Source organism: Hordeum vulgare, chromosome 2H (assembly GCF_904849725.1).
Source record: "Hordeum vulgare subsp. vulgare chromosome 2H, MorexV3_pseudomolecules_assembly, whole genome shotgun sequence".
Taxonomy (NCBI): Eukaryota; Viridiplantae; Streptophyta; class Magnoliopsida; order Poales; family Poaceae; genus Hordeum; species Hordeum vulgare.
The window spans coordinates 596,094,617-596,166,705 of record NC_058519.1 but is presented as its reverse complement, the minus strand read 5'-3'; the positions used below and the strand labels follow the sequence as shown (position 1 = coordinate 596,166,705).

The following is a 72,089-nucleotide window of genomic DNA, read 5'->3' as shown; positions in this document are numbered from 1 at the left end:
CTGGTGTTGGAATTATGCCCTAGAGGCAATAATAAATATAGTTATTATTATAATTCCTGTATCAAGATAATCGTTTATTATCCATGCTATAATTGTATTGAATGAAGACTCATTTACATGTGTGGATACATAGACAAAACACCGTCCCTAGCATGCCTCTAGTTGGCTAGCCAGTTGATCAATGATAGTCAGTGTCTTCTGATTATGAACAAGGTGTTGTTGCTTGATAACTGGATCACGTCATTAGGAGAATCACGTGATGGACTAGACCCAAACTAATAGACGTAGCATGTTGATCGTGTCATTTTGTTGCTACTGTTTTCTGCGTGTCAAGTATTTATTCCTATGACCATGATATCATATAACTCACTGACACCGGAGGAATGCTTTGTGTGTATCAAACGTCGCAACGTAACTGGGTGACTATAAAGATGCTCTACAGGTATCTCCGAAGGTGTTAGTTGAGTTAGTATGGATCAAGACTGGGATTTGTCACTCCGTGTGACGGAAAGGTATCTCGGGGCCCACTCGGTAATACAACATCACACACAAGCCTTGCAAGCAATGTAACTTAGTGTAAGTTGCGGGATCTTGTATTACGGAACGAATAAAGAGACTTACCAGTAAACGAGATTGAAATAGGTATGCGGATACTGACGATCGAATCTCGGGCAAGTAACATACCGAAGGACAAAGGGAATGACATACGGGATTATATGAATCCTTGGCACTGAGGTTCAAACGATAAGATCCTCGTATAATATGTAGGATCCAATATGGGCATCCATGTCCCGCTATTGGATATTGACCGAGGAGTCTCTCGGGTCATGTCTACATAGTTCTCGAACCCGCAGGGTCTGCACACTTAAGGTTCGACGTTGTTTTATGCGTATTTGAGTTATATGGTTGGTTACCAAATGTTGTTCGGAGTCCCGGATGAGATCACGGACGTCACGAGGGTTTCCGGAATGGTCCGGAAACGAAGATTGATATATAGGATGACCTCATTTGATTACCGGAAGGTTTTCGGAGTTACCGGGAATGTACCGGGAATGACGAATGGGTTCCGGGAGTTCACCGGGGGGGCAACCCACCCCGGGGAAGCCCATAGGCTTTGGGGAGACACACCAGCCCTTAGTGGGCTGGTGGAACAGCCCCAAGGGGGGCTATGCGCCAAGACAAAGAAATCAAAGGAAAAGAAAAAAAAAAGAGGGAGGAAGTGGGAAGGGAGGGGGACTCCTCCCACCAAACCAAGTCCAACTCGGTTTGGGGGGGAGTCCTCCCCCCCTTGGCTCGGCCGACCCCTTAGGGTAAACGAGATTGAAATAGGTAAACCTTGTCCAAGGGACCCTCAAGGGGTCGGCCGAGCCAAGGGGGGGAGGACTCCCCCCCAAACCGAGTTGGACTTGGTTTGGTGGGAGGAGTCCCCCTCCCTTCCCACTTCCTCCCTCTTTTTTTTTTCTTTTCCTTTGATTTCTTTGTCTTGGCGCATAGCCCCCCTTGGGGCTGTTCCACCAGCCCACTAAGGGCTGGTGTGTCTCCCCAAAGCCTATGGGCTTCCCCGGGGTGGGTTGCCCCCCCGGTGAACTCCCGGAACCCATTCGTCATTCCCGGTACATTCCCGGTAACTCCGAAAACCTTCCGGTAATCAAATGAGGTCATCCTATATATCAATCTTCGTTTCCGGACCATTCCGGAAACCCTCGTGATGTCCGTGATCTCATCCGGGACTCCGAACAAAATTCGGTAACCAACCATATAACTCAAATACGCATAAAACAACGTCGAACCTTAAGTGTGCAGACCCTGCGGGTTCGAGAACTATGTAGACATGACCCGAGAGACTCCTCGGTCAGTATCCAATAGCGGGACCTGGATGCCCATATTGGATCCTACATATTATACGAGGATCTTATCGTTTGAACCTCAGTGCCAAGGATTCGTATAATCCCGTATGTCATTTCCTTTGTCCTTCGGTATGTTACTTGCCCGAGATTCGATCGTCGGTATCCGCATACCTATTTCAATCTCGTTTACCGACAAGTCTCTTTACTCGTTCCGTAATACAAGATCCCGCAACTTACACTAAGTTACATTGCTTGCAAGGCTGATGTGTGATGTTGTATTACCGAGTGGGCCCCGAGATACCTCTCCGTCACACGGAGTGACAAATCCCAGTCTTGATCCATACTAACTCAACTAACACCTTCGGAGATACCTGTAGAGCATCTTTATAGTCACCCAGTTACGTTGCAACGTTTGATACACACAAAGCATTCCTCCGGTGTCAGTGAGTTATATGATCTCATGGTCATAGGAATAAATACTTGACACGTAGAAAACAGTAGCAACAAAATGACACGATCAACATGCTACGTCTATTAGTTTGGGTCTAGTCCATCACATGATTCTCCTAATGATGTGATCCCGTTATCAAGTGACAACACTTGCCTATGGCGAGGAAACCTTGACCATCTTTGATCAACGAGCTAGTCAACTAGAGGCTTACTAGGGACAGTGTTTTGTCTATGTATCCACACAAGTATTCTGTTTCCAATCAATACAATTATAGCATGGATAATAAACGATTATCATGAACTAAGAAATATAATAATAACTAATTTATTATTGCCTCTAGGGCATATTTCCAACATATGTAGGATCCAATATGGGCATCCAGGTCCCGCTAATGGATATTGACCGAGGAGTCTCTCGTGTCATGTCTACATAGTTCTCGAACCCGCAGGGTCTGCACACTTAAGGTTCGACGTTGTTTTATGCGTATTTGAGTTATATGGTTGGTTACCGAATGTTGTTCGGAGTCCCGGATGAGATCACGGACGTCACGAGGGTTTCCGGAATGGTCCGGAAACGAAGATTGATATATAGGATGACCTCATTTGATTACCGGAAGGTTTCAGGAGTTATCGGGAATGTACCGGGAATGACGAATGGGTTCCGGGAGTTCACCGGGGGGGGGGGGGGCAACCCACCCCGGGGAAGCCCACAGGCCTTGAGGGAGGCACACCAGCTCTTAGTGGGCTGGTGGGACAGCCCACAAGTGCCCTATGCGCCATAGAGATAAAAATCAAAGAGAAAGAAAAAAAAGGGAGGAGGTGGGAAGGAAGGGGGACTCCCTCCCACCAAACCAAGTCCAACTCGGTTTGGGGGGGCGAGTCCTCCCCCCTTGGACTCGGCCGACCCCCTTGGGGCTCCTTGAGCCCCAAGGCAAGGTCCCCTCCCTCCCACCTATATATACGGAGGTTTTAGGGCTGATTTGAGACGACTTTCCACGGCAGCCCGACCACATACCTCCACGGTTTTTCCTCTAGATCGCGTTTCTGCGGAGCTCGGGCGGAGCCCTGCTGAGACAAGGTCATCACCAACCTCCGGAGCGCCGTCACGCTTCCGGAGAACTCTTCTACCTCTCCGTCTCTCTTGCTGGATCAAGAAGGCCGAGATCATCGTCGAGCTGTACGTGTGCTGAACGCGGAGGTGCCGTCCGTTCGGTACTAGATCGTGGGACTGATCGCGGGATTGTTCGCGGGGCGGATCGAGGGACGTGAGGACGTTCCACTACATCAACCGCGTTCTCTAACGCTTCTGCTGTACGATCTACAAGGGTACGTAGATCACTCATCCCCTCTCGTAGATGGACATCACCATGATAGGTCTTCGTGCGCGTAGGAAAATTTTTGTTTCCCATGCGACGTTCCCCAACAGCCTCAAACTCATCCGTGACTATGTCGAAGGGGAGGACGTAAACATATGCAAAGTGCACACAGATCTGAATGTAGCAGACCCGCTGACTAAACCTCTTCCACGGGCAAAGCATGATCAACACCAGAACTGTATGGGTGTTAGATTTATTACAATGTAATTCACATGGTGATGTGAGGGCTGGATTATTGACTCTAGTGCAAGTGGGAGACTGTTGGAATTATGCCCTAGAGGCAATAATAAATATAGTTATTATTATAGATCCTGTATCAAGATAATCGTTTATTATCCATGCTATAATTGTATTGAATGAAGACTCATTTACATGTGTGGATACATAGACAAAACACTGTCCCTAGCAAGCCTCTAGTTGGCTAGCCAGTTGATCAAAGATAGTCAGTGTCTTCTGATTATGAACAAGGTGTTGTTGCTTGATAACTGGATCACGTCATTAGGAGAATCATGTGATGGACTAGACCCAAACTAATAGACGTAGCATGTTGATCGTGTCATTTTGTTGCTACTGTTTTTCTGCGTGTCAAGTATTTGTTCCTATGACCATGAGATCATATAACTTACTAACACCGGAGGAATACTTTGTGTGTATCAAACGTCGCAATGTAACTGGGTGACTACAAAGATGCTCTACAGGTATCTCCGAAGGTGTTCGTTAAGTTAGTATGGATCGAGACTGGGATTTGTCACTCCGTGTGACGGAGAGGTATCTCGGGGCCCACTCGGTAATACAACATCACACACAAGCCTTGCAACCAATGTAACTTAGTGTAAGTTGCGGGATCTTGTATTACGGAACGAGTATAGAGACTTGCCGGTAAACGAGATTGAAATAGGTATGCGGATTCTGACGATCGAATCTCGGGCAAGTAACACACCGAAGGACAAAGGGAATGACATACGGGATTATATGAATCCCTGGCACTAAGGTTCAAACGATAAGATCTTCGTATAATATGTAGGATCCAATATGGGCATCCAGGTCCCGCTATTGGATATTGACCGAGGAGTCTCTCGGGTCATGTCTACATAGTTCTCGAACCCGCAGGGTCTGCACACTTAAGGTTCGACGTTGTTTTATGCGTATTTGAGTTATATGGTTGGTTACCGAATGTTGTTCGGAATCCCGGATGAGATCACGGACATCATGAGGGTTTACGGAATGGTCCAAAAACGAAGATTGATATATAGGATGACCTCATTTGATTACCGGAAGGTTTTCGGAGTTACCGGGAATGTACCGGGAATGACGAATGGGTTCCGGGAGTTCACCGGGGGGGGGGGGGCAACCCACCCCGGGGGAAGCCCATAGGCCTTGGGGGTGGCACACCAGCCCTTAGTGGGCTGGTGGGACAGCCCAAGAAGGCCCTATGCGCCATAGGAATAAAATCAAAGAGAAAAAAAGAGGAGGTGGGAAAAGGGAGAAGGACTCCACCTTCCAAACCATGTTGGATTCGGTTTGGAAGGGGAGATCTTCCCCCCTTGGCTCGGCCGAAACCCTTAGGGGTCCTTGGACCCCAAGGCAAGGCTCCCCCTCTTCCCCCTATATATACGGAGATTTTAGGGCTGATTTGAGACGACTTTTCCGCGGCAGCCCGACCACATACCTCCACGGTTTTTCCTCTAGATCGCGTTTCTGCGGAGCTCGGGCGGAGCCCTGCTGAGACAAGATCATCACCAACCTCCGGAGCGCCGTCACGCTGCCGGAGAACTCTTCTACCTCTCCATATCTCTTGCTGGATCAAGAAGGCTGAGATCATCGTCGAGCTGTACGTGTGCTGAAACCGGAGGTGCCGTCCGTTCGGCACTAGATCGTGGGACTGATCGCGGGACGGTTCGCGGGGCGGATCGAGGGACGTGAGGACGTTCCACTACATCAACCACGTTCACTGACGCTTCTGCTGTACGGTCTACAAGGGTACGTAGATCACACATCCCCTCTCGTAGATGGACATCACCATGATAGGTCTTCGTGCGCGTAGGAATGTTTTTTGTTTCCCATGCGACGTTCCCCGACACCTGGTACCCCTAGCAATTGTTATTCGTGGATGCTTTGGCGTCTTGGAATCTTAGTGGTGCCTCAGAGCTCAATCATTGTGGTGTAAAGCTCCGGGCAAGTGTCGGGGTCTCCAATTAAGTTGTGGAGATTTCCCCGAGCATTTGAGGTCACCTCGAAGCCATATGCCATTGTGGTGAAGCTTCGTGGTGTCATTGGGAGCCTCCAATTAAGTTGTGGAGATTGCCCCGACCTTGTTTGTATGGGTTCGGTGACCGTCCTCAAGGGCCCCTTAGTGGAATCACGACATCTTGCATTGTGCAAGGGCATGAGGAGATTACGGCGGCCGTAGTGGCATCTCGAGGAGCATTGTGCCACCACACCGCTCCAAACGGAGATTAGCATCCGCAAGGGTGTGAACTTCGGGATACATCGTCATCTCCACGTGCCTCAGTTATCTCTTACCCGAGCCCTTTACTTATGCACTTTACTTTATGATAGCTATATTGTTTCTTGTTATATATCTTGCTATCACATAGTTGTTTATCTTGCTTAGTATAAGTTGTTGGTGAACATAGATGAGCCTAGTTGTTTTAGGTTTTGTGCTCGACAAATTAAATGTTAGTTTTATTCCGCATTTGTTCAAGCCTAAACCGTAATTATTTTAAAGCGCCTATTCACCCCCCTTTAGGCGACATCCACGTCATTTCAATAGGCTTAGACAACCATGTCTTGTCCATGATGCACCCTTAATATCAAGTTTGCTAACCTTCTGAATTTCGCCAGTGCGGCAGTGTGAGCTTTGCATCAGTGATTTGACAATAATTATTCCAGCAATAGAAATACAAAACAATCATTATTCAAGCAAAAGACAACTGCATATGGTTCAAGTTCAGCAATGCACAAATAGGCAACAATACATAGGAAATCATAAATGCACAAACGCACAACTGCATATGGTTCAAGTTCAGCAACTACATATGGTTCAAGTCCACGGTTCTCCAGCCTCCATTCGCATCGGCTCTACCCCGTGGGATTAACTGCTAATGGAATAGGGGATGGGGGGACAAACGTACCAAGGATGTGGGTGCTACTGCAACAAAAGACCTTCCAACGGCGCCCGAAACAAGCGTGCTGATGGGAGACTATTCTTGTCTTGATTCTCCTCAGCAACGGCACTAGGAATCCTTCTGCTATGCCTATGCCTTGCTACGTCTCAAACGTATCTATAATTTTTGATGGTTTCGCGTTGTTATCTTGTCATCTTTGGATGTTTTATGTACCTTTTATATCTTTCTTGGGACTAACTTATTAATTCAGTGCCAAGTGCCAGTTCCTGTTTTTTCTGTGTTTTTGACTCTTTTCAGATCTGATTTTGGAACGGAGTCCAAACGGAATAAAAATCCCGAAATGATTTTTTCCCGAACGGAAGAAGATCAGGGGGCCTCTGGCCAAGCCAGGTGGGCTCCAGGGAGCCCACAAGCTCCCACCACGCCACCAGGGGGGAGGCGGCGGTGTCAGGGCTTGTGGCCTCCTTGGCCGCCCCCTGACCTAGATCCTTGGCCTATATATTCCCAAATATTCAGCAAAAAAATCAGGGGGGCCTCGAAAATACTTTTCCGCCGCCGCAAGCTTCCGTTTCCCCGAGATCTCATCTGGAGACCCTTCCCGGCGCCCTGCCGGAGGGGACTTTGGAGTTGGAGGGCTTCTTCATCATCATCATCGCCCCTCCAATGACTCGTGAGTAGTTCACTTCAGACCTACGGGTCCATAGTTAGTAGCTAGATGGCTTCTTCTCTCTCTTGGATCTTCAATACAAAGTTCTCCATGATCTTCATGGAGATCTATCCGATGTAATCTTCTTTGGCGGTGTGTTTGTCGAGATCCGATGAATTGTGGATTTATGATCAGATTATCTATGATATATATTTGAGTCTTTGCTGATTTCTTATATGCATGATTTGATATCCTTGTAAGTCTCTCCGAGTCTTGGGTTTTGTTTGGCCAACTAGATCTATGATTATTGCAATGGGAGAAGTGCTTGGTTTTGGATTCTACCATGTGGTGACCTTTCCCAGTGACAGTAGGGGGAGCAAGGCACACATTAAGTAGTTGCCATCAAGGGTAAAAAGATGGGGTTTCATCATTGGTTTGAGATTATCCCTCTACATCATGCATCTTTCTTAAGGCGTTACTCTGTTCTTATGGACTTAATACACTAGATGCATGCTGGATAGCGATCGACGTGTGGAGTAATAGTAGTAGATGCAGAAAGTATCGGTCTACTTGTTTTGGACGTGATGCCTATAGATATAATCATTGCCATAGATATCGTCACGACTTTGCGCGGTTCTATCAATTGCTCGACAGTAATTTGTTCACCCACCGTCTACTTGCTTTTATGAGAGAAGCCACTAGTAAACACTACGACCCCCGGGTCTATTCACATCCATCATTTACACCTCCGCTTTTACTTTGCTTTGTTACTTTGTTGCTTTCAGTTCTCACTTGGCAAACAATCTATAAGGGATTGACTACCCCTTCATGGCGTTGGGAGCAAGCTTTTGTGTTTGTGTAGGATCTTGTGATACTCCTCCACTAGATTGATACCTTGGTTCTCAAACTAAGGGAAATACTTACCACCGTTGTGCTACATCACCCTTTCCGCTTCGAGGGAACTCCAACGCAAGGCTCCAAGGCCACGGGGGAAATCCTTTGCATATTTGCCTAGGAAGTCCCTTAAGGCGTAGCCGCAACAGAAGGATTCCCGGTGCCGTCAACACGACTATTCCTGGCGCCGTTGCAAGGGAAGCTCAGCTGACATCAGAAGTATTTCTAGCGCCATTGCCGGGGAGGAGAGATCAAGATCTATCCAAGTAGGTCTCACAAACTCATCTCTTGCATTTACTTTTGTTGCCAGTTGCCTCTCGTTTTCCTCTCCCCCACTTCACATTTGCCGTTTTCATTTGCCTTTCTCCTTTGCCTTTTTCGTTCGCCTTTTTCATTCGCCCTTTTCTCTCGCTTGCTTTCTGTTTGCTTGTGTGCCATGTGCCTTCATCTTGACTATTTTTATGGAGTTTTGCTTGAGATGCGTGAATCTCTAAATTGTGAGGAAGAAATTTATGAAGTGATTCACGAGATCTCCTTGGATGAAAAGCATGATTGCAATGGTTTCACTATAAATTCTATTAGTGATAATCATGCTGAAATTATGCAAAACCCTAAGCTTGGGGATGCTAGTTTTGCTTTGTCCACTACTTGTTGCAATAATCATGATTGGGGTGATGATCTTTCTTATGATCTTGAAAATTTGTTCAAACCTCATGATGAATATGATATTTGCAATAATATTGAAAGTGGGTTTGGAGACGTCATGACTTTAGTTGATGATAATCCCACTATTTTTGAAGAGCGTCAACTTTGCATGCTTATAGATCATGAAAAGAAAGCCTTAGGTGCTGGCTATATTGTTGAATTCATTCATGATGCTACTGAAAATTACTATGAGAGAGTATCATATGCTTCTACTTATTGCAATAGTATCGAGCTTCTTCTCCATGTGTTGAAATTTTTGAAGCTATGCTTGTTTTGCCTTCCTATGCTAGTTGATTCTTGCTCCAGCAAGTTGTTTGTTCACAAAATCCCTATGCATTGGAAGTGGGTTAGAATTAAATGTGCTAGCCATATGCTCCATGATGCTCTCGTTGTGCTTCAATTCTTGTCTTTTGTGTGAGCATCATTGAAATCAATGCCTAGCTAAGGGCGTTAAACAACAGCGCTTGTTGGGAGGCAACCCAACGAATCTATCCTTTTTATTTCTGTTTTGTGTTTTCCACACTTTCATAATTCTATTATGATTGTGTTTTTTGTGTTTATTTTTGCGTTTGTGCCAAGCAAAACCGTTATGATTAGTCTTGGGGATGATCGTTTGGTCATGCTGGAAAAGACAGGAACTTTTTCTCACGAAAAGAATTTTTTTTCTGTAAGAGCTTTTGAGTTGATTCTTCTTTCTGCTGATTGCTATGCAAATTCTTTAGACTATCGTAATTTTTCAGAATTTTTGAAGTACCAGAGGTATAAGAAATATACAGATTGCTACAGACTGGTCTGCTGTTAATAGATTCTGTTTTTGTTGTGTTAGTTGCTTATTTTGATGAAACTATGGATAGTATCGGGGGGTATTAGCCATGGAAGATTGAAAGTACAATAACCCAACATTAGCACAAGTAGAATTTAAGTTTTCTACAGTACCTAAGGAAGTGGTGGTTTGCTTTCTTGTACTAATGTTATCACGAGTTTCTGTTTAAGTTTCGTGTTGTGAAGTTTTCAAGTTTCGGGTGAAGTTCTTATGGACAAAGAGATAAAGAGTGGCAAGAGCTCAAGCTTGGGGATGCCCAAGGCACCCCAAGAGAATCAATTATGCCGTAAAAGCCTAAGCTTGGGGATGCCCCGGGAAGGCATCCCCTCTCTCGTCTTCAATCCATCGGTAACGTTACTTGGGGCTATATTTTTATTCACCACATGTTATGTGTTTTTGGTTGGAGCGTCTTGTATCGTAGGAGTCTTTTATTTTTGTTGTGACACAATCATCCTTGCTGCACACCTAGAGAGAGAGACATGCACACACCGTGATTTTGTCGAGCTTCACTTTTATCTTTTGGTAGACAATTCAGCTCACATGTGCTTCACTTATATCTTTTGAGCTAGATACTTTTGCTTTATGTGCTTCACTTATATCTTTTAGAGTGCAGCGGTTCGTGGCTTGGTAGTTGATCTATGATTTGAAAGTAGTCTCAAAAGGGGTAGTTATCCAAAGGGATACGAAAACTTCCACCTTCATGTGCATTGAATAGTTAGAGAAGTTTGATTCATCTCAATTAGTTTTGAGTTGTGGTTATGGTAATATTGAAGTCATGCTAGTAAGGTGTTGTGGATCTAGAAATACTTGTGTTGAAGTTAGTGATTCCCGTAGCATGCACGTATGGTGAACCGCTATGTGATGAAATCTAAGCATGATTAGTCTATTGATTGTCATCCTTTGCGTGGCGGTCGGGATCGCGCGATGGTTTATACCTAGCAACCCTTCCCCTAGGAGTATGTGTTGAATGCTTTGTTTCGATTACTAATAAAACTTTTGCAACAAGTATATGAGTTCTTCATGACTAATGTTGAGTCCATGGTTTAGATGCACTTTCACCTACCACCATCACTATCCTCTTAGTGTTGTGCAACTTTCGCCGGTGCACAAAACCCACCATTAGCCTCCCTCAAAACAGCCACCATACCTACCTACTATGGATTTTTCAAAGTCATTCCGAGATATATTGCCATGCAACTACCACCATGACATGTGCCAGCACGTTTACATTGCCATTTCATGATCATAAGATAGCTAGCATGATGTTTCCATTGATGTCTATGCCATGCTATATCATTGACACGGTACACTACCGAAGGCATTCCATATAGAGTCATAGTTGCTCTAAGTTTTGAGTTGAAAGTGTGATGATCATCATTAATGGAGCATTGCCCCATGTGAGGAAATAAAAGAGGCCAAAGAAGCCTACCACAAAAAAAAAAAGAGGCCTAAGAGCCCACCAAAAAAAATGAGAGAAAAAGAGAGAAGGGACAATGCTACCACTTTTTCCACACTTGTGCATATTAAGCACCATGATCTTCATGATTGAGAGTCTCTCGTTTTGTCACCACCATATAGCTAGTGGGAAAATTTTCATTATATAACTTGGCTTGTATATTCCAACGATAGGCTTCCTCAAAATTGCCTTAGGTCTTCGTGAGCAAGCAAGTTGGATGCACACCCACTAGTTTTCTTTAAGAGCTTTCACATACTCGTAGCTCTAGTGCATCATTTGTATGGCAATCCCTACTCATTCACATTGATATCTATTGATGAGCATCTCCACAGCTCATTGATATGCCTAGTTAATGCGACTATCTTCTCCTTTTTTGTCTTGCAACCTCCACCACATTCCACACCATCTATAGTGCTATAACCATGGCTCACGCTCATGTATTGCGTGAGAGTTGAAAAGGTTTGAGAAAGTAAAGGTGTGAAACAATTACTTGGGCAATACCGGGGTTGTGCATGATTTAAATTCGTTGTGCAATGATGATAGAGCATAGCCAGACTATATGCTTTTGTAGAGGTAACTTTCTTTTGGCCTTGTTATTTTGAAAGTTCTAGTTTGCTTGAATTATTATTGTTTCCACGTCAATAGCAAACTATTGTTTTGAATCTAATGGATCTGAACATTCACGTCACATAAGAGGAATTACAAAGGACACCTATGCTAGGTAGCATGAAAGCATCAAAAATTCATTCTTTATCACTTCCCTACTCGAGGACGAGCAGGAGTTAAGCTTGGGGATGCTTGATACGTCTCAAACGTATCTATAATTTTTGATGGTTTCACCCTGTTATCTTGTCATCTTTGGATGTTATATGTACCTTTTATATCTTTTTTGGGACTAACTTATTAATTCAGTGCCAAGTGCCAGTTCCTATTTTTCTGTGTTTTTGACTCTTTTCAGATCTGATTTTGGAACGGAGTCCAAACGGAATAAAAACCCCGAAATGATTTTTTTCCGAACGGAAGAAGATCAGGGGGCCTCTGGGCCAAGCGAGGTGGGCTCCAAGGAGCCCACAAGCTCCCACCACGCCACCAGGGGGGAGGCGGCGGTGTCAGGGCTTGTGGCCTCCCTGGCCGCCCCCTGACCTAGATCCTTGGCCTATATATTCCCAAATGTTCAACAAAAAAATCAGGGGAGCCTCGAAAATACTTTTCCGCCGCCGCAAGCTTCCGTTTCCGCGAGATCTCATGTGGATACCCTTCCCGGCGCCCTGCCGGAGGGGACTTTGGAGTTGGAGGGCTTCTTCATCATCATCATCGCCACTCCAATGACTCGTGAGTAGTTCACTTCAGACCTACGGGTCCATAGTTAGTAGCTAGATGGCTTCTTCTCTCTCTTGGATCTTCAATACAAAGTTCTCCATGATCTTCATGGAGATCTATTGTAATGACCAAGATGCGGTCCTTTCCGATTTGGGGGTCGAGGCCCCCGAATAGGAAAGAAGCGCATCTAAGCGTTTCACAAGCAAGTAACATAGCTCAAATAATAATACAAGTAGACAATTCGGGATTCAACTGTCTTCTTCTTAATAAATCAGAGTACATCACAGATACAATCAAGGTAGTTCCGCTACGGACTACAAAACATGGAAATGCTATGCTACCGTGCCTGCAGGCCCACGATCACGACCACGCCTCAGTCCTCTGGATAGTTCACGTCGAGGCGGTCTGTCTCCTCGTCGTACTGCCACGCCAGCTGAGTGCCGTCGGGATCATCTGTCTCTGGGGTACCTGTACTTGTTGGGAGTTTCGGAGGAATCCGTGAGCCACGGGGACTCAGCAATCTAAGACCTTGGTGCCAGAACTAGTCATGTTATTAGGTAGGGTAAGGGTGAAGTGTATAAGGCTGCATCATCCTAAGCTTGATTAAGTGGCTATCTTACGCGAAGTAATTGTGAAGGTGGTCTACACTAGCGGTCGGGATTACTTGATCACTAAGTGATCCTGAACACCTACCTACGGCATTCATAACTCCACCGTGTTCCCGGTCGAAGAGAGATCTTCGAAGGGACAGTCACGGTTACACACACAGTTGGCAATTTATTAGCTTATGTTTAAGTTCTCTAATACCGGATGTTAACAAACTATTCCAAGTTGCCACATAACCACGGGCACGGCTTTCCGAAAGATTAAACCCTGCAGGGGTGCTCCAACTAGTCCATCACAAATGAACACAGGCCGCCAAAGCATCCTCTATCACGAATCTCGTGATCTCGTCGGGTTCCTTAGAGGAAAACCTCAACTCTGGGGGAAACCAAAGCTTCACCGGGATTCCTATACGCAAGATATACCGCTAAGGTAAGACAAGGCTAGCAGGACCTCCCAACGTGTCGACGACCTCGATAAGAGCCGCGTATCTGAGTCTCAGGACACAACGGATGGAAAAGCCTACATGAGACAAACCTCAAGTTTCCTTGTGGTGGCCCCCGCAGTCTGTCCAGGTTGGACCAACACTCATGAGGAGCACTGGCCCGGGTTGTTGATTAAATTCCTCGGGGTAGCTATTCCCTATGCAGGTTATTAGGTGATTAGCATATTAAAACCAAAGTTGGGTCATGCCGGACAAGTCTTAGCACTACGCGATTTATCAAGGGGGTCCCCATAACAACCCCGAACGTGTTAGGAGCAATCATTATGGAATCAAACACCGGTAACCAGTAACTAAGACGGCAATAACGGAACAAAGCACCCGGCAAAAGGCTAGGCCTACCGTCATTTACCAAGTATATAGGTGCATTAATTAAATAACAGCATTTAATATAATGATATCAAGCTCATGTTTATCACATGAGTCAAAGCACCTGCAACTAGCAACACTAACATTAGAAGCTGAGCAAGCCTACTTAGCCATACAAGTTTGCTAGGAAGGAGAACGATGTTTAGGCTCATAGCATATGAAGAGGCAATTTTATATCAGTGGTAGGCAGCGATCAATATGACATGGAAACGAAAACTAGCATAACAAGTCTAGAGATGGAATCAAGGTCATATCATCTTGCCTGTGATATCCTCAGCTTGGAATGGTTCTGGTTCGTCCTGCACGTACTCTCCTGACTCCACGTATTCGTTCTCCGATCCCGGTGCTACCTGTTGGAAATATGCCCTAGAGGCAATGATAAATTAATTATTATTATATTTCTTAGTTCATGATAATCGTTTATTATGCATGCTATAATTGTATTGATTGGAAACACAATACTTGTGTGGATACATAGACAAAACACTGTCCCTAGTAAGCCTCTAGTTCACTAGCTCGTTGATCAAAGATGGTCAAGGTTTCCTGGCCATAGGCAAGTGTTGTCACTTGATAACGGGATCACATCATTAGGAGAATCATGTGATGGACTAGACCCAAACTAATAGACGTAGCATGTTGATCGTGTCATTTTGTTGCTACTGTTTTCTGCGTGTCAAGTATTTATTCCTATGACCATGAGATCATATAACTCACTGACACCGGAGGAATGCTTTGTGTGTATCAAACGTCGCAACGTAACTGGGTGACTATAAAGATGCTCTACAGGTATCTCCGAAGGTGTTAGTTGAGTTAGTATGGATCAAGACTGGGATTTGTCACTCCGTGTGACGGAGAGGTATCTCGGGGCCCACTCGGTAATACAACATCACACACAAGCCTTGCAAGCAATGTAACTTAGTGTAAGTTGCGGGATCTTGTATTACGGAACGAGTAAAGAGACTTGCCGGTAAACGAGATTGAAATAGGTATGCGGATACTGACGATCGAATCTCGGGCAAGTAACATACCGAAGGACAAAGGGAATGACATACGGGATTATACGAATCCTTGGCACTGAGGTTCAAACGATAAAGATCTTCGTAGAATATGTAGGATCCAATATGGGCATCCAGGTCCCGCTATTGGATATTGACCGAGGAGTCTCTCGGGTCATGTCTACATAGTTCTCGAACCCGCAGGGTCTGCACACTTAAGGTTCAACGTTGTTTTATGCGTATTTGAGTTATATGGTTGGTTACCGAATGTTGTTCGGAGTCCCGGATGAGATCACGGACGTCACGAGGGTTTCCAGAATGGTCCGGAAACGAAGATTGATATATAGGATGACCTCATTTGATTACCGGAAGGTTTTCGGAGTTACGGGAATGTACCGGGAATGACGAATGGGTTCCGGGAGTTCACCAGGGGGGGGGGGCAACCCACCCCGGGGAAGCCCATAGGCTTTGGGGAGACACACCAGCCCTTAGTGGTCTGGTGGGACAGCCCCAAGGAGGCCTATGCGCCAAGAGAAGGAAATCAAAGGAAAAGAAAAAAAAAAGAGGGAGGAAGTGAGAAGGGAGGGGGACTCCTCCCACCAAACCAAGTCCAACTCAGTTTGGGGGGGGAGTCCTCCCCCCCTTGGCTCGGCCGACCCCTTGAGGGTCCCTTGGACCCCAAGGCAAGGTCCCCCTCCCTCCTCCTATATATATGGAGCTTTTAGGGCAGATTTGAGACGACTTTCTCACGGTTGCCCGACCACATACCTCCATAGTTTTTCCTCTAGATCGCGTTTCTGCGGAGCTCGGTCGGAGCCCTGCTGAGACAAGATCATCACCAACCTCCGGAGCGCCGTCACGCTGCCGGAGATCTTCTACCTCTCCGTCTCTTTTGCTGGATCAAGAAGGCCGAGATCATCGTCGAGCTGTACGTGTGCTGAACGCGGAGGTGCTGTCCGTTCGGTACTAGATCGTCGGACTGATCGCGGGATTGTTCGTGGGGAGGATCGAGGGACGTGAGGACGTTCCACTACATCAACCGCGTTCTCTAACGCTTCTGCTGTACGATCTACAAGGGTACGTAGATCACTCATCCCCTCTCGTAGATGGACATCACCATGATAGGTCTTCGTGCGTGTAGGAAATTTTTTGTTTCCCATGCGACATTCCCCAACACTACCCAACATGAGAATAACCACCAATGAACAGCAGCACCACAAGATGCAACAATCACATGATGCATGAGATGAAAAAAATGGGCATGCATCACTAATTCTATCACTAGCACAAGCAAATTAAACTACTGCAAGTTTCTGGACAGAACTGTACAGTAAGCTATTTTGACATGCATGAGGATGGCATGAACAGATGCGGCTCGTGAAAATGATGCAAAACCATATAAAGAACATTGCAAACGGAGCTACGGACCAACGGGAATCAACGGAACAAGATATGAAGCTCTACGTGGAAGAATCAACACCACACCCACAATTGGCACAGATCTGGTATTCCCAGGTTGCCAAGACATATAACAACCCAACATGAATGGATTGGATCAAGGAAGAACACCACAACATCAACTAAGCACACACATTGATCAAAATGACTATACTACATAATCTGCCCCAATCTGCATCTTAGCTCTTTGGGAGCTACATGCAACATGGCTACAGGCCTCCAAACATGACAAACAATATATGTGGCTGTTGCCAACCAAGAAAACTACAAGCACCAGCAAGAATCACAGCAAAAGGAATTAAACTCTAGAAGATACAAGGCCACAAACTTTCCCAAAACCATCAGATCTCAGGGACTTAGTGAAAATTCCTGCACCTGAGTTTCTGTCTTTGTTCTGAAGCTTTTTTACAGCAACCAAAACACAACCTACTGGACTCCAAATGATTTTAAATTTGACAGGGAGCTTCACAAACATACCAGGTCCAAATTACTAGCACTGAACTAAGGCTAGATCCCAACAGAATGACCAACACATCCTCATCTATAAGAGAAGAAAATGTTTCCAGAATCCCAGACTTTGTGAAATTTCAGATTTCACTAAACTGGAATTTTTCAGCCACATGCCCACTTTGTCTAGGCATAGTTTGCACACACATATCACCAAGTGGTAAATGACACCACTATGGTGTAGAGAAAAACCCCTACTACTATCACACAAAAACTCATGCCCTTGGGCTCCACCTATTCCATGGAATCAAGGCTCAAACTTGCAACAAATCTGAATATGTCAACTCCATAAAGTTTCCTAATGGAAAAACAAACTTCACCACTGGATTACTTGGGAGATTCTATCCCAAAATCATATATAATATGTGGGCACTTACTTGGAACAAGTGGCCACAAATTAAGGGAGAGTAAACTACTCCAAATCATGCCTAGGGAATGGGCATCATTTCATGTAGTTCCTACTAAGACAACAACTACAAAGGTTGAGCTCATGTGCACAATGACACAGTGACATGGGGGCTTGAACCCCATGTTTGTGTCATGCACATCAACTTCATAACCACTACTACCAAGCTATCCACACAAACAACATACCATGCCCTCTCACATATGGTCATGTGAAGGTGCAAAGCTTTTCTTGCAAAGGTGGACTGCTCCTCTCACACACATCTACTCCACATCCACATGCACACAAGTATATGCACACTAAGTCAAATAAGCACAAAATCATGCCTATCCACAAACACCACATTACAAGGCACATGAGCCCTAGTCCATGAGTTTGAGATGCACAACACCCATGCACCACAATCCCCTCATGTAGGTGTGCCCCCACACACACACCACCTTCAAACGCACTCATACAACCACTACACCTAGTGAAAACACCCACACAATTATACCACACACAAAATTGCAAGGCATCTAGTAAGCCACACATCATGGAAGTACCAACACCTACACATACATATGAACAACTATATGGTGCGACATGAGCCAAGCCCATGTATGAGTGGAAATCACATATACACACCACAATCTACAAGCACAACCACATGTATATTACCTCACATATGCACACACTAGTGCACCTACAAGCTTGCACTAAGCTAGCACCACCACCACACATACACTTCACCAAGTGCTCACATACACACACAACCAACACACTAGAGCACACACACACTAGTGCATCTGCAGGAAGGAACAAAAATAAAAGCTATTTTCTTTATGCCTATTTTTTAGGCACAAGGAGTAGCAGAAATTATAGCAAGGAAAACAAATAGGATAGAAAGCAAAAAATAAAAGAGGCAGGCCTGGGATTCGAACCCAGGGCCTCCAAATTGATGGCCTACGGTGCAACCACTCTGCTACTGTCATGGTTTTGACAGAGAGAGGGGCACATAGCAAGTTGACCCTCTTGCTGCTGCTACTACTAACGAGTAGGGAAATAAAACCCAAAAAGGGGCGGTGCACCACCGGGGACTCGAACCCTGCACCTTTCGATGACCAACAGGAGTCACTACCACTGCGCTACTGCATCGACATCTGACAGAGGAAGGTGCACAAACAAGGTATACTACTGACAGAGGAAGGGGCGCACCAGCGTCAGGGAGTCCGACGGGACTGTCTCGCCGTTGCTGCTACTACTACTGCGCCAAGTGGAGAGCCCCTACACAGATCGCTACAAGGGGGGGGGGGAGAAGCCCCTTCTAGGACACAACCCTAACGCACACAAGCCAACAACACACCCAACATACATCTAGTGCGCCGGATCTCTTCCTGGCAGAAACTACTCCGGCGAGCTCCTGCTCAGTCTAAGCGGCGAGAAGGAGGGAGGAAGAAGGGAGGAGCTCCTGCTCACCTAGGGGAAGGAGGAAGGGCGCCGATCGATGGAGAAGTCGCTGGAGGGGAAGAAGATCGCTGATGAAGAAGCCCTTGTCGATGAACCGAAGCAGAGGAACAGTGAGGGTGTCCACCGAGAGCGCGGCGTTGACGTGGAGCTGCCCGTGGATGAGGTCGCTCCGTGGCCTCCCCGAGGGCGGGGATGGAGTGCGGGCTCCTACTTCGTGCCCCTGGACATGGCCGCCGACGCTGCTCGACGTAGACGGCGGGGTAGACGCGGCGGGGCTGAACTCTCTCTATCTCTCTCTCTCTCTCTGCTACTCGTACAGAGGCTTGCCAGAGGGGGAGGAAGAAGAAGAGAGAAGGTGGCGGCGCACTGTAGGAAGGAGAGGGAAACCTAGGGAAGGAGGAAGGTTCCGTGCGTCTTATATTACCTCGGGGAGGGCGCTTGACCACTGGATCACGCTGTGGAGGAACGGGAGGAGGAGATGCAGTCGTACAGAGATGACGTCGAGAGGAGGAAGAGAGGGACGCGGGATTGGGCTAGCGCACAGGACAGGGGGAAGATGGGCCTGTCTGGGTGGGAGGAAGCCCACCAGAGCGACACATAAGAGAAAAAGTAAACTCTGGCTATTTCCTATTTAACTAAAGCACAGAGAAAAAGGCCCACAGGACTAACTACTGAATATTAAATCAAAACAAAAATGCCCCTGGATCTGAAAATACATGAGCTATTTAAATAAAATGCAAAAGGAATTTTATGGGGCAATTAAATAAATACAAAACAGCAATTATAATAACTGTTTTGTGATTTATTGCACCTTTAGAACACGTAACAAAAACACCAAATCTTGCACAACATAATACCCACAATATTCGGTAAACAGAGGACATTTTCAAACCAGGTAAAGAGCAAGTGAAATTTGAGCTTGGGAATAAAAGAGAGAAAATGTTTGAAACTAACAAGGGGGGTTTGAAAATAATGCCAAGCACCACACTCCACTACTTCACACCACATCATCACATGTGCATCAACACATGACATCACAAGATCACAAAATCACACCTAGCAAGATCACATGCAATCATAACATGACATAGAATCATAAGGTATGGCATGGATGGTATGGCATGGATGCATGCATGCAAAAGAAGAATACAAGGTGACACATGAAATCATACATGCATAGATAGCTCTCATGACAATGTCAAGGTGGTCCCACATGGAAGGTTACAAAAAGGGAAAGCTTTACACTTGGGGCCCTACATCTATCCAATGTAATCTTCTTTGGCGGTGTGTTTGTCGAGATCCGATGAATTGTGGATTTGTGATCAAATTATCTATGATATATATTTGAGTCTTTGCTGATTTCTTATATGCATGATTTGATATCCTTGTAAGTCTCTCCGAGTCTTGGGGGTTTTGTTTGGCCAACTAGATCTATGATTCTTGCAATGGGAGAAGTGCTTGGTTTTGGGTTCTACCATGTCGTGACCTTTCCCAGTGACAGTAGGGGCAGCAAGGCACACATTATGTAGTTTCCATCAAGGGTAAAAAGATGGGGGTTTCATCATTGGTTTGAGATTATCCCTCTACATCATGTCATCTTGCTTAAGGCGTTACTCTGTTCTTATGGACTTAATACACTAGATGCATGCTGGATAGCGGTCGACGTGTGGAGTAATAGTAGTAGATGCAGAAAGTATCGGTCTACTTGTTTTGGACGTGATGCCTATAGATATAATCATTGCCATAGATATCGTCATGACTTTGCGCGGTTCTATCAATTGCTCGACAGTAATTTGTTCACCCACCGTCTACTTGCTTTTATGAGAGAAGCCACTAGTAAACACTATGGCCCCCGGGTCTATTCACATCCATCGTTTACACCTCCGCTTTTACTTTGCTTTGTTACTTTGTTGCTTTCAGTTCTCACTTGGCAAACAATCTATAAGGGATTGACAACCCCTTCACAGCGTTGGGAGCAAGCTTTTGTGTTTGTGCAGGATCTTGTGATACTCCTCCACTAGATTGATACCTTGGTTCTCAAACTGAGGGAAATACTTACCACCGCTATGCTACATCACCCTTTCCGCTTCGAGGGAACACCAACGCAAGGCTCCAAGGCCACGGGGGAAATCCTTTGCATATTTTCCTAGGAAGTTCCTTAAGGCGTAGCCGCAGCAGAAGGATTCCCGGTGCCGTCGACACGACTATTCGTGGTGCCCTTGCAAGGGAAGCTTAGCTGACATCACGCCTTTAGGGACTTCCTAGGAAAATATGCAAAGGATTCCCCCGTGGCCTTGGAGCCTTGCGTTGGTGTTCCCTCGAAGCGGAAAGGGCGATGTAGCACAACGGTGGTAAGTATTTCCCTCAGTTTTGAGAACTAAGGCATCGATCCAGTGAAGGAGTATCACAAGTAGGGCTGCAAACGAGTCGAGTTCGAGCGAGTTGTGCTTGGCTCAGTTCAGCTCATATTAAAATTCAAGCGAGCTCAAACTAAGTGAAGCTCAATGTCGAGCTGTAAAACATGATTCATGCTCATCTTGTAACGATCTCGAGTCCGTCTCGAGTTAGTTTCGAGCTAAATGAGACAGTAAAAAAATATAAATCTTCGAGGATGATTCCAACTAGATAAGGCACATCAAGACATAAGAAAGCACTAAAAATAGTATTCCAATCAATACGATGATAATGTATCTTATTCAAAGTAGTTCGACTTATTCTCTAATAACCAACAATCTAGCATCAACATAAGATGACAATTCATGACCAATATATAACTGAGAAAACAAATTATTCGTCGAAGATCATAAAAAGTTGTTGCATAGTGTAGGCCTTAGATGGTCTTGGAGTTCGTAGGACTTGAAGTAATTCTCCATCAACATACCAAGAAGCGCAACTGGCCTGCATATTACAATCTATTAGTTTGCAAGATAATACAAACAATGTAACAATTTAAATGAATGTTCACCATATTATATTCGTTTCTTACTAGTCTATAGAAACGATCGAAGGATCTTTATCCAGAAAAGGAACTTCAAGTAAGTCATCCTAGTGTTATTTATCCTGAGAGTAATTGTGCACAACGAGATCGTAAGATGTACATATATACATGTTAGACTATTTGAAATATATGGAAAAGGGCTGAAGGCAGACGTGTGTTGGACTGATGGATGAGGTTGTGTTCTGAATCTGTGGAGCGGTGACTATACTAGTACAAGATTGTCACTTTGGTTGTACTATGAATCACGTGCACGCAAGAGTATTTTACACGTGATTGTATAACCATAACTCAGATCTTAGAAAAGGGGCTTACTTTGATCGGTTGTACAACCATCTCATCGTTCTTAGGAGAGCTCATCTTGCAAGCTTGCAGGAGATGATGGTCTTCGTGGAAGAAAGACAAAACGAAAGAGCATATGCTTGAGAATTCTGGCCAAAACCAACAAGATATTAACACAGGGACGATCACGTATCATAATAAGGCCTAAACTTCCTCTACACTTAATTAAACTTCCATATTTCCTAATAAGTAAAATAGAAAAAAAAATCATGGGCACTATATATGGTAATAAATTATTCTATTTCCATTTAATATATGGCAGGATCATTTAACATAATGATGTTTAGCCAAGCTATCGAGATAAAATCGAGCGAGTGAGTATTGGCTCAAGATCGGCTAGTTTCCCGATCAAGCTACAAAAAATGTTCATACTCAACTCGTTTCTTTTCGAGCCAAAACACGAGTCGAGCCAAAACACGAGTTGATCTCGAGCGGCTCACGAGCCTCGAGATTTTCTTGCAGCCCTAATCACAAGTACCTGCACAAACACAAAGAGCTTGCTCCCAATGCTATGAAGGGGTTGTCAATCCCTTATAGATTGTTTGCCAAGTGAGAACCGAAAGCAACAAAGTAACAAAGCAAAGTAAAAGCGGAGGTGTAAACGATGGATGTGAATAGACCCGGGGGCCATAGTGTTTACTAGTGGCTTCTCTCATAAAAGCAAGTAGACGGTGGGTGAACAAATTACTGTCGAGCAATTGATAGAACCGCGCAAAGTCATGACGATATCTATGGCAATGATTATATCTATAGGCATCACGTCCAAAACAAGTAGACCGATACTTTCTGCATCTACTACTATTACTCCACACGTCGACCGCTATCCAGCATGCATCTAGTGTATTAAGTTCATGAGAACAGAGTAACGCGTTAAGCAAGATGACATGATGTAGATGGATAATCTCATATCTACGACAAATCCCATCTTGTTACCCTTGATGGCAACAACATGATGTGTGCCTTGCTGCCCTTTCTGTCACTGGGAAAGGTCACCACACGGTATGAACCCAAAACCAAGCACTTCTCCCATTGCAAGAATCATAGATCTAGTTGGCCAAACAAAACCCAAGACTCGGAGAGACTTACAAGGATATCAAATCATGCATATAAGAAATCAGCAAAGACTCAAATATATATCATAGATAATCTGATCACAAATCCACAATTCATCAAATCTCGAGAAACACACCGCCAAAGAGGATTACATCGGATAGATCTCCATGAAGATCATGGAGAACTTTGTATTGAAGATCCAAGAGAGAGAAGAATGTTGGAATTATGCCCTAGAGGCAATAATAAATATATAGTTATTATTATAATTCCTGTATCAAGATAATCGTTTATTATCCATGCTATAATTGTATTGAATGAAGACTCATTTACATGTGTGGATACATAGACAAAACACCGTCCCTAGCAAGCCTCTAGTTGGCTAGCCAGTTGATCAAAGATAGTCAGTGTCTTCTGATTATGAACAAGGTGTTGTTGCTTGATAACTGGATCACGTCATTAGGAGAATCACGTGATGGACTAGACCCAAACTAATAGACGTAGCATGTTGATCGTGTCATTTTGTTGCTACTGTTTTCTGCGTGTCAAGTATTTATTCCTATGACCATGAGATCATATAACTCACTGACACCGGAGGAATGCTTTGTGTGTATCAAATGTCGCAACGTAACTGGGTGACTATAAAGATGCTCTACAGGTATCTCCGAAGGTGTTAGTTGAGTTAGTATGGATCAAGACTGGGATTTGTCACTCCGTGTGAACGGAGAGGTATCTCGGGGCCCACTCGGTAATACAACATCACACACAAGCCTTGCAAGCAATGTAACTTAGTGTAAGTTGCGGGATCTTGTATTACGGAATGATTAAAGAGACTTACCGGTAAACGAGATTGAAATAGGTATACGGATACTGACGATCGAATCTCGGGCAAGTAACATACCGAAGGACAAAGGGAATGACATACGGGATTATATGAATCCTTGGCACTGAGGTTCAAACGATAAGATCTTCGTAGAATATGTAGGATCCAATATGGGCATCCAGGTCCCGCTATTTGATATTGACCGAGGAGTCTCTCGGGTCATGTCTACATAGTTCTCGAACCCGCAGGGTCTGCACACTTAAGGTTCGACGTTGTTTTATGCGTATTTGAGTTATATGGTTGGTTACCGAATGTTGTTCGGAGTCCTGGATGAGATCACGGACGTCACGAGGGTTTCCGGAATGGTCCGAAAACGAAGATTGATATATAGGATGACCTCATTTGATTACCGGAAGGTTTTCGGAGTTACCGGGAATGTACCGGGAATGACGAATGGGTTCCGGGAGTTCACCGGGGGGGGGGGGGCAACCCACCCCGGGGAAGCCCATAGGCCTTGAGGGTGGCACACCAACCCTTAGTGGGCTGGTGGGACAGCCCAAAAGGGCCCTATGCGCCAAGAAGAAGAAAACCAAGAGAAAAGAAAAGAAAAGGAGGAGGTGGGAAGGAAGGGGGACTCCCACCCACCAAACCAAGTCCAACTCGGTTTGGGGGGGAGTCCTCCCCCCTTGGACTCGGCCGACCCCCTTGGGGCTCCTTGAGCCCCAAGGCAAGGTCCCCTCCGTCCCACCTATATATACGGAGGTTTTAGGGCTGATTTGAGACGACTTTTCCACGGCAGCCCGACCACATACCTCCACGGTTTTTCCTCTAGATCGCGTTTCTGCGGAGCTCGGGCGGAGCCCTGCTGAGACAATGTCATCACCAACCTCCGGAGCGCCGTCACACTGCCAGAGAACTCTTCTACCTCTCCGTCTCTCTTGCTGGATCAAGAAGGCCGAGATCATCGTCGAGCTGTACGTGTGCTGAACGCGGAGGTGCCGTCCATTCGATACTAGATCGTGGGACTGATCGCAGGATTGTTCGCGAGGCGGATCGAGGGACGTGAGGACGTTCCACTACATCAACCGCGTTCACTAACGCTTCTTCTATACGGTCTACAAGGGTACGTAGATCACTCATCCCCTCTCGTAGATGGACATCACCATGATAGGTCTTCGTGCGCGTAGGAAAATTTTTGGTTTCCCATGCGACGTTCCCCAACAAAGAAGCCATCTAGCTACTAAGTACGGACCCGTAGGTCTGAAGTGAAGTACTCACGAGTCATTGGAGGGGAGATGGTGTTGATGAAGAAGCCCTCGAACTCCAAAGTCCCCTCCGGCAGGGCACCGGGAAGGGTCTCCAGATGAGATCTCGCGGAAACGGAAGCTTGCGGCGGCGGAAAAGTGTTTTCGTGCATGCCCTGATTTTTTCTGGATTTTTCGGGAATTTATAGGCCAAAGACCTAGGGCAGGGGAGCGCCAGGTGGGCCACAAGCTTGGTTGCCGCAACCTCCCCCCTGGCCGCGGCAACAGGGCTTGTGGGCTCCCTGTGGGCCCACTTGCTTGACCCTCAAGCCTCCCGATCTTCTTCCGTTCTGGAAAAAAATTATTTTGGGGATTTTATTCCGTTTGGACTCCATTCCAAAATCAGATCTGGAAAGAGTCAAAAACATAGAAAAAACAAGAACTGACACTTGGCACTGAGTTAATAAGTTAGTCCTAAAAAAGATATAAAGGGTAAACAAAACATCCAAAGTTGACAAGATAACATCGTGAAACTATCAAAAATTATAGATACGTTTGAGACGTATCAGTGGGGACGCGAGGACTGCGGATGATGGGCGTCGGGGTGGAGCTCGGAGGCAGATGAGTGTCGGGTTGGGCGTCGGAACGAAGCGTGATAGCGGTGGCTCGGTGTCGGGGCAGAGGTTGGGCGTTGGGGAGAAGAGCGACGACGGCGGACCAGCGACTGCTGGGCGTCGAGGCGGAGCGTGGTGGTTGGAAGTCAGGGCAGAGCAGTGGCGGTTAGGCGTTGGGGCGGAGTGCGACGAAGGATGATGGGCTTCGGGGCGGGAAGGGATGGCAACGTCTGGGCGACGGGGTGAAGCGCGGTCGCGGTAGTGGTTGGGCCTCGGGCTGGAGAGCGGCGGTGGTGGGTGACGGGATGGAGCGCGGTGGCGGTGGCGGTTGGGCCTCGGGCTGGAGAGCGGCGGCGGCGACTGCTGGGCCTCGGGCTGGAGAGCGGCGGTGGCTGGGCGTCGGGGTGGATCTCATGAGGAGCGTGGAGGCACGTGGACTGGGTTTTGTTTTTTTTATTGATGTAGGAGTTGTCGAGAAAGGATATTTCGCCCGGGCAGGTGGCAGAATAGCCAAATTTTTTCCTCTTCGTGCCTAAATCATGCGCCAAGTCTTCGACCTCCGGTCGATTGACATGTGCCCACTTATGCCGACACTTAGTCAGTATGTATACACCCTACATACATCGACATATTTGACGTCGTTAAGTGCGTATCTACGACGACACATAAACTGCCAAGGGTCATACATGTGCCGACACATGACGTGTTGTTAAAAAATCCTGACAAATGTGTTGTGGCTTGATACGTCCATTTTGCATCATGCTTTCATGTTGATATTTATCGCTTTATGGACTGTTATTATACTTTGTGGTACCATACTTATGCCTTTTCTCTCTTATTTTGCAAGGTTTATTTGAAGAGGGAGAATACCGGCAGCTGGAATTCTGGACTGGAAAAGGAGCAAGCTGAGTCATGTATTCTACGCAACTCCAAATGCCCTGAAAATCAGCGTGGAATTTTTTGGGAATATATAAAAAATATTGGGTGAAAGAAGTGCCAGAGGGGAGCTACCACGGGCCCACAAGCCTGGTGGCCGCGGCCTGCCCCCCTGGTCGCGGCAACACGGCTTGTGGGCACCCTGGTGGCTGATGCATCCATTTTGCATCATGCTTTCATGTTGATATTTATCGCTTTATGGACTATTATTACACTTTGTGGAACCTTACTTATACCTTTTCTCTCTTATTTTGCAAGGTTTATTTGAATAGGGAGAATACCGGCAGCTGGAATTCTGGACTAGAAAAGGAGCAAGTATGAGTCCTCTATTCTGCGCAACTCCAAATGCCCTGAAAATCAACGTGGATTTTTTTGGAATATATAAAAAATACTGGGTGAAAGAAGTGTTAGAGGGGAGCAACCAGGGGGCCACAAGCCTGGTTGCCGCGGCCTACCCCCTGGCCGCGGCAACATGGCTTGTGGGCACCCTGGTGGCCCACTGGCCCCCTCTTTTGCTATATGAAGGGTTTCGGAAAAAAATCAGGGTGGAGCTTTTTCGTGGATTCTTCGCCGCCACGAGGCGGAACTTGAGCAGATCCAATCTAGAGCTCCGGCACGACGATCCTGCCGGGGAAACTTCCCTCCCGCAGGGGGAAATCGTCGCCATCGTCATCACCAACACTCCTCTCATCGGAGGGGAGGCATCTCCATCAACATGTTCATCAGCACCATCTCCTCTCAAGTCCCTAGTTCATCTCTTGTAACCAATCTCCGTCTCGCGACTCCGATTGGTACTTAGAAGGTTGCTAGTAGTGTTGATTACTCCTTGTAGTTGATGCTAGTTCGATTACTTGGTGGAAGAGTTTATGTTTAGATCCTTGATGCTATTCATTACACCTCTGATCATGATTATGATTATGCTTTGTGAGTAGTTACTTTTGTTCCTGAGGACATGGGATAAGTCATGCTAATAATAGTCATGTGAATTTGGTATTCATTCGGTATTTTGATATGTTGTATGTTGTTTTTCCTCCAGTGGTGTTATGTGAACATCGACTACATAACACTTCACCATATTTGGGCCTAGAGGAAGGCATTGGGGAGTAGTAACTAGATGATGGGTTGCTGGAGTGACAGAAGCTTAAACCCCAGTCTATGCATTGCTTCGTAAGGGGCTTATTTGGATCCACTAGTTTAATGCTATGGTTAGACGTTGTCTTAATTCTTCTTTCATAGTTGCGGATGCTTGCGAGAGGGGTTAATCATAAGTGGGATGCTTGTCCAAGTAAGGGTAGTACCCAAGCGCCGGTCCACCCACATATCAAACCATCAAAGTAACAAACGTGAATCATATGAACATGATGAAACTAGCATGATAGAAATTCCCGTGTGTCCTCGGGAGCGTTTTTCCTCTTATAAGACTTTGTTCAGGCTTGTCCCTTGCTACAAAAGGGATTGGGCCACTTGCTGCACCGTTGCTACTGCTTGTTCCTTGTTACTTTTCGCTAGCTACGTTTCACCTCACTACACGATCACTTGTTACCGCTACTTTCAGTGCTTGCAGTTATTACCTTGCTGAAAACCGTTTATGAGAGCCTGCTCCTCCTCATTGGGTTCGACACTCTTACTTATCGAAAGGTCTATGATTGATCCCCTATACTTGTGGGTCATCAGGGCCCACTGGCCCCCCTCTTCTGCTATATGAAGGGTTTCGTCTGGAAAAAAATCAGGGCAGAGCTTTTTTGTGGATTCTCCGCCGACACGAGGCGGAAGTTGAGCAGAACCAATCTAGAGCTCCGGCAGGACGATCCTGCCGGGGAAACTTCCCTCCCGGAGGGGGAAATCGTCGCCATCATGATCACCAACACTCCTCTCATGGGAGGGGCCTCGTCACCATCAACATCTTCATCAGCACCATCTGATCTCCAAACCCTAGTTCATCACTTGTAACCAATCTCCGTCTCGCGATTCCGATTGGTACTTGTAAGGTTGCTAGTAGTGTTGATTACTCTTTGTAGTTGATGCTAGTTGGATTATTTGGTGGAAGAGTTTATGTTTAGATCCTTGATACCACTCATTACACCTCTGATCATGATTATGATTATGCTTTGTGAGTAGTTACTTTTGTTCGTGAGGACATGGGATAAGCCATGCTAATAATAGTCATGTGAATTTGATATTCGTTCGGTATTTTGATATGTTGTATGTTGTTTTTCCTCTAGTGGTGTGTCACGCCCAAGATGCGACCCTATCCTCAATTTGGTACGAGGGCCTCGTCAGGGATAGAAGCGCATCTCGTCGTGTCGCAAGAATGGATATCGTTACAAGTACATGTACTGAAAAGAAGAGATATATAAAGAGTTGGCTTACACTCGCCACAAGCTACATCAGAGTCACATCAGTACATTACATAATCATCAAGAGTAAGAGCAGGGTCCGACTACGGACGAAAACAAACGACAAAAGAAGAACGACGTCCATCCTTGCTATCCGAGGGTGCCGGCCTGGAACCCATCCTAGATCGATGAAGAAGAAGAAGAAGAAGCAACTCCAAATGAACAATCAACGCGCTCACGTGAAGTACCATTTACCTGTACCTGCAACTGGTGTTGTAGTAATCTGTGAGCCACAGGGGACTCAACAATCTCATTTCCAAAGGTATCAAGACTAGCAAAGCTCAATGGGTGAGGCATGGTTAAGTGGTGAGGTTGCAGCAGCGGCTAAGCATATATTTGGTGGCTAACTTACGAGTACAAGAAATAAGAGGGGGAAGATCTACGCATAGCGGACGTGAACTACTGATGATCAAATGAATGATCCTGAACACCTACCTACGTCAGACATAACCCCACCGTGTCCTCGATCGGAGAAGGAACTCACGAAAGAGACAGTCACGGTTACGCACACAGTTGGCAAGTTTTAATTAAGTAAACTTCAAGTTATCTAGAACCAGTGTTAAACAAAGTTTCCACGTTGCCACATAACCGCGGGCACGACTTTCCGAAAGATTTAACCCTGCAGGGGTGCTCCAACTAGTCCATCACAAATTACCACAAGCCGCATAGAAATCCTCAATCACGAAGCTCGCGATCTCGTCGGATTCCCTAGTGGAAAACCTCAACTCTGAGATTACCCAAAGCATCACCAGAATCCCGATGCACAAGATATTTCGCCAAAGGTAAAATAATCCAGCAAGGCCGCCCGACGTGTCGACGATCCCGATAGGAGTCGCGTACCTCGTTCTCAGGACACGACAGATGGGTCACACTAGGAGAACCAAACCTCGGGTTGCCCCGTGGTGGCCCCGTAGTCTGCCAATTTGGACCAACACTCATGAGGAGCACTGGCCCGGGGGTTGATTAAATTTCCTCGGGTGCCGGCGGGTCCCTATGCATTATTATTAGGTTATTAGGCAAATGTAGTACCAAAGTTGGGCCTTGCCAGACCAGCTTTAAGCTAAAACGAATTATCAAGGGGGTCCCCATAACAACCCCGATCGTGTTAGGAGCGCTCATTTATGGAACATAACACCGGTAGCCGGAAACTAAGGGGGCAAAGGTGGAACAAAACACCAGGCTAGAAAGGCCGAGCCTTCCACCTTTTACCAAGTATATAGGTGCGTTAAATTAAATAGCATTTAATATGGTGATATAACAAGGAACCCATGTTTCACATGGAAGCAACTGCACCTGCAACTAGCAACGCTATCAACAGGGTTAAGCAAGCAGTAACATAGCCAATCTGTGGTTTGCTAGGTTGAACAGGTTGAAGGTTTCATGGCATTGGTGAGAGGCTGATATTTAACATGTGGTAGGCAACGAGACATAAACGATAGCAACAGTAAAACTAGCATGGCAATGATAGTAATGGTATCTGGGGAAATGATCATCTTGCCTGAGATCCCGCTTGGAAGAGGAATGCCTCCGTGAAGCAGACGAACCGACGTAGTCGAACGGGTCCTCACATCCGACACGCTTGCAGAACTCTATCGAGACGAAGCAAACCGGAAACACAAATCAACACACGGAATTCACCACACGATGCACAACACAAATGATGCATGAACAGCTGAATACATGCAAGTCACGGCATGACAAATCACACCATCAAACACTACACATTAAGTGAAGTTCAATATGCAACGAGTTGCATATTGACGAAACTCCACGTTAATTATTTAGTTCTATCCCGATTAGATACACGGCAATATTAAATGTGATTAAACATGGCAAGAGGTGAAGCGTAATTAATGTACCTATCTAGGCATTTTAAATGAGGTCGGAAATGACATATAGCATCTCCGGGACGACCTCACATGTTAATTTACAAATCTAACCAGATCTGAACTAACACCTTTAATTAGTTGTTAAACATCAAAACAAATAGGTTCACATGATCCTACGCGTCATTTCAAGCAATCTACACATAAAGCACATCCCCAACGGAGCTAGGGATCGAAAGTTACAAGCACCGCAAGATATGATGGCATGAATGCAAAATGTGTGCAACGACGGTCACGAGCACTTCAAAACATACAAACAGCAAGAGAAAATGAAACTACACGAGATTCTAAGCAAGTTTCATGTAGGACACGATCAAATCAGAGCTACGGTTCAACAACTACGAGCAAAACAAGAAATGACTACAATCTGCCAAAATCAGCCACATAGCATTTTCTACGCCCACAACTATGGCTACACAACTCCGATATGCTCAAGAAAGGCATGGCACGGAAGAGGGCAAGAAGCACTACTACAAACTACTAACAACAACTAACATGGCAGCAAGGATCACTAGAGAAAGAAGTCACAAAATGGCATCCCACACACTATTTCAGACTTAGTGAAATTTACACCTCATGAAAGTGCAGTTTTCGATCTGAAGCAATAATGACAGCAGAAAAACCTATAGCTACAGGGATCCAAATGGCATGAAACTTTACAGCATGCTAGAGAAACACAAGGGGTACAACTATCTCCATTGGACCAACCTCAAAAGAGCTACAGATCATAAGTTGCAAGCAAGACAAGACAGCAACAAAATAATAGCAGATCCCAGACTTAGAAATATTTCAGCTCCTCTAAAACAGCACTATTTCTAGCAACTTGAGAGCAAGCAAAACACACCTAAACATGCATTTCTATTGCAACCAAAATACCAGGGGCTAAACAAAACATCCAAGATCAACTCTCTAGTTGACAACTCCGTCAAACGACGCACGGATTAAATCCTATGAGTTAATCAAAAGGCAACATAGCAAAATATCTCGCAAACTAACTTACTCTAAAGCTAAAACTAATTGCACAGAAAAATCCATGGGATTTTTCTACCCCGGAAACATACAAAATACGTGGGGCTGCAACACAAAATAAAGCCACACGTTAATGCGGGAAAAAACCTATATACGGGAAAATAAACTACCGACAATTCCCTACACGCGAAAATACAAATGACCGCTCTAAAATACACGGAAAAATAGTTCCTAAAACGTAGACATTTAATCTAAGGCATACGGGCTATCCGAACATGCACGAAAATTAAACACGGGCAATATACTATTGGGACAGCACGTAAATCTAGGCATACGACACGTCAAACAACGTCAAATAAAAATGCAAGTTGTGAAATTGTGTTCTACTCGCGAAGCTACCCCAAAACCATATAAAATACGCCTCGTTCCGACTTACGGATAAAAAGTTACGGGCATTACAATATTCGTCTATATCCTGAAATTAAATAAATCCGAAAACTAAAAAAAAATCTACCGGGCCTAATTCTTCTGCAGATGGGCCTACAGTACACGGGCGCGGGATAGTTAAATCATGCTCGGGGCACAACATAGGCAGGCCAGGGGAATCTAACCTTCGGGCCTTGGCCTGGCTGGAGGTGGGCCGTGGGCGGCCTGGCGGTTGGGCCGACGCGGGGGAGAGGTGGCCGACCGGGTCTTGGGCCGGCCTGGCCGAGGCGAGGGGAAACCGGCGCTGGTCGCTGGGGGGCCCCGGCTGGGCCTTGGGCCTCACGCGCTGCGGGGAAGGCGCGGCCCAAGCGAGGCGAGCTCCCGTTCATGCGGGGCGGCTACTGCGCTCCCGATCCCGTCTGGATCGAGGAGGCAGACCGGCGGCGCGCAGGGTGGCGAGGCTGGAGCTGGCGCAGGCGGCGCACGGGGAAGCCGCGGGGCGGCGCTGCACGACCCCCTGGGTGGCGGCGGATCCAGATCCGGCTGGGACCGAAGTTGCAGCGATGGCAAGGAAGGTCCTGGGCGACGGAACCGACGGGAACGGGCACGTCGGCGGGCAGAAGGCGGGCGGCGGAGGCTTGCTGCGAGGCGCAAGGCGGGGCACCAGCGCAGGCGGCGGGGATCCAGCCGCCGGCGAGGGAGGAAGGCAGGGGGTCTCCAACGAGGGAGAGGCGAGGGGAGGCTCCGGCGTTGAGGGATCTCTCGGGCACGGGCGGCGCGGAGCGCTACGGGCGACGGCGCGATGCGGGCTCGGGCGGGCCCCGGATGGGCTTCGCGGGCCCGGCGGCTGGAGGGAGGAGAGAGGCTGGCTAGGGTTTCAGGGGGAGCCACGGATTTCGAGGCAGGAGAGAGGGGGCTGCCTAAAATAAGCACGGGGCCTATATATAGACTAACGAGGGGGCTAGGTTACCTGCAATCGCGTTCCGGATCCAACCGTGTGGTCGGATTCGGACGATTCCGCACGCGGGAATGGGTACGTGGCCGTGTAGGGTGGTTTACCGGAGACGAGAGGGAGAACGGGCGGCGCGACAACGAATTTTAAAAACACCGACAAACGTTCGACGGTAGACCGCATACGGTGCTGCTACGGACGACCGTTCGGGTACCAGACGAACTCCGATCACGACGAAATTCGACAGGCGGCCTGGCTATATTAAAATAAGACCGCACGTCAAATCTCAACCCGATCAGTGAAAGTTTTACGCACACTTTAAAAACAGGGTTACGACGGTGCCGCGGGCGCGTGCGAGTGCGGTCAGGCTCGGAAGGAACAACGACGATAACCGGCAGCTAACAACGGATGCAAGTTTTGAAAACTGGCGGCAACGGAGATGCCGATGCAATGCAGATGATGCGAATGATGCCATGATGATGCGACAAATAAAAATAGACACACGACGAAAACAGAAAGAGAGGGGAATCTTCTGGAACGTCGGCATCGGGCTGTCACATGGTGTTATGTGAACGTCGACTACATAACACTTCACCATTATTTGGGCCTAGAGGAAGGCATTGGGAGTAGTAAGTAGATGATGGGTTGCTAGAGTGACAGAAGGTTAAACCCCGGTCTATGCGTTGCTTCGTAAGGGGCTGATTTGGATCCACTAGTTTAATGCTATGGTTAGATGTTGTCTTAATTCTTCTTTCGTATTGCGGATGCTTGCGAGAGGGGTTAATCATAACTGGGATGCTTGTCCAAGTAAGGGCAGTACCCAAGCGCCGGTCCACCCACATATCAAACTATCAAAGTAACGAACGCGAATCATATGAACATGATGAAACTAGCATGAAAGAAATTCACGTGTGTCCTCGGGAGCGTTTTACTTCCTATAAGACTTTGTTCAGGCTTGTCCCTTGCTACAAAAGGGATTGGGCCACTTTGCTGCACCGTTGCTACTACTTGTTACTTGTTACTTTTCACCTGCTACGTTTCACCTCACTACACCATCACTTGTTACCCCTACTTTCAGTGCTTGCAGTTATTACCTTGCTGAAAACCGTTTATCAGAGCCTTCTGCTCCTCGTTGGGTTCGACACTCTTACTTATCGAAAGGACTACGATTGATCCCCTTTACTTGTGGGTCATTAAGACTCTTTTCTGGCGCCGTTGCCGGGGAGGGAAGCGCCTTTGGTAAGTGGAATTTGGTAAGGAAACATTTATATACTGTGCTGAAATTTATTGTCGCTTGTCACTATGGAAATTGTTCCTTTGAGGAATTCGTTCGGGGTATCTTCACCACAAACGGAAGCACGAGGAGTTTCTCCTCAACCTAAGGTACTTACTAAAAATATCTTTTATGAAATTCCTTCGGGTATGCTTGAGAAACTGCTGGCTAATCCTTTTACAGGAGATGGATCATCACATCCAGACTTGCATCTAATCTATGTAGATGAAGTTTGTGGTTTATTTAAGCTTGCAGGTTTCCCCGAGGATGAGGTAAAGAAGGAAGTCTTTCCTTTATCTTTGAAGGATAAGGCGTTGACATGGTATAGGCTATGTGATGATACTGGATCATGGGACTACAATCGGTTGAAATTGGAATTTCATCAAAAGTTTTATCCTATGAATTTAGTACATCGTGATCGGAATTATATTTATAAATTTTGGCCTCGTGACAGGAAAAGCATAGCTCAAGCTTGGGGGAGGCTTAAATCAATGCTATATTCATGCCCCAATCATGAGCTCTCGAGAGAAATCATCACTCAAAACTTTTATGATCGGCTTTCTCATGAAGATCGTACCATGCTTGACACTTCTTGTACCGGTTCTTTTGTGAAGAAGGATATTGACCACAAGTGGAATTTATTGGAAAGAATCAAACGTAACTCTGAAGATTGGGAGCTTGAAGAAGGTAAGGAGTCAGGTATGAATTTCCAGTTTGATTGCGTTAAATCTTTTGTTGAAACAAACACTTCTAGAGATTTTAGCGCTAAGTATGGACTTGACTCTGAGATAATACCTTCTCTATGTGAATCTTTTGCTGCTCATGTTGATCTTCCCAAAGAGAAGTGGTTTAAGTATCATCCTCCTGTAGAAGTCAACATAGTTAAACCCAGTCTAGTTGAAGAGAAAGTCATTGCCTATAATGATCCTATTGTTCCTTGTGTCTACACTGAGAAACCACCTTACCCTGCTAGGAAAAAGGATTATTCTAAAGCTCCAACTGTGATACGTAGGGGTTACATTAGACCACTTTCACCCCTTGAGGAAATTAGAGTTGAACCTAGTGTTGCTATTATCAAAGATCTCTTAGCCGAAGACATAGACGGGCATGTTATCAAATTCTGTGAGGACTCCACTAGAATTGCTAAACCTCATGCGAAAGACAAATACGGACCTGTAGTTGGCCTGTCCATTGTTTCTGTCAAGATAGGAGATCACTGTTATCATGGTTTATGTGATATGGGTGCTAGTGTTAGTGCAATACCCCGGTCCCTATATGATGAAATCAAAGATGAGATTGCACCTGCTGAGTTAGAACCCATTGATGTCACTATTACGCTAGCTAATAGAGACACTATCTGCCCTGTGTGAATTGTGAGAGATGTAGAAGTCTTGTGTGGTAAGACGAAGTATCCTACTGATTTCCTCGTCCTTGCTACTGCACAAGATAGCTTTTGTCCCATCATATTTGGCAGACCCTTTCTCAACACTGTCAATGCTCATATTGATTGCATTAAACAGATTGTCATTGTTAGTTTCGAGGGTGTGTCTCATGAATTTAACTTCTCCAAGTTTGGAAGACAACCCAATGAAAAAGAGTCGTCTGGTAGGGATGAAATCATTGCTCTTGCCTCAATTGCCGTACCTCCTACGGATCCTTTAGAGCAATATCTCCTTGAGCATGAAAATGATATGCATATGGATGAAAGAGATGAGATAGATAAAATTGTTTTAGAACAATATCCTATTCTTAAGAATAATCTGCCTGTTGAATTGCTTGGGGATCCTCCCCCACCAAAGGGTGATCCTGTGTTCGAGCTAAAACAGCTACGAGATACACTTAAGTATGTCTATCTTGATGAGAAGGAGATATATCCTGTATAATTAGTGCTCACCTCTCGAATCACGAAGAGAAGAAGTTATTAAAAACTTTGAGGAAGCACCGTGCCGCTATTGTATATACTCTTGATGATCTTAAGGGTATTCGTCCCACTCTATGTCAGCACAAGATTAAAACCGATCCTGACTCTAAGCCACTCGTTGATCATCAACGGAGATTAACTACTAGGATGAAAGAGGTCGTGAGAAAAGAAATATTAAAGCTTCTGGAAGCAGGAATCATTTATCCTGTTGCTCATAGCGATTGGGTAAGTCCAGTACATTGCGTACCTAAGAAGGGAGGTATCACCGTCGTTCCTAATGATAAGAATGAACTAATCCCACACAGGATTGTTACTGGCTATAGGATGGTGATAGACTTCCGAAAACTGAACAAGGCAACCAGGAAAGACCATTATCCTTTGCCGTTTATCGACAAAATGCTAGAAAGGCTATCTAAAACACACACTTCTGCTTTCTAGACGGTTATTCAGGTTTCTCGCAAATATCTGCTGCACAATCTGATCAGGAGAAAACCACTTTCACCTGCCCCTTCGGTACCTTTGCTTATAGACGTATGCCTTTGGCTTATGCAATGCACCTGCCACCTTTCAAAGGTGTATGATGGCTATATCCTCTGACTTTTGTGAAAAGATTATTGAGGTTTTCATGGATGATTTCTCCGTTTACGGTTCTTCCTTTGACGACTACCTCAGCAACCTTGATCGAGTTTTACAAAGATGCAAAGATACCAACCTCGTCCTGAACTGGGAGAAGTGCCACTTCATGGTTAACGAAGGCATCGTCTTAGGACACAAAATCTCTGCGAAAGGCATTGAAGTTGATAAGGCTAAGGTTGATGCAATTGAGAAAATGCCTTGCCCCATAGATATTAGAGGTATACGAAGTTTCCTAGGTCATGCTGGTTTCTATAGAAGGTTCATTAAGGACTTCTCTAAGATTTCTAGGCCTCTTACCAACCTCTTGCAGAAGGATGTTCCGTTTGTTTTTGATGAGGATTGTGAGGAAGCTTTTGAAATACTTAAGAAGGCCTTGATAACCCAACCTATTGTTCAACCACCTGATTGGAACTTGCCCTTTGAAATCATGTGCGGCGCTAGTGATTATGCTGTTGGTGCTGTTCTAGGACAAAGAGTTGACAAGAAGTTGAATGTTATTCACTACGCTAGTAAAAGTCTAGACAGAGCCCAAAGAAACTATGCCACTACGGAGAAGGAATTTTTAGCAGTCGTGTTTGCATGTGAAAAGTTCAGATCTTATATAGTTGACTCCAAGGTCATTATTCACTCTGATCATGCTGCTATTAAGTACCTTATGGAGAAGAAGGACGCTAAGCCTAGGCTAATCAGATGGGTTCTCCTGCTACAGGAATTTGATTTGCACGTTGTTGACCGAAAGGGTGCTGATAACCCTGTAGCAGATAACTTGTCAAGGCTAGAGAATGTCCTTGATGACCCACGACCTATTGATGACAGCTTTTCTGATGAGCAATTGAATGTCATCCGCACTTCACATAGTGCACCGTGGTATGTTGATTACGCAAACTATATCGTAGCCAAATACATACCACCCAGTTTCACCTACCAGCACAAGAAGAAATTCTTCTTTGATTTGAGACACTACTTTTGGGATGATCCTCACCTTTATAAGGAAGGAGTAGATGGTGTTATTAGACGTTGTGTGCCTGAACATGAACAGGGACAGATCCTGCAGAAGTGTCATTCCGAAGCCTACAGAGGACACCATGCTAGAGATAGAACTGCTCATAAGGTATTGCAATCAGGTTTCTATTGGCCCACTCTCTTCAAGGATTCCCGTAAGTTTGTCTTGTCTTGTGACGAATGCCAAAGAATAGGGAACATCAGTAAACATCACGAAATGCCTATGAACCATTCGCTTGTCATTGAACCATTTGATGTCTGGGGCTTTGATTATATGGGACCCTTCCCGAGTTCCAATGGGTATACTCACATCTTAGTTGCTGTTGATTACGTCACTAAGTGGGTAGAATCTATCCCCACTAGAAATGCTGATCACCACACCTCTATTAAGATGCTTAAAGAAGTCATTTTCCCAAGATTTGGAGTCCCTAGATATCTGATGACTGATGGCGGTTCACACTTCATTCATGGTGTTTTCTGCAAGATGCTCGTTAAGTATGATGTCAACCATAGAGTTGCATCTCCTTATCATCCTCAGTCTAGTGGTCAAGTGGAGTTGAGTAATAGGGAGATCAAATTGATCTTACAAAAGACTGTCAATAGATCTCGAAAGAATTGGTCTAGAAAACTTGACGATGCACTATGGGCTTATAGGACTGCTTATAAGAATCCCATGGGCATGTCGCCGTATAAAATGGTTTACGGTAAGGCATGTCATTTACCTCTTGAGCTAGAACACAAAGCTTATTGGGCAATCAAAGAGCTCAACTTCGATTTCAAACTTGCTGGTGAGAAGCGGTTGTTTGATATCAGCTCGTTAGATGAATGGAGGGCCCAGGCATATGAGAATGCCAAGTTGTTCAAGGAAAAGGTTAAGAGATGGCACGATAAAAGAATACAAAAACGTGAGTTCAATGTAGGTGATTATGTCCTGCTATACAATTCTTGCTTAAGATTCTTCGCAGGCAAACTTCTCTCTAAATGGGAAGGTCTCTACGTTGTCGAGGAAGTATATCGTTCCGGTGCCATCAAAATCAATAACACGGAAGGTAATTTTCCGAGAGTGGTAAATGGGCAAAGAATCAAGCATTATATCTCTGGTACTCCCATAAATGTTGAGACCAATATCATCAATATCATAACTCCAGAGGAGTACATAAGGGATGTTTATCAGCCTGTTTCAGACCCTGAAAACGAAGAGGTATGTGTTTCGGTAAGTAATTGGACTCCAAAATTTTCCAGTAGGAAATTTTCTCCGTTTTGGAATTTATGGAAAAATAGAAAAATAAAAAGCAGTCCGGAGAGCGCACGAGGTGGCCACAAGCTTGGTCGTCGCGGCCTCCCCCTGGCCACGGCGACACGGCTTGTGGGCACCTCGTGTGCCTCCCGGACTCCGTTTTCTTGCGGAGCACTCCTTCTGGTCCAGAAAAAAATCATTATATATACGCCTGAGGGTTTTGATCTCCATATCGCACAGTTTTCCTCTGTTTTAGTTTCGAGCCTGTTTTCTGCCGCAAATCTAGGTCAAGATGTCTTCTCAGGATTCAGAGGGGGAGATCTATGTGGCTGATTACCTTGCTAACCCCAAGGTCTATGGGGACTTGGAACCATATGGCTGGACCACTGATGAGGAAGAGGACTATGATCCCAAGGGGAAGGAACAAACGAGTTCCGATGAAGAGGAGGCTCCTCTACCTCAACCTGGACGCACTCATGTGGAGTTCAAGAAGTCGAGCCTCCCTGACTCAAGGAAGAAACCTAAGAACTTGTTTATCCCTTCTCGTTCTTGCAGGAGAGTAAGCAGGAACTTTGTCATAGGGTGTTGAAGCTTGAGGAGGAAAATGATGATCTGAGAGAGCAGAATTTCATGCTCAAGTGGAAATTAGACAAGCTGCAATAACTCCTCCATCACCACCAAAGGAAGACAACTAAGCATTGGTATGGGCAATCCCCTTGGCTTTTGCCAAGCTTGGGGGAGTTGCCCCGGTATCGTATCACCGTTATATCTTTTGCTTTTACCTTTGTTTTAGTTCTTTCTTTTTCAGTTTTTACTTTCTTCTCTTAGTGGGATAAGTCTCTAGTGTTTAGTTTGAGTCTTTTGCCTTGTGTCTCCCCCGATGTATTCGAGCTTGCGAGCTATATAATAAAGAATATCTTAGTCAAGGGCTTTGTTTTTTGCCGTGATCAAAAGTATGAAAAGAACGATAGCATGAAAGATCATGAGATGATCTTATGGAAAGTGATAGCTTCACATATAACAAGTATGATGATTGAAACTTGTTGAGAATAGACCAACATAGACCCCAGTCATTGTTGCAATTAATAATAAGTAATAAGGAAAGAGAGATTCACATATAAATATATCATCTTAGGAACTTTCTATAATTGTGAGCACTCACCAAACTATTACATGCTTAGAAGTAGATGTTGGACAAGGAAGACAACATAATGAATTGTGTTTGCTTGGTTCCAAACAATGTTATATGTTTAGAGATCCCTTAGCATGTGATGATTGCTTCCACCTCATATTAGCCAAAACTCCCGCACCAAGTAGAGATACTAGTTGTGCATCCATAAACCTTCAAACCAGTCTTGCCATGAGTGTCCTGTTGGGGAACGTCGCATGGGAAACAAAAATTTTCCTACGCGCACGAAGACCTATCATGGTGATGTCCATCTACGAGAGGGGATGAGTGATCTACGTGCCCTTGTAGACCGTACAGCAGAAGCGTTAGAGAACGCGGTTGATGTAGTGGAACGTCCTCACGTCCCTCGATCCGCCCCGCGAACAATCCCGCGATCAGTCCCACGATCTAGTACCGAACGGACGGCACCTCCGCGTTCAGCACACGTACAGCTCGACGATGATCTCGGCCTTCTTGATCCAGCAAGAGAGACGGAGAGGTAGAAGAGTTCTCCAGCAGCGTGACGGCGCTCCGGAGGTTGGTGATGACCTTGTCTCAGCAGGGCTCCGCCCGAGCTCCGCAGAAACGCGATCTAGAGGAAAAACCGTGGAGGTATGTGGTCGGGCTGCCGTGGAAAAGTCGTCTCAAATCAGCCCTAAAACCTCCGTATATATAGGTGGGAGGGAGGGGGGCCTTGCCTTGGGGTCCAAGGACCCTCAAAGGGTCGGCCGAGCCAAGGGGGAGGACTCTCCCCCCCCCCAAACCGAGTTGGACTAGGTTTGGTGGGAGGGAGTCCCGCTCCCTTCCCACCTCCTCCCTTTTTTTTCCTTTGATTTCTTATCCTTGGAGCATAGGGCCCTTTTGGGCTGTCCCACCAGCCCACTAAGGGCTGGTGCGCCACCCTTATGGCCTATGGGCTTCCCCGGGGTGGGTTGCCCCCCCGGTGAACTCCCGGAACCCATTCGTCATTCCCGGTACATTCCCGGTAACTCCGAAAACCTTTCGGTAATCAAATGAGGTCATCCTATATATCAATCTTCGTTTCCGGACCATTCCGGAAACCCTCGTGACGTCCGTGATCTCATCCGGGACTCCGAACAACATTCGGTAACCAACCATATAACTCAAATACGCATAAAACAACGTCGAACCTTAAGTGTGCAGACCCTGCGGGTTCGAGAACTATGTAGACATGACCCGAGAGACTCCTCGGTCAATATCCAACAGCGGGACCTGGATGCCCATATTGGATCCTACATATTCTACGAAGATCTTATCGTTTGAACCTCAGTGCCAAGGATTCGTATAATCCCGTATGTCATTCCCTTTGTCCTTCGGTATGTTACTTGCCCGAGATTCGATCGTCAGTATCCGCATACCTATTTCAATCTCGTTTACCGGCAAGTCTCTTTACTCGTTCCGTAATACAAGATCCCGCAACTTACACTAAGTTACATTGCTTGCAAGGCTTGTGTGTGATGTTGTATTACCGAGTGGGCCCCGAGATACCTCTCCGTCATACGGAGTGACAAATCCCAGTCTTGATCCATACTAACTCAACTAACACCTTTGGAGATACCTGTAGAGCATCTTTATAGTCACCCAGTTACGTTGCGACGTTTGATACACACAAAGCATTCCTTCGGTGTCAGTGAGTTATATGATCTCATGGTCATAGGAATAAATACTTGACACGCAGAAAACAGTAGCAACAAAATGACACGATCAACATGCTACGTCTATTAGTTTGGTTCTAGTCCATCACGTGATTCTCCCAATGACGTGATCCAGTCATCAAGCAACAACACCTTGTTCATAATCAGAAGACACTGACTATCATTGATCAACTGGCTAGCCAACTAGAGGCATGCTAGGGACGGTGTTTTGTCTATGTATCCACACATGTAAATGAGTCTTCATTCAATACAATTATAGCATGGATAATAAACTATTATCTTGATACAGGAATTATAATAATAACTATACATTTATTATTGCCTCTAGGGTATAATTCCAACAGTCTCCCACTTGCACTAGAGTCAATAATCTAGCCCTCACATCACCATGTGAATTACATTGTAATAAATCTAACACCCATACAGTTCTGGTGTCGATCATGTTTTAGCCGTGGAAGAGGTTTAGTCAGCCGGTCTGCTACATTCAGATCCGTGTGCACTTTGCATATATTTACGTCCTCTTCCTCGATGTAGTCGCGGATGAGGTTGAAGTGTCGTTTGATGTGTCTGGTCTTCTTGTGAAACCGTGGTTCCTTTGCTAAGGCAATGGCACCCGTGTTGTCACAGAACAAGGTTATTGGATCCAGTGCACTTGGCACCACTCCAAGATCCGTCATGAACTGCTTCATCCAGACACCCTCCTTAGCCGCCTCCGAGGCAGCCATGTACTCCGCTTCACATGTAGAATCTGCTACGACGCTTTGCTTGGAACTGCACCAGCTTACTGCACCCCCATTAAGAATAAATACGTATCCGGTTTGCGACTTAGAGTCGTCCGGATCTGTGTCAAAGCTTGCATCGACGTAACCTTTTACGGCGAGCTCTTCGTCACCTCCATACACGAGAAACATCTCCTTAGTCCTTTTTAGGTACTTCAGGATATTCTTGACCGCTATCCAGTGATCCACTCCTGGATTACTCTGGAACCTACCTGCCATACTTATGGCCAGGCTAACATCCGGTCTAGTGCACAACATCGCATACATGATATAACCTATGGCTGAAGCATAGGGGACGGAGCGCATATGCTCTCTATCTTCATCAGTTGCTGGGCACTGAGTCTTACTCAATCTCGTACCTTGTAAAACTGGCAAGAACCCTTTCTTGGACTGTTCCATTTTGAACCTCTTCAAAACTTTATCAAGGTATGTGCTTTGTGAAAGTCCTATCAGGCGTTTTGATCTATCCCTATAGATCTTAATGCCTAGAATGTAAGCAGCTTCTCCTAGGTCCTTCATCGAGAAACTTTTATTCAAGTAACCTTTTATGCTCTCCAAAAGCTCTACGTTGTTTCCAATCAGTAATATGTCATCCACATATAATATTAGAAACGCCACAGAGCTCCCACTCACTTTCTTGTAAATACAAGATTCTCCAACCACTTGTATAAACCCAAATGCTTTGATCACCTCATCAAAGAGTTTGTTCCAACTCCGAGATGCTTGCACCAGTCCATATAATGATCGCTGGAGCTTGCACACCTTGTCAGCATTTTTAGGATCGACAAAACCTTCGGGTTGCATCATATACAACTATTCCTTAAGGAAACCGTTAAGGAACGCCGTTTTGACATCCATATGCCAGATTTCATAATCGAAAAATGCAGCTATTGCTAACATGATTCTAACGGACTTAAGCATCGCTACGGGTGAGAAAGTCTCATCGTAGTCAACTCCTGGAACTTGTGAAAAACCCTTTGCCACAAGTCGAGCTTTATAAACGGTCACATTACCGTCAACGTCCGTCTTCTTCTTAAAGATCCATTTGTTCTGAATAGCCTTGCGGCCCTCAGGTAGTATCTCCAAAGTCCACACTTTGTTCTCATACATGGATCCTATCTCGGATTTCATGGCTTCTAGCCATTTGTTGGAATCTGGGCCCACCATTGCTTCTTCATAATTTGCAGGTTCATTGTTGTCTAACAACATGATAGATAAGACGGGATTACCGTACCACTTTGGAGCAGCGCGTGATCTCATCGACCTGCGTGGTTCAACAGAAACTTGAACTGGAGTTTCATGATCATCATCATTAACTTCCTCCTCAACCGGCATCGCAACGACAGAGGTTTCCCCTTGCCCTGCGCCACCATCCAGAGGGATGAGAGGTTCGACAACCTCGTCAAGTTCTATCTTCCTCCCACTCAATTCTCTCGAGAGAAACTCCTTCTCGAGAAAAGCTCCGTTTTTAGCAACAAACACTTTGCCCTCGGATTTGAGATAGAAGGTGTACCCAACTGTCTCTTTTGGGTAACCTATGAAGACGCACTTTTCCGCTTTGGGTTCCAGCTTTTCAGGCTGAAGCTTTTTGACATAAGCATCACATCCCCAAACCTTAAGAAACGACAACTTTGGCCTTTTGCCATACCACAGTTCGTATGGTGTCGTCTCAACGGATTTTGATGGTGCCCTATTTAAAGTGAATGCAGCTGTTTCTAATGCATAACCCCAAAATGATAACGACAAATCAGTAAGAGACATCATAGATCGCACCATCTCTAACAAAGTACGATTACGACGTTCGGACACACCATTACGCTGTGGTGTTCCAGGCGGTGTTAACTGCGAAACAATTCCACATTGTCTTAAGTGAGCACCAAACTCGAAACTCAGATATTCACCCCCACGATCAGACCGTAGGAACTTGATCTTCTTGTTACGATGATTTTCCACTTCATTCTGAAATTGCTTGAACTTTTCAAATGTTTCAGACTTGTGCTTCATCAAGTAGACATAACCATATCTACTTAAATCGTCAGTGAAGGTGAGAAAATAATGATATCCGCCGCGTGCCTCTATGCTCATTGGACCACACACATCGGTATGTATGATTTCCAACAAGTCACTTGCACGCTCCATTGTTCCGGAGAACGGAGTCTTAGTCATCTTGCCCATGAGGCATGGTTCGCACGTGTCAAGTGAATCAAAGTCAAGTGACTCCAAAAGTCCATCAGCATGGAGTTTCTTCATGCGCTTTACACCAATATGACCCAAACGGCAGTGCCACAAAAATATGGCGCTATCATTGTTTACTCTAACTCTTTTGGTCTCAATGTTATGTATATGCGTATCGCTATCAAGATTCAATATGAACAATCCTCTCACATTCGGTGCATGACCATAAAAGATGTTACTCATAAAAATAGAACAACCATTATTCTCAGACTTAAAAGAGTAACCGTCTCGCAATAAACAAGATCCAGATATAATGTTCATGCTCAACGCAGGCACTAAATAACAATGATTTAAGTTCATCACTAGTCCCGATGGTAGCTGAAGTGACACTGTGCCGACGGCGATTGCATCAACCTTGGAACCATTTCCTACGCGCATCGTCACTTCGTCTTTCGCCAGCCTTCGTCTATTTCGCAGTTCTTGTTTCGAGTTGCAAATGTGAGCAACAGGACCGGCATCGAATACCCAGGCACTACTACGAGAGCCGGTTAAGTACACATCAATAACATGTATATCCAATATACCTGATTTTTCTTTGCCCGCCTTCTTATCTGCCAGATACTTGGGGCAATTGCGCTTCCAGTGACCCATACCCTTGCAATAGAAGCACTCTGTTTCAGGCTTAGGTCCAACTTTGGGTTTCTTCGTCGGATTGGCAACAGGCTTGCCGCTCTTCTTCGAATTGCCCTTCTTGCCTTTGCCGTTTCTCTTGAAACTAGTGGTCTTGCTCACCATCAACACTTGATGCTCTTTACGGAGTTCACACTCTGCGACTTTCAGCATCGCAAACAACTCGCCGGGAGACTTGTTCATCCCTTGCATGTTGTAGTTCAACACAAAGCCTTTATAGCTTGGCGGCAGTGATTGAAGGATTATGTCAGTGATAGCTTCTTGCGGGAGTTCAATCCCCAGCTCAGCTAGACGGTTTGAGTACCCAGACATTTTGAGCACATGTTCACTGACAGACGAGTTTTCCTCCATCTTGCAAGCATAGAATTTATCGGAGGTCTCATACCTCTCGATCCGGGCGTTCTTCTGAAAGATAAACTCCAACTCCTGGAACATCTCAAATGCTCCATGACGCTCAAAGCGACGTTGAAGTCCCGGTTCTAAGCCATACAAGACTGCACATTGAACTATTGAGTAGTCCTCCTTACGTGCTAGCCAAGCGTTCTTAACATCTTGATCAGCCGTAGCGGGTGGTTCATCTCCTAGCGCAGCATTAAGGACATAATCCTTCTTCCCAGCTTGTAAGATTAGCTTAAGATTACGAGCCCAGTCTACAAAGTTGCTTCCATCATCTTTCAACTTAGCTTTCTCTAGGAACGTATTAAAATTCAGGATGACTGTCGCGTGAGCCATGATCTACAACACAAATATATTCAAAGTGGACTTAGACTATGTTCAAGATAATTAGAGTTCAACTTAATCAAATTATGTGCTAAACTCCCACTCAAAAAGTACATCTCTCTAGTCATTTGAGTGGTTCATGATCCACTTACACTATCCCAAGTCCGATCATCACGTGAGTTGAGTATAGTTTCAGTGGTAAGCATCCCTATGCTAATCATATCAACTATATGATTCATGATCGACCTTTCGGTCTCATGTGTTCCGAGGCCATGTCTGCACATGCTAGGCTCGTCAAGCTTAACCCGAGTGTTCCGCGTGCGCAACTATTTTGCACCTGTTGTATGTGAACGTTGAGTCTATCACACCCGATCATCACGTGGTGTCTCGAAACGACGAACTGTAGCAACGGTGCACAGTCGGGGAGAACACAATTTCGTCTTGAAATTTTAGTGAGAGATCACCTCATAATGCTACCGTCGTTCTAAGCAAAATAAGGTGCATAAAAGGATTAACATCACATGCAATTCATAAGTGACATGATATGGCCATCATCACGTGCTTCTTGATCTCCATCACCAAAGCACCGGCACGATCTTCTTTGTCACCGGCGCCACACCATGATCATCCATCAACGTGTTGCCATCGGGGTTGTCGTGCTACTTATGCTATTACTACTAAAACTACATCCTAGCAAAATAGTAAACGCATCTGCAAGCACAAACGTTAGTATAAAGACAACCCTATGGCTCCTGACCGGTTGCCGTACCATCGACGTGCAAGTCGATATTTCTATTACAACATGATCATCTCATACATCCAATATATCACATCACATCGTTGGCCATATCACATCACAATCATACCCTGCAAAAACAAGTTAGACGTCCTCTAATTTTGTTGTTGCATGTTTTACGTGGTGACCAAGGGTATCTAGTAGGATCGCAACTTACTTACGCAAACACCACAACGGAGATATATGAGTTGCTATTTAACCTCATCCAAGGACCTCCTCGGTCAAATCCGATTCAACTAAAGTTGGAGAAACCGTCACTTGCCAGTCATCTTTGAGCAAAGGGGGTTACTCGTAACGATGAAACCAGTCTCTCGTAAGCGTACGAGTAATGTCGGTCCAAGCCGCTTCAATCCAACAATACCGCAGAATCAAGAAAAGACTAAGGAGGGCAGCAAAACGCACATCACCACCCACAAAAACTTTTGTGTTCTACTCGAGAAGACATCTACGCATGAACCTAGCTCATGATGCCACTGTTGGGGAACGTCGCATGGGAAACCAAAAATTTTCCTACGCGCACGAAGACCTATCATGGTGATGTCCATCTACGAGAGGGGATGAGTGATCTACGTACCCTTGTAGACCGTACAGAACAAGCGTTAGAGAACGCGGTTGATGTAGTGGAACGTCTTCACGTCCCTCGATCCGCCCCGCGAACAATCCCGCGATCAGTCCCACGATCTAGTACCGAACGGACGGCACCTCCGCGTTCAGCACACGTACAGCTCGACGATGATCTCGGCCTTCTTGATCTAGCAAGAGAGACAGAGAGGTAGAAGAGTTCTCCGGCAGCGTGATGGCGCTCCGGAGGTTGGTGATGACCTTGTCTCAGCAGGGCTCCGCCCGAGCTCCGCAGAAACGCGATCTAGAGGAAAAACCGTGGAGGTATGTGGTCGGGCTGCCGTGGAAAAGTCGTCTCAAATCAGCCTTAAAACCTCCGTATATATAGGTGGGAGGGAGGGGGCCTTGCCTTGGGGTCCAAGGACCCTCAAGGGGTCGGCCGAGCCAAGGGGGAGGACTCTCCCCCCCAAACCGAGTTGGACTAGGTTTGGTGGGAGGGAGTCCCCCTCCCTTCCCACCTCCTCCCTTTTTTTTTCTTTTTCCTTTGATTTCTTATCCTTGGCGCATAGGGCCCTTTTGGGCTGTCCCACCAGCCCACTAAGGGCTGGTGCGCCACCCTTATGGCCTATGGGCTTCCCCGGGGTGGGTTGCCCCCCGGTGAACTCCCGGAACCCATTCGTCATTCCCGGTAACTCCGAAAACCTTCCGGTAATCAAATGAGGTCATCCTATATATCAATCTTCGTTTCCGGACCATTCCGGAAACCCTCGTGACGTCCGTGATCTCATCCGGGACTCCGAACAACATTCGGTAACCAACCATATAACTCAAATACGCATAAAACAACGTCGAACCTTAAGTGTGCAGACCCTGCGGGTTCGAGAACTATGTAGACATGACCCGAGAGACTCCTCGGTCAATATCCAACAGCGGGACCTGGATGCCCATATTGGATCCTACATATTCTACGAAGATCTTATCTCTTGAACCTCAGTGCCAAGGATTCGTATAATCCCGTATGTCATTCCCTTTGTCCTTCGGTATGTTACTTGCCCGAGATTCGATCGTCAGTATCCGCATACCTATTTCAATCTCGTTTACCGGCAAGTCTCTTTACTCGTTCCATAATACAAGATCCCGCAACTTACACTAAGTTACATTGCTTGCAAGGCTTGTGTGTGATGTTGTATTACCGAGTGGGCCCCGAGATACCTCTTCGTCATACGGAGTGACAAATCCCAGTCTTGATCCATACTAACTCAACTAACACCTTTGGAGATACCTGTAGAGCATCTTTATAGTCACCCAGTTACGTTGCGACGTTTGATACACACAAAGCATTCCTCCGGTGTCAGTGAGTTATATGATCTCATGGTCATAGGAATAAATACTTGACACGCAGAAAACAGTAGAAACAAAATGACACGATCAACATGCTACGTCTATTAGTTTGGGTCTAGTCCATCACGTGATTCTCCCAATGACGTGATCCAGTCATCAAGCAACAACACCTTGTTCATAATCAGAAGACACTGACTATCATTGATCAACTGGCTAGCCAACTAGAGGCATGCTAGGGACGGTGTTTTGTCTATGTATCCACACATGTAAATGAGTCTTCATTCAATACAATTATAGCATGGATAATAAACTATTATCTTGATACAGGAATTATAATAATAACTATACATTTATTATTGCCTCTAGGGTATAATTCCAACATGTCCACCATACCTACCTTTGGATTGAATAAGATACCTCAAGTAAGTTGTCATCGGTGCAAGCAATAAAAATTTCTCTCTAATATGTATGATCTATTAGTGTGTGGAAAATAAGCTTTATACGAACCTGTGGTGAAGAAGACATAAAAGCGAGAGACTGCATAATAAAGTTCTTTACCACAGGAGGCAATATAAAGTGACGTTCCTCCGCACTAAGAGGACACACATCCAAACCTCAAAAGCGCATGACAACCTCTGCTTCCCTCTACGAAGGGCCTATCTTGTACCTTTACTTTTTGCCCTTGAAAGAGTCATGGTGATCTTCACCAATTCCTTATTTCGCCTTTATCTTGGCCACCGTCATATGCTTGGGAAAGATCTATATTCATATATCAACTTGGAGATGAGTACTTATGCTTTATTATTGTTGACTTTACCCTTGAGGTAAACGGTTGGGAGGCAAAATTATAAGCCCCTATCTTTCTCTGTGTCCAACTGAAACTTAGATACCATGAGTACCACGTGAGTTGTAACAATTATGGAAAACAAAAGAGATGATTGACTATGTGGATTTGCTTTACAAGCTCTTATTTGACTCTTTCTGATGATATGATAAATTGCAATTGCTTCGATGACTATGGACTGTTGTTGGCTACTTCTCGGTAAGGTTTTTGTTTCATACTTTGCTTTGTGAAGAAATTGTTACTTTCCCATAAGAATCTTTATGATGTATTGCTGTTCTATGTGTGATCATGATGCTCTCATGTCCGTATTATGTTTTATCAACACCTTCATCCCTAAACATGTGGACATGTTTATGGATCTTGGTTTTCGCTTGAGGACAAGCGAGGTCTAAGCTTGGGGGACTTGATACGTCCATTTTGCATCATGCTTTCATGTTGATATTTATCGCTTTATGGACTGTTATTATACTTTGTGGTACCATACTTATGCCTTTTCTCTCTTATTTTGCAAGGTTTATTTGAAGAGGGAGAATACCGGCAGCTGGAATTCTGGACTAGAAAAGGAGCAAGTCTGAGTCCTCTATTCTGTGCAACTCCAAATGCCCTGAAAATCAACGTGAAATTTTTTGGGAATATATAAAAAATATTGGGCGAAAGAAGTGCCAGAGGGGAGCTGCCACGGGCCCACAAGCCTGGTGGTCGCGGCCTGCCCCCTGGCCGCGGCAACAGGGCTTGTGGGCTCCCTGGTGGCCCACTGGCCCCCCTCTTCTGCTATATGAAGGGTTTCGTCCGGAAAAAAAAATCAGGGCAGAGCTTTTTCGTGGATTCTCCGCCGCCACGAGGCGGAACTTGAGCAGAACCAATCTAGAGCTCCGGCAGGACGATCCTGCGGGGGAAACTTCCCTCCCGGAGGGGGAAATCGTCGCCATCGTCATCACCAACACTCCTCTCATCGGAGGGGACTCGTCACCATCAACATCTTCATCAGCACCATCTCATCTCCAAACCCTAGTTCATCACTTGTAACCAATCTCCGCGTCGCGACTCCGATTGGTACTTGTAAGGTTGCTAGTAGTGTTGATTACTCTTTGTAGTTGATGCTAGTTGGATTACTTGGTGGAAGAGTTTATGTTCAGATCCTTGATGCTACTCATTACACCTCTGATCATGATTATGATTATGCTTTGTGAGTAGTTACTTTTGTTCCTGGGGACATGGGATAAGACATGCTAATAATAGTCATGTGAATTTGGTATTCGTTCGGTATTTTGATATGTTGTATGTTGTTTTTCCTCTAGTGGTGTTATGTGAACGTCGACTACATAAAACTTCACCATTATTTGGGCCTAGAGGAAGGCATTGGGGAGTAGTAAGTAGATGATGGGTTGCTAGAGTGACAGAAGCTTAAACCCCGGTCTATGCGTTGCTTCGTAAGGGGCTGATTTGGATCCACTAGTTTAATGCTATGGTTAGACGTTGTCTTAATTCTTCTTTCGTAGTTGCGGATGCTTGCGAGAGGGGTTAATCATAAGTGGGATGCTTGTCCAAGTAAGGGCAGTACCCAAGCGCCGGTCCACCCACATATCAAACTATCAAAGTAACAAACGCGAATCATATGAACATGATGAAACTAGCATGACAGAAATTCGCGTGTGTCCTCGGGAGCGTTTTACTTCCTATAAGACTTTGTTCAGGCTTTTCCCTTGCTACAAAAGGGATTGGGCCACTTTGCTGCACCGTTGCTACTACTTGTTACTTGTTACTTTTCACCTGCTACATTTCACCTCACTACACCATCACTTGTTACCGCTACTTTCAGTGCTTGCAATTATTACCTTGCTGAAAACCGTTTATCAGAGCCTTCTGCTCCTCGTTGGGTTCAACACTCTTACTTATCAAAAGGACTACGATTGATCCCCTATACTTGTGGGTCATCATGGCTTGTGGTTGCTAACACTTGTTGCGTGCACAATGACATATGTTCATCAACACATGATTCGAAGACAAAACTTAAAAGCTACACTAACAATTATTGTGTGGACATCAGTGAACCTTTGCCCACAAAATTGTGTCATCTAAAATCTACCGTGGTATAGTGGGTAGACATCTCTTGATTGAACTATGTGGTCATTTCTCTCCTCCCCAAGATGAAAGGGGCTGATTCCATTAAGTTGTTTAGACCTATTGCCCTTATTAACAATATTGCCAATTTCCCTTCTAAGGGTTTTGCAACCTGCATGCATCCTGTTTCTCATAAGGTCATTGGTCAACATCAGTTTGCCTTCATCCAAGGTCATTTTATCTGGGATGGGTTCCTGAGCCTGCGTGAAGTTCTTCATGACCTTAATTCTAATGGTTGAAGTGCGGTTGTGCTGAAGCTGGACTATGAAAAAGGATACGATTCGGTTAGTTGGCCCTTTCTCCGCGATGTTCTCCTTGCTAGGGGCTTTGATAGTGCATATGTTCACTATATCGTGCAACTTGTGTGTGGGGGCCACACTCCTATTTCGGCTAATGGCTCGATCAGTCCCTACTTTATGAATGGCCAGGGCCTTAGACAGGTGATCCCGTTTCCCCTCTTTTTGTTTAATTTTGTGGCCGATGCTTTCTCCTACATTATAAATCGGGCCGCGACCGTGGGCTACATCCTTCCCGTCCGCTCTAACCTTCTCCCTACGGGTGCATCTCACCTTCAATATGCGGACGATACTATCATTCTTGTACAAAACAATGATTGGTGCCTCTCCCTCTGCTTTGTTTCGAGGAGACGCCTGGCATTACAATCAATTTTGAGGTCCTTGTTTTGGGTGCCCCTCCCGAGTAGACTAGGTGGGTGGCTACTCTTCTGAACTGTTCTCTTGGTTCTTTCCCTCTCAAATACCTTGGAATCCCTGTTTCTCCCCTCAAGGTGCTGGCGAAGGATTTCAATTTCTCTGTTGTTAAGGTGGGTAATAGGGTTATGCCTTGGAGGGGTCGCTACAACTCCACGACTGGTAGGGTTAGCCTGATCAACGCGTGCTTGACTTCCCTCTATATGTTTCTCATGGGTTTTTACCGCCTTCTAGAGGGTATTCATGCTGGCTTTGACAAACATAGGAGTGGTTTTTACTGGAACGCTGCGAACAACAAAAAGAAGTACATGCTCGTTAAATGGAAGCTTATGTGTAATCCTAAGGATTTGGGGGGGGGGGGTCTACGGACTCAATATCTTTATTATGAACAAGTTCTTGATCCTTAAGTGGTGGTGGCGTATTTTCCATTCTGACTCAGACTCCCTTTGGTTGCACATGCTTAAAGCTAAATACTTCCCTCTTTCGCATCCTCTCTTGGTTAATTCTGGGCCCGACTCCTCGATCTCTTATTTTTGGTGCTAGCCGGTGCATGTTCGTGATGACTTCAAATCTGTAGCGAAATTTTCAGTTCGCAATGACCTTTCCTTTTGGTTTTGGTTGGATTGGTGGGTGGGGATGCCCCCCTTGCGTTTTCCTTTCATGTGCTTTTTTCTTTTGTGTCTTCTCCTTCTATCTCAATCGCGTAGCATGTGGCCAATGGTTGGGACATCGGTTTTCGTCGGGTCTTGTCTCCTGAAGAGCCGGAAGATTGGCATCGCCTTGTTGCTCTGTTCCCTGTGCTCTCGAAGAATCGGGATGTGGTCTCCTGGCCCCATTCCGCCTTTGGTCCTTTTTCGGTTAAATCTTGCTATCGTGTTTTGTCCTCTGGCCCGTCGGGTCGAAGTTCAAATCCATTTGGTCTGCTAGGGTGCCCCCGAAAATCAAAATTTTCATGTGGCGGGCCGTGAGGGGCCTGTTACGTGCCGCATATCAGATTAAGAAATGGCATGGCCCGGGTATGGACTTCTTCTCTCTTTGTGGGAGCTTGGAGGATACTGATCACATCCTGTTTCGGTGTCCCTTGACTTCCTTGCTTTGGAGGTATCTCAGGGAGTGGATGGTTGTTTTCGGGCTCCCTCTAATTTCTCTGATCACCGTTTGCTCACGGCTCCTCTATCTGGTTAGTTCAGAAGGTTGTTTTGGTTTAGTTTCTCTGCCATGTGTTCGACCCTACGGACGACTAGAAACAAGTTTACTATTGAATTTTTCTTCCTTAACTCGACGATTAATGTCATTCAAACTCTCCATATTTTTGGAGTAGCGGAAATCTCTGATTAAAGAGGCTGACAAGGCGGTTGTGGAGGTCCTCATCGCTCGTGTGCATGCATCCGCTACTTCTATCTCCGGGAGTGATCGAGCTAGGTCGCCGTAGTTGGTGCTGCCTTTTCCGTCTATCATTGTCTTAGTCTGGTCTTGTTGTGTTCTTTTCTTGGCCCGTGTGCCATTTTGCCGGTTGTGGCCGTCTTATTTCTGCTCGGTAGTTTGATACTTTGTTTGTCTTGGATGTTCGGTTGTTACTCTGGTTACGTGGTGGCTTTATTAATTTAAAGTCGAGCTGCGGCCTTTACTCTAAAAAACTAAGAACACAAGAAACTTGATAACCTTGTTGACATGTTGGGAACAAGTTTGTTTTGTGTTTTGTGTGTAGGTACCACTGACTTTGTTTGTTGGTAGAACTCCTTCTGGTTCGATAAACATTGATTCTCTACCAAGAAAACACTTATTGCTAAGTTACTGCATCCTTCTATCTGAGATTACCCAATCACTCTTACGAGAGAGCAAACATAACCCATCATATCTTCACTATATTCTAGCAATTCCCAAAAAATCTACTAAAATGAAGCATACCACACCTAATGATATGTTTATAGATGACTTGGACGTGAAAGCCTTAAAGGTGCTTATGTATAAAGGTTCCTATCAAGTTTTTCAATATATTTTATGTAAGTGATATCAATCGTCTTTGTGTAGGTGTAGGTGTCAGCAATACGACTAGTGTGCTCACAAAGTTCTGAGAGAAAACAAGTAAAAATATGTTTTCATTTGTATTATTGGTTGTGCTGCATGTGGTTTCCTCGTGTTTGATACAAAGGCATATCAAATTGGCCATCTTTACATCTACTAAGCTCTCTTCAAAGAGTCTTATAGGTGTGTGGGGCCCGTTGTCAATGTCGACACACCTCTTCCCTTTCGCCGTACATAAATTCCCCTCTCCCCAAATCAATGCCCCTCACTCATGCGTAACCATGTCGGCACCCCTCTTCCAAGAAAGTTGGTGTCACTGCCTCCATCGCTTCTCCGGGTTAAAAGTATCGGCGTCGCCACCCGACCTCCGTGTTCTCATAATTGCCATGTACAAGCTATTGCCAAGATTGGTTACAATCACATTGACAAACATTATGTGGAAAATGAGCTATAGTTAGTATCATGTATATGAACAAAAACATCATTTGTTACTATTGATATTCCCTCAAATTAAAACCACTAAATATAACTTTATTTTAGAATTGTGTGTTTATTACCAAAAGTACATTAGTACTACGATAAAAATATGGGAGTGGCTAGAACTCGTCTAGATGAGATATAATTTGGTCTCATTCACTTTTTTTTCTATGGTATGTTATGATAGATTAAGGGATGCCCTCCATCACCCCGCTCATTGGGTTGCGCTTGGGTGTGCTTGGTTGCAGTTGCAGCCGTGTCACTACGGTTGCAACTACTAAACAAAAGCAGGTTCCGTTCGCACCTTACGTCTTGTATTTGCGGTCGTGTCGAATCGGTTGCAACTACTAGCCTTAGCACAAGCGTTTACAGTTGGGTATCACAGGTTGCAGTTGCAGCCGTGTCGGTTAGGTTGCAACTGCTACATAGAAATAGAAAAAAAAGGATGCCCTCCATCACCCCGCTCGTTGCGGTTGCGGTTGGGTGTGCTTGGTTGCAGTTGCAGTCGTGTCACTGCGGTTGTAACTACTACTACAAAAAAAGGAAAAAGCAGATTCCGTTCGCGCCTTACGTCTTGCAGTTGCGGTCGTGTCGGGTCGGTTGCAACTACTAGCCTTAGCACAAGCGCTTACAGTTGGGTATCACAAGTTGTAGTTGCCAGCTGTGTCGGTTAGGTTGCAACAGCTACATAGAAAAAGAAAAAAAGAAAAAAAAACAGAAATGATGTCTTACATTGATAAAGTGAATGAGACCAATTTATTTCTCATTCGAATGAGTTTTAGCAAAACCGTAAAAATATTGATATTCCCTGTCCCATTTGGTGGAGTATTTCAAAACCAGTAATAATTGAAGAAAAAACCCATCATATTGTCTTTTGGAAGAAAAGAACAGAACACCTCAGAAAGCCCTGCACAAACGGACATCGGCCTACGGGCTCGTCTACTCGCCTCGTCATTCAAATCCCTCCTCTCTCCGACGGACCCGTGGAGCCCGTCGCGATTCTACTAGTCTGCATCCTCCGGCGAGCGAACCGGCGAAGACTAACGCGACGCAGGTGACCGGCTCCTCCCTTCCTCTGCTATCTCGCTCTTCGGCACCTCCATTTTCCGGCCTTCCACCTATCTCAACCTTTTACCTTGGCTGTCCGTGTTCTGTAGCGAGGACGCACACCACCTGCTCGACGGAATGCTCCCCTAGGAAGCAACTCAAGAACAGCGAAGCGCCGTCCCTAAACAGCGGAGATGGACGACCTCCTGGACGACGTCCTTCCCATCGTCCTCTCGTTCCTGCCAGCACACGACGCGGTGCGGACGTGCGTGCTCTCCCCCCGCTGGCGCCACCTCTGGACCTCTGCGCCCGGCCTCCGCATCACCGCCGTTGGGGGCTTCGGGAACGCCGACAAGTTCAATCATTTCGTTGACCGGCTGCTCTTCCTCCGTCGCCACTCAGACTGCCCCCTGGAGTCATGCGAGTTCGATCTGGACGATAGAGAGTTCGATTTCAATTGCATCTCGTCCTTTCAGCATGTGTATCGCTGGAGCCTGCAGTCTGCTTTGGACTGCAATGTCCGGGTCCTTCGGTGCAGTTTCACGGACACCAACCCCAACTTCCCCATTGTCCCCGATCAACTATCTGAATATCCAGATCCTCTACTCTCCCAGCACCTCACTAGGCTAGACCTCCATTGCATCCGCTGCGCTCTTGATTTTTCGGGCTGTCCAGTGCTGGTGGACCTTAAGATGGAGTATTGCATTACACATGCTGGTGAAATGGTGTCTCCATCCTTGCGGCAGCTGAGTATGATCTGCTGTGAACTCAACATGTGGCATCGTACTCAAATAACCTTACCGAATCTTGTTCGCTTGGAATTTGTCAATTGTTCTGGTAGACTTCCATTACTTGAAAGCCTGCCATCATTGGAAATGGCTGTCATTAATCTTGGGGAGTTTTCTGAGGATCGGTGTTCCAGGAGCGCGTCAGGCTGTCTTGATGACGATCCATGCTATAACTGTCGTTTTCATTTTGAGTTCATTGCTCAACGCGGAGGTAGCCACTTCTTCCAGGGTTTGTCGCGGGCTAAACACTTGAAGGTGTTAGCTTACTATGATGATGCGGTATGTATGCTTGCAACCACTCTATTTTGGCTTCTAATGATATATCAAGAACTATAGCATCAGCTAAAGTGCATGTACCCAGTTTATGCTCCCACATTGTCATACTTATTTCCGTACCAGAAATTATCAACCAACATCATAATTGAGTCAAAATTTAGTGCTGTCACATTCATTGTCTTCAATCTATGTAGTTACTCGAAACTGGTTCAGGAATCCCCTCATGATCTGACCTTTTTGTTATTTGATAATTGTCACTAACTTATACTAATTCCAAAATGGTACCTTTACTATGTCAAATATATAGAAGTTTCTTTGACACACAAAATATATACATGCTACAAATCTTTTCCATTACTTGCTTCTAGTTACTATGGAAATTTCAATCTCTAGTTCTCTACGGGAATGATTGGTCTCATTCTGTACATAAAGGAACCAGCAGGCTTATTCTTCGATCTCGATTATTTGCATTTTGTGTAGTTCATTTTTCAAAGAGATCTGAAGTGGCGCCCTACATTCCCCATGTTAAAGACTTTGATACTCGACGACTGATGTTTGCATGCTGACCTCAGTTCTGTGATTCATTTTATCCAACACTCGCCAAATCTTGAGAAGGTTACTCTCAAGCTTCTTGAGGTATATCTTTTGTGGATGGATAGCTGTGTGTTACCCAAATTACGTCACATGGCTGTTTGACTTAGTATGGTCTTTGTCTGTTGTAGGAATTTGATTCTTCAATGGTGACAGAAGGAGATAACAATTTGTCGGAAGAAACATTTTCATCAGACCATCTTAAAATGGTAGAAATCAAATGTTTAAAGGTTGATGGAAGAATTGACAAAATTCTGAAGATCCTGAGTGCTTGTGGCATATCACTGGAGAAAATCTACATCCGACAGACCAATACAAGTTCCGGATCTGAATGTGAGTTAAAAGTATTGAATTGTGTGTGATTCTTCTGTTTATGCGATTTTCCTCTGCATGTTTTACTTATAAATGGGGCAGTAAACAGAACCTCAAACTTGAAATAACTAATTATTTATTTGCATGTAAGTGGAAGAAACATAGAAACTACATTCATGAAAAACAGTGCATTACATTTATCTAACTGCTGAAACTTGTCCAAAATTATACCATATCAGTTTGCGTTACAATATTGGCACCCATTTTGATTGAATTTGCTGCCATGTAGATTCCACTTATGAAAACTAACGTCTGAATATATTATTCATCACTTGAGTTATGGTTCCTGCTCTGTAGTTTATGGGTGGGCGTCCTTGTCCATGATTATTTTTCTGTTTTTATTATGTAAAAGTTTTCTGTTGGTCGGAATAAACTATTATATTCTGCAAAATACCCCGTATATTTCGATAACGTCCTACTGAGTTGATTGTGTTGTTTGAATACTTTTACAGGTTCTAATTTTGTGTGCACGGGTTCCAGCTTCAACTAGAGGTAAGAAGATGCGGTCGGCTGGTCTTTCTAACTTCCCTTTGATTATTTGGATATGTACCGATCTAAGTTTTTTTATGGGCATGATGTAGTTGTCTGCCATAAATCTGTGTTAATGGTTTTTCAAGATAACCTGTCTTGATTATCTTGGATTATTTATTGGAATCCCCTATAGTTCACCTAATTGTTTGAATATTTGGCAACCCTCTGCCATGAAGATAATCATGTTTGCTTGTGGTGTATACTAGAGGGGCAGGACCATGAGGTCATAAAGATGTGAACCTTGATTTCTGTGTGTTACTTAGAACTTTGACTGAAGCCATACAAATGATGATTCCTGCGCTTCAGTCCCTCACCGAGTCAATAAACTTTGCCATTCACTCATGCAGGTTTCAGTTATGCTTGTAATGTTCTGAAGGAAACAGAGCTGCGGAGATTTGTCTTTCTATACTAAGGAAATAGAGAAGATTTGCACTGTTCATGGATTTATGATGAATGCTGGCTGTCCTGTTTTGAAACCTCAACGAGTGAACTCTCCTCCTTTCCAAACGCACGTTGCAATGTTAGGAGCTTCTGTTGTTGTTGCTTGCCTGTGATGGTTTCCTGATGAATGTTGACTGTCTAGAAACACATGTTGCTATTTTAGGTCTTATGATGACTTGTGCACTAACTGCCAAAGAGAACTTATCATAGTAGGGATGAATGTTCTAACACTATTTCCTTGTGGGGCTTGCTTGGCTGTGAATGGATCATGGAACATGCTTTGGAGCTTGCTTTCTTTAGCTGACCTTCAGCCAGTCAGCCCTTATGTCTGACAAAGCCTAGTTTTACTTTTTTATTGTTGAAATTTAAAAGATTTTAAGGCAAATACAGAGGGAGCTAGGAGCTCAGTGCAGCCGTTCAACACTTGGAATTCTTCTGTTATTCTCAGCAGGAGATGCCTGGTACAGTTCAAGCTGAAAAAAAAGGGGCGCATTCGTGGGCGCTTCGAGGATGGTCCTACGGCATTTAGGACTCTGTGATTAGGCAAAACGGAGTGGAAACTTTATGCTTTTTCGTAGGAAAAATGAAAATGGATTTTCGTAGGAAAAATGAAAATGGAGAGGAAATATGAAAACGTAAATGGAAATGGAAATGAAATTTATGCGGAAGCGAAAACAAAAATGGAACAATTTTTTTCGGGTGGAACAGATGTGGAAATGGAACTTTCCGTTTCTGTGAATATGATATTTCCATTTTTTGTATAGGCCTATGGCTGCTTTGTAGCGCGACTATCAAACAACACACAATGACACAATAATCATAATGGGTCATTTGATGCCCAATTACCACATACATACTCAGCTAGACCCTATACACAATTGTCGACTACTACTACTACTAACTATGCTAAGGTGCCAACATAATCATATTATTTTTAGCCATGTTAATATTTCATTATATTTTTGGTTTATGTTTATTTCTACATGACTCAAGGTTCATTATATTTTTGGTTTATGTTTATTTCTACATGACTCAAGGGGTTCTAAATTTCTGGAAAATGCCCACTCATGTTTCCGTGTCCGCTCCTTATTCGCTCTATGTCTGTTTCAGGTAGTATATGTTTCCATATTAATTTTCGGGGTTTTCATATTCGTTTCCGCTTCTGCAAAAAAATATGAAAACAAATCTGATAGCACCCAGTTCCGTCCGTTTCCGTTCCGTTTTCATCCCTATCTGTGATCATAGGAAACGATTGTTTGCCGGGAGGCTTTGGATGTTGATGCGCGAAGACTGAGAATTGTATCCCACTATCGGGCGGAAGTGAATAACTTGTTTTATTATGCGGTTGCTTGATTCTTAGCCACACTTTAGAGAACCCCGTATAATGCCCCTACCGCAAAATAACCGTCAAAGTACGGGTCGATGCGGAAAATGCTGCTCGACCAGACCTCGCAAACGTGTCCGACCCGTAAATTATTTTTGCGGGGCGCGGCAAAAGTTTGCCCTCAACCTTCAGATTCACGGGGTGGGAGGCCGACCCGAGCTCGCCCCCCCTATCGCAACGAGATTTGGTGCGAGGAAAATTTCCGCGCGACCGTTCCCCGCTCCCCCTCCTCGGCAGCCATTGCATCGCCATCGCGCGCTCCAGTCCATCTTCCCCACCATTCTTCGCCGTCATGGAAGCCTCCCAGTCGTCCCACGTCAACGTGGAGGTCGCGCACGCGCAATCCCCTCCGACGGATCTTGTCGCCGGTCATGTCGTCCCACCCGTCGCCCAAGGCAGCAACGAGCGTGCCCGCAAGCGGCAGGGCAACATTGTCGTGTCGGGCGGCAATCCGGCTAGCCTCGCCGGAAAGGCATGCACGCCGGGCGCTGCCGCTGCCGCTGCTGCGCGATTTGCCCGGCCCTCGGCGGAGAAGATGAGCAAGGTTTCGGGCGTGAAGCGAAAGAAGGTTCCTACGAAAAGGCCGGCGCCTTCGTCCACTCCCTCCGCCTCGGCGAGATGTTCCGTGACGATGCCTATCAATGCTGCTTCCACCGCATGCGAGGTGTTCGATGAAATGGCCGGAAGGTATGCATCTCCCCTCCCTTGTTCTTGCTTCGCTTTCCGCCATTATGGTAGCTCGTGACTTGATGTCACTCAATGCAACGGTGGTTCGAACAATGCCGCTGCCGAGTTCATGAACTTGTTGGACACGAACGCCGTCGACATCGGACAAACCCCGATCGCTGGTTTCAATTACAATGAAATGAAGAGTGGCGTGGATGGTCATTGTGGTGAAGATGAAGTGGAGGAGGTAGATGAGGGGGCGTATCAGCATGCGCAAGCAAAAAAAAGTGTGAGATCGAAGAACTACACGATCTTGGAAGATCAAATCTTGATCAAGGCTTGGAGTGCAATGTCTATGGATGCTTGCACGGGTGTGTCTCAAACCTCCAAGAGGTATTGACAAAGAACCGAAGATCAATACTTCCAATTGATGGCCAAGCATCCCAATAGGACACCACGGATCTTTTGCTCACTCCAAGGTCGTTGGGACGTGATCAAGCTGATTTGTAGCCGTTGGCCAGCTTGCTTGGAACAAGTTCGCAATGCACCTCCAAGTGGAATCGTGGAATCCGACTATGTGAGTTCGTTTTCATGTCCCAAGTTGTGCACACCATTCGCATCATAGAAGTGATGGCATCATTTGACTTTGTTTTAATTGTGTAGGAAAAAATGGCCCAACAACGGTAAAAAGACATGGAAGCTTCCGAAGGCAAAAATTTTAAACTAGGGCATTGTTGGGATATGCTCAAAGACTGTGACAAGTGGAAGTTGATTGACAAAGAATACCCACTGAAGAGAGGTTCACTTACGAACATGGATGAAGATGAAGATGAAGATGAAGATGATGATGGCCCAAGAAACTTGAACAAGCCCGATGGTGACAAGAAGACAAAGGAGAAGATCAAGAGGGAACACGAAGCATCGAGCTTGCGGGACAAGATAGATGTCATCGTGAAATAAAATGAGTTGATGCTAGGGAAGTCTTTGTCGACAAAGATAGAGTTGGCCGAGAAGAAGGCACGAGAGAAGCAAGAGAGGTGGCAATTGCTCAAGGACATTGAGGAGAGAAGAACACGTGCTGCTGAGAACAAAGCCATGTCCAACCTTCTTGCCGAAGAGAATAGAATCATGACATTGAACCGCAATGACATGGACAAGATGAGCAAAGAAAGACATGATATGACAAGGAGAGACATCTAGAAGAGGAGGATACTTGTGTGTTACAGTGGCGACGATGTTTTCTCATCGGGAATTGGAATCAACATCGCCGATGATTTCAGTGCCGGAGTTGGAACAAGTGCCGGCGATGGATTCAGGGGCGACATTGACCTCGATGATGCAGAGTGAAGAGCGACCAAGATGATGATGGACATGGTCATTGATACGTCTCCAACGTATCTACTTTTCCAAACTCTTTTGCCCTTGTTTTGGACTCTAATTTGCATGATTTGAATGGAACTAACCCGGACCAACGCTGTTTTCAGCACAATTGCCTTGGTGTTATTTTTGTGCAGAAATAAAAGTTCTCGGATTGACCTGAAAATTTACGGAGAACATTTTTGAAATTAATAAAAAATATTGGCGAAAGAATCAATCGGAGAGGGACCACCACCTGGCCACAAGCTAGGGGGCGCGCCCCCGTGTCTTGTGGGGCCCCTATGGCTCCGCCGACCTCGTTTCCACTTCTATATATTCCTATTCGGGGAGAAAAATAAATAAATAAATAGGGTTCATCGTGTTTTACGATACGGAGACGCCGCCACCTCCTATTCTTCCTCGAGAGGGCAGATCTGGAGTCCGATTTGGGCTCCGGAGAGGGGAAATCGACGCCGTCGTCATCACCAACCATCCTTCATCACCAATTTCATGATGCTCTCCGTCGTTCATGAGTAATTCCGTCGTAGGCTTGCCGTACGGTGATGGGTTGGATGAGATTTATCATGTAATCGAGTTAGTTTTGTTAGGGTTTGATCCGTACTATCCACTATGTTCTGAGATTGATGTTGCTATGACTTTGCTATGCTTAGTGCTTATCACTAGGACCCGAGTGCCATGATTTTAGATCTGAACCTATTATGTTTTCATGAATATATATGTGTTCTTGATCCTATCTTGCAAGTTGTAGACACCTATTACGAGTTATGATCTGCATCCCCCAGGGTGACAATAGATGGGATTCTTTCCGGTGATTACCGTAGTTTGAGGAGTTCATGTATTCACTAAGTGCTAATGCTTTGGTCCGGTTCTCTATTAAAAGGAGGCCTTAATATCCCTTAGTTTCCATTAGGACCCCGCTGCCATGGGAGTGTAGGACAAAATATGTCACGCAAGTTCTTTTCCATAAGCATGTATGACTATATATGGAATACATGCCTACATTGCATTGATGAATTGGAGCTAGTTCTGTATCATCCCATGTTATAACTATTGCATGATGAATGCCATCCGACATAATTATCCATCACTGATCCATTTCCTATGAGCTTTCCACAAATTGATCTTTGCTAAATTACTTTTCCATTGCTACTGTTACAATCACTACAAAACTGCCATTGTCACGTTTGCCACCGTTATTGTTACTTCCATACTACTTTGCTACTAAATACTTTGCTACAGATATTGAGTCTTTCAGGTGTGGTTGAATTGACAACTCAGCTGCTAATGCTCGAGAATATTCTTTGGCTCCCCTTGTCTCAAATCAATAAATTTGGGTTGAATACTCTACCCTCGAAAATTGTTGCGATCCCCTATACTTGTGGGTTATCAAGACCTTTTTTTGGCACCGTTGCTGGGGAGCATAGCTCTATTCTCCGAGTCACTTGGAATTTATATTTGTTGATCACTATGAAGAATCTGAAAGACGCTAAAACCAAGATCTACCCCTCAACTGCGAGGACAATTAAGGAATTGCCATCTAGATCTGCACCTGATTCACCTCCTGTTATGAGTAAATTTGCGACAACATCACCTGCTACTGAATCTGATATGTTGCAAGTAATTAATGATGCTACTTCTGCTATGCATGATTCTTATGATGATACTTTGCTTGATAGTACTGTGCCACTTGGTGAATTTCTTGATGAACAAATTGCTAGAGTGAATGCTGAAACCGATGATATTTCTGAATCTGCTGAAATTATTGAAACTCAACACTATGATACACCAGCTAGACCTAGCTCTCCTAGATATGAATTGCCTAATATACATAAGGGTTATGTTATGGAAGGAGAACTAGCTAGGGACTTTCTTGCTTGTCAGGATAGAGATGATCTTAAGAAGTTGCTATGCAAGTGGAAGGAAAAATCTTTGAATGCTAGAATGCAATATGACCCCAAGTTTGCTACTTCACCTATCTTTGTTACTGATAAGGATTATGAATTCTCTGTCGATCCCGAGTTAATTAGTTTGGTAGAATCTGATCCTTTCCATGGTTATGAATCTGAAACTGTTGCAACACACCTTACTGAATTGAATGATATGCCACCCTATTTACTTATGAGGAAACAATTCGTTATTACTATATTCTTAAGTTGTTTCCGTTCTCATTAAAGGGTGATGCTAAGATATGGTTTAATTCACTTGCTCCTGGTTGTGTGCGTAGCCCCGAGGATATGATTTACTACTTATCTGAAAAATATTTTCGTGCCCATAAGAAACAAGATGCCTTGCAGGAAATATTTATATTTGTGCAAATTGAAGAAGAGAGTCTCCCACAAGCTTGGGGGAGGCTTCTCCAGTTACTTAATGCTTTGCCTGATCATCCTCTCAAGAAAAATTAAATACTTGATATCTTTTATAGTGGACTAACCGATGCTTCTAGGGACCACCTAGATAGTTGTGCTCGTTGTGTTTTCAGGGAAACAAACTGTTGAACAAGCTGAACTACCTCCCAAACCACCTCCAAAACTAACTTCAAAGAAAAGAGGTATTCTCTTCCTTAGTCCTGAAGATATGCAAGAGGCAAAGAAATCTATGAAATAAAAAGGTATTAAAGCTAAAGATGTTAAGAATCTACCACCTATTGAAGAAGTACATGGTCTTGATAATTCGACACAGGTAGTAGAGGTAAATTCTCTCTGTAGATTTGATGAAGGTGATATTCCTTATAATAAGTCTGCTATCCAATGCTTGGATGAATTTGATAACTTCATTGTTAAGCAAGAAAATTTCAATGCTTATGTTAGTAGACAATTGAAACATAATGCTTACATGCTTGATCGCTTGGGTGATTATATAAGTAGAACTGTTAGTGATCTTAGGCTTATTAGTAAACATGCTTCCATGGTAACTACTCAAGTAGAACAAGTACTTAAGGCACAAAATGATTTCCTCAATGAGATGATTAGTAAGAACAATGATCATTCTGTTAGAGTTGTGACTAGAGGTTGTAGAATGACTCAGGAACCTTTGTATCCTGAGGGCCATCATAAGAGAATTGAGCAAGGTTCCCACAGAGTTAATATTGATGCACCTGTTCATTCTAATAAAAGGAAAAAAGAATGACGATAGGACCTTGCATGCTGCTAGTGAACCTGTTGTAAATTCACATGAAAATCCAAATGATATCTCTATTTCTGATGCTGAGACACAATGTGGTAATGAACATGAACCTAGTGATAATATTAATGATGATGTTTATGTTGATGCTCAACCTAGTAATGATAATGATGTGGAGATTGTACCTGTTGTTGATCTTGATAACCCGCAACTTAGGAATAAAAGATATGATAAAAGAGATTTTGTTTCTAGGAAGCATGGTAGAGAAAGAGAACCATGGGTTCAGAAACCCATGCCCTTTCCACCTAAACCATCCAAGAAGAAGGATGATGGGGATTTTGAGCGCTTTGTTGAAATGCCGAGACCTGTCTTTTTACGTATGCACTTGACTGATATTCTGAAAATGTCTCCTTATGCTAAGTATATGAAAGATATTGTTACAAATAAAAGAAAGATACCAGAAGCTAAGATTTCCATCATGCTTGCTAATTATACTTTTAAGGGTGGAATACCAAAGAAACTAGGAGATCCCGGAGTACCTACTATACCATGCTATATTAAAGGAAATTATGTTAAAACTGCTTTATGTGACATCGAAGCCGGTGTCAGTGTTATGCCTTTCTATTTATATCGTAGACTTGCTTTGAATAAGTTGACATCTACTGAAATCTCTCTGCAAATGGATGATAAATCAACTGCTTTACTCATCGGTATTTGTCAAGATGTGCCTGTTGTGGTTGCAAATGTTACTATCCTAACGAACTTTGTTATTCTTGATATTCCCGAGGACGACAGTATGTCGATCATCCTTGGTAGACCCTTTCTGAATACTGCAGGGGCTGTTATTGACTGCAACAAAGGCAATGCCACTTTTCATGTTAATGGTAATGAGCATACGGTACACTTTCGGAAGAAACAACCTCAAGTTCATAGTATCAACTCCATTGAAAATTTCAACGATTATTATTGGAGACTTTGAATTCCCTCTCCCTACTGCCAAAAAGAAATATGGTATACTAATTGATGGGGACATGCATATCCCCATTGAGGTAACCTAGTGTTATTCGAAAATTCTGTGGTTCCATGTCATTCGAAAAAAAAGTTTGTCAATAAGACTTGATCAACCTTGTTGATGGATTCTTTTTGACGAGAATGATATGGATGAATTTAGAAAGCACAACCTTGTGCACCCAGCTTTTATTTTATTTTCTTTAGTTTCAATTTAGTAAAAATGCTATTATTTCTCTGTTTTCCGTTTTATCCGTGCAATAGAAAAATGATCTGAAAATAAAAGTTTCCAGAATCCCCTGAAAATTTAGTATGATTTTTTGTGAAATATTTAAGATTTTTTCGCACTGAGAACACATGAGGGGCTGCACCAGTGGGCCACAAGCCTATAGGGTGCGCCCACCACCCTGGGTGCCCCCTGGCTTGTGGGTCCCACGTGGGGCCCCTTCACTTATTCCAGCACCCATCCACTTCGTCTTCCTATAGAAAGCATTCCACCATTGCTCAAACCCGTATTCTGGCTCATCTTGCTGCCATTTTTGATCTCCTTGATCAAAGCTCCATTTGCAAAACTGTTTTAGGGGATTGTTCATCGGTATGTGACTCCTCCAATGGTCCAATTAGTTTTTGTTCTAGTGCTTTATATATTGCAAAATTTTGCTGCTGTGGTGACCTTGTTCTTGAGCTTGCATGTCAAATTTGTAGGGCCCCAAGTAGTTTTGATGCATGATATAGCTTCTAGGCACTTGTGGGAGTAGTTGATATAAGTTTGGATTGAGCTTTGTTCACCCTTATTTGGAGTCACTAAAAATTTCAGAAATTTTTCAGGGAAAGAAAAAAATGTTAAGGAGAATATACCAAGGTGGTTCCTCGAGCGAGAAGACCCCGAGACTCACGATACATGAGCCCGACTTTGAACCACCGAGGGAAGCTCAAGTGCGGCCTTGTGCATGGTCGTCAGATCCATTCATGGTCCATGCCAGATTCAAGGAAGAATTTTACGCGTACATACGAAATGCTGGCCTTGAAGATTTTGTTTCAGACCAATGCAAGCAATATTATCAACTCACTAATTCCTTCGTGCGGAGGTTTGAATTTTCATCCATGCGTAATACACATTCCGTTATATTTAATCTTTATGATGAATCTTATATTATGGACCTAGAGGATTTTAACCATGCATGCAAAATTCCACAATGGGGCAGCCATAGTGATCCTCACAAAACCGAATATAATGATTTTCTTGCTAGCATGACTATGGTAGAAACTAGAAACATTACACATGCTACCTTGGGGAGCATTTACTTTCCTGCCATACATTATTTTTCTCTTTTCATAGGTAGATGCATTAACCATAAACATGACCATAGCCACCTTTGCGTACGTGATCTTAGTATTCTTAAGAGTGCGGTCATGCGTGATACACGATATAACTTGGGAGCTATTATTGCTAGGAGGCTACATAAAAATGCTAAGGATGGAGATTTATTTGGTGGAATTTATGCCACCCGTGTAGCTAATTATCTTGGGGTACCTATAAGGGAGAATGATATTGGGTTGCCACCTACTTTTTTTTATTATGAGGCTATGGTACGCTATCAGTTTCTTGAGAAAAACGAACAACCCCTCTTGTATCGACTAAGTTTTGACAAACAATGTGTTCTCCATATTACCCTTTCTGCTCCTGCCTTCTTTAACTTTTAGGAAAAATGAAGATACTTTATAACCAGAGAGGAGGCAAACGAGTATGAGAGAGAGGTGGAAGCCGCTCGCCTCCGTGTTGAAGCCGTTCAGGCGGTAGCCGCCACAGCCCAGTACAACCCCAACTATGACTTTGGATATTATCCGGGCCAGCCATGGCCCTAGACCAACTTAGGCCAAAGGCCTAAGCTTCGGGGAGTACGTATTTCTCACCGACATTACATTCACGTCCACACACTCATTCTAGTTGTTGGTGTTCATACTTTTTCATTTACCATCCATGGTAGTTTATTTCTTCTTTCTGCTTTCTTCTTGTGTGTTTCATTAACCTTGAGAAAATCCATTTTTTTAGTTCTAGCTTTACCTTCTAGTTTGTTTAGTTGTAGTGTTAAAAGGAAACCCAAAAATATTTCTCGTTCTTATTTTGCTTGTTGGGAGCTTTCCCGTGTAAATAGTTTTTCATTCTTCTTTGGGTCGTAAGGATAAGACCACGATGACATGCTGAGTGGCTCTCATATGCATTATTGTTTATCTATCAGATAGCCCATATTACCTTGCCTTCTCCTTTGAGTTATTGCTTGCAGATTCCAGCTTAGTCCAATGCACGCACACTCTTAGTATTATTCACACCGTTCGGTCGTGCAAGTGAAAGGCAATAATGACGATATATGATGAAGTGACTAAGATGGAGAAAAGCTGGTATGAACTCGACCTATTATGTTTTTGTAAATATGATTGTATCATTGTTCTGAATTCAACTTGTTATGGATTGAACATATTTGCAATGACAATTAGAGATTATAGTTACTCATTCCATGCTTATTTAGCTAGGAGTGAATAATGGTTTGCCTTGAGTGCCAACATGCATATTAAAATGGTTGTGATGTAGTATGATAGAATGGTATCGTCCTCTGAATGATTCAAGTGGCTTGACTTGGCACATGTTCACGCATGTAGTTGAAACAAAACCAACATAGCCTCCACGATGTTTATGTTCATGGTGATTTATATCCTACTCATGCTTGCATTCAATGTTGGTTAATCTCAAAGCATGTTTATGACTGTTGTCGCTCTCTAGCTGGTCGGTTCCCAGTCTCTTGCTAGCCTCCACTTGTACTAAGCGGGAATACTGCTTGTGCATCCATTTCCATAAACCCAAAGTTGTTCCATATGAGTCCACCATACCTACCTATATGCGGTATTTACCTGCCGTCGCAAGTAAATTTGCATGTGCCATACTCTAAATCTTCAAATAAATATTCTGTTTTGTATGCCCGAATCACTCATGTAGTGACTAGGGGCTGTCAGTATCTTCCATGTTAGGTGGGTTATTATCACCATATGTGTTGATTCACTATCATTCACGGGAAAGCGGCTGGTATTCGGGATGCCCAGTTTGTTGGGGAACGTTGCATGGGAAACAAAAATTTTCCTACGCACACGAAGACCTATCAAGGTGATGTCCATCTACGAGAGGAGATTAGATCTACGTACCCTTGTAGATCGCCCAGCGGGAAGCGTTAAGAAACGCGGTTGATGTAGTGGTACGTCTTCACGATCCGTCCCTCGAACCGTCCCACGATCCGTCCCATGAACCGTCTCGTGATCCGTCCCACGATCCGTTCCGATCTAGCGCCGAACGGACGACACCTTCGCGTTCAGCACACGTACAGCTCGATGACAATCTCGGCATTCTTGATCCAGCAAGAGAGACAGAGAAGTAGATGAGTTCTCCGGTAGCGTGATGGCGCGCCGATGTTGGTGATGATCTATTTCTGAAGGGCTCCGCCCGAGCTCCGCAGAAATCTAATCTTGAGGAAGAACTACGAGGTGTAGGTTTGAGTTGCATGTGGCAAGGTTGTCTCAAATCAGCCCTAAACCTCTAGTAAATATAGGAGGAGCCAAGGGGTGGGGCAAATCCCTAGGGCGCCGGCCAAGGAGGCCTCCTTGGGTCGGCCGACTTGGGAAAGGGAGGAGTCCTTCTCCAATCCCACTTGGATTAGGACTCCATCCTTATTTTCCCACCTCTTTTGGATTTTCCACTTTTTCCTCATGGGATTTCCTTGGATGACTTTGTCAGCCCATTATACCTTATTGTACATCCAATAAACCCACATGGAACCCTTGGGGCGTGGTGGGCCCACCCAGTGGGCTGCCGGAACCCATTCGTCACTCCCGGTACACTTCCGGCAATGCCCGAAAACTTTCTAGAATCCAAACACCAACTTCCTATATATCAATCTTCGTTTCCGAACCATTTCGGAAACCCTCGTGACGTCTGTGATCTCATCCGGGACTCCAAAGAACCTTCTGTCACCAACACGTATAACTCAACTATACTAAAACATCATCGAACCTTAAGTGTGCAGACCCTCGGGTTCGATAACTATGTAGACATGACCCGAGACACTTCTCGGTCAATATCCAATAGCGGGACCTCGATGCCCATATTGGATTCTACATATTCTACGAAGATCTTATCGGTTGAACCTGAGTGCCAAGGATTCATATAATCCCGTATGTCATTCCCTTTATCCTTCGGTATGTTACTTGCCCGAGATTCGATCGTCGGTATCGGCATACCTATTTCAATCTCGTTACCAGCAAGTCTCTTTACTCGTTCTGTAATACAAGATCCCGTGACTTACACTTAGTCACATTGCTTGCAAGGCTTGTGTGTGATGTTGTATTACCGAGTGGGCCACGAGATACCTTTCCGTCACACGGAGTGACAAATCCCAGTCTTCATCCATACTAACTCAATGGACACCTTCGGAGATACCTGTAGAGCACCTTTATAGTCACCCAGTTACGTTGCGACGTTTGATACACACAAGGTATTCCTCCGGTGCCAGTGAGTTATATGATCTCATGGTCATAGGAATAAATACTTGACATGCAGAAAACAATAGCAATAAAATGACACGATCAATATGCTACGTTCATAGTTTGGGTCTAGTCCATCACATGATTCTCCTAATGATGTGATCCCGTTATCAAGTGACAACACTTGTCTATGGTCAGGAAACCTTGACCATCTTTGATCAACGAGCTAGTCAACTAGAGGC

The 72,089-nt window shown here is 44.8% G+C and overlaps 1 protein-coding gene across 1 annotated transcript; it reads left to right on the top strand.

The window, feature by feature from the left end:
- Nucleotides 1-56,632: 56,632 nt before the first annotated feature.
- On the top strand, nucleotides 56,633-60,050 carry LOC123430692 (F-box/FBD/LRR-repeat protein At2g26030-like). The gene is made up of 6 exons (XM_045114539.1): nucleotides 56,633-56,773; nucleotides 56,877-57,833; nucleotides 58,311-58,466; nucleotides 58,553-58,754; nucleotides 59,246-59,285; nucleotides 59,672-60,050. The coding sequence occupies exons 2-3, from the start codon at nucleotides 56,961-56,963 to the stop codon at nucleotides 58,380-58,382; spliced, it is 945 nt and encodes a 314-aa protein (XP_044970474.1). The 5' UTR covers nucleotides 56,633-56,773; nucleotides 56,877-56,960; the 3' UTR covers nucleotides 58,383-58,466; nucleotides 58,553-58,754; nucleotides 59,246-59,285; nucleotides 59,672-60,050.
- The last annotated feature ends 12,039 nt before the right edge of the window (nucleotides 60,051-72,089 follow it).

Coding starts and splice junctions, on each gene's coding strand:
- LOC123430692 (XM_045114539.1), top strand. CDS start 56,961: ATGGACGACCTCCTGGACGACGTCCTTCCCATCGTCCTCTCGTTCCTG. Junction 57,834..58,310: donor TAGCTTACTATGATGATGCG/GTATGTATGCTT, acceptor CATTTTGTGTAG/TTCATTTTTCAAAGAGATCT.